Genomic DNA, 72089 nt, shown 5'->3' with positions numbered 1-72089 from the left:
AGTGACTCTAAAGAAGCTTCCATTAGATAGTACACTTATGAGAACCTGTCAAAGTGTGGTTCGAGCTTTCGATGAGACTAAAAGAGAAGTGTTGGGCAAGATTGATGTTCCTCTGAATATTGGTCCAGCAACTTATGAAGTGGAATTTCTCGTAATGGACATTATGCCTACGTACAATTGTTTATTGGGAAGGCCTTGGATTCATCAGGCCGGTGCAGTTCCGTCCACATTGCACCAGAGACTGAAATTTGTGATTGATGGAAGGTTGGTATGTATTCATGCTGAAGAGGACATTATTGCTTCTGTTTCTACTACTGCTCCATATATTGAAGTTGATGAGCAAGCCGTCGAGTGTTCTTTCAGATCGTTGGAGTTTGTCAATGCTACGTTTGTGGCCGAAGGCAAGAAGATACCAAAGCCTCGATTGTCAAACTGTACCAAGATGGGGCTCAAATTGACTCTTGGAAGAGGAGCAAAAGTTGGAAAGGGTTTAGGTCGACAGTTGCAAGGACCGGTGAATCCCATATGCCCTATTACTAAAAAAAGATTGATTTGGTTTGGGGTATCAGCCAACTTCGAGGGATAAGATGAGGGGAATTAAGAAGGGCCAAGAAATCAGAAAGGCCAGATTGGCTGGTGAAGACCTTAGCTGGGAACCCATGACCTTCCAGCCGTTGAGTAGCATTTTCATGTCTGGGGGACATATGTTTCAAGGGAATTCAAGGAACACTGAGGTGATGGTTGAGGATGCTTTGGGAGATTTAGGCATTAACGTTATAACTGATGATGAATTTGAGGAAATGAGAGATATGGGCATTTATCCTGCACCGCCGGGCTTCGTGTTAAACAATTGGACCGCGGAAGAACTACATGTAGTTTACAAATCTTTTACAGAGTAATGCACTGGAACTTTCTCCCTATTGTTCATACCCCGGGGCAATAGGTGATTTTATGTAAAGGGTTAAGTTGTTTGTTTTTTCTTGCTTTCAATAAAAGATGCATTCTGTTAGTTCCAAATGGCAAACATTTTCCCATGCATTTCATTCATTCATTCTTTGTTGTATATATGTATGTATTTATTTATTTCTATTTATTTATATGGGAAAAGATTCTCCCATATGTATATATGTATATATATCTTCTCTTTCATTATTTTTTTCAGGAGCTCAGATATCAATAATATGAATGCCAATGACTCTGACCCGGAGATTGATTTCGAGAAGCCTATATGTCAAGGGGAAATTGAAGATTGTGATGATGATGAAGGATGTGAACTACCTTCTGAATTGCTGAAAATGGTGGAGAATGAAGATAAGCAGATTCTACCTCATAAAGAGCCTACTGAGATTTTGAATTTGGGAACAGATGAGAATAAGAGAGAAGTAAAGATTGGAACCACTCTGTCAGTTGGAGGTCGACATAATTTGATAGAATTGCTTCAAGAATACAAGGATGTGTTTGCTTGGTCATACGAAGATATGCCGGGTTTAGATACAGAGTTGGTTGTTCACAAACTGCCAATATATAAAGCCTGAATATAAACCGGTACAACAAAAACTGAGAAGAATGAGACCTGAGATGCTGCTCAAGATTAAAGAGGAAGTGAAAAAACAATTTGATGCCGTGTTTCTTAAAGTGGCTAAATATCCTGAGTGGGTGGCTAATATTGTTCTAGTACCGAAGAAGGATGGGAAAGTTCGAATGTGTGTCGACTACAGGGATCTTAACCGAGCTAGTCCAAAAGATAATTTTCCTTTGCCACATATAGATACGCTAGTGGATAATACTGCTGGAAATTCTTTGTTCTCTTTTATGGATGGTTTCTCTGGCTACAATCAAATTAAGATGAACCCTGAAGATATGGAAAAAACGACATTCGTTACCATGTGGGGAACGTTTTGTTATAAAGTAATGCCGTTTGGACTGAAGAATGCAGGGGCAACATATCAAAGGGCCATGGTGACGTTATTTCACGACATGATGCATAAAGAGATAGAAGTTTATGTCGATAAAATATGATTGTCAAAGCCAAGACAGAGGAAGAATATATTGGGAATTTGAGAAAGCTTTTTAAAAGACTAAGAAGATGCCAGTTAAAACTCAACCCAAATAAATGTACTTTTGGGGTGACATCTGGGAAGTTATTGGGATTCGTAGTAAGCCAAAAAGGAATTGAAATAGACCCAGATAAAGTAAAGGCTATTCAAGACTTGCCAGCCCCACGAACACAAAAAGAAGTCAGAGGATTTTTGGGGAGATTGAATTATATAGCTCGGTTTATTTCACAGCTGACGGAAAAGTGTGATCCCATATTCCGCCTTCTTCGTAAGAATAACTCAGGGGAATGGAGTGAGGATTGTCAAAAAGCTTTTGAAGCAGTGAAAAGATATTTGTCGAGCACTCCAATCTTAGCGCCACCCATCTCAGGCAAACCCTTGATTCTTTATTTGTCGGTTTATGAAAATTCAATGGGGGTGTGTGCTGGGGCAACGTGACCAAACTGAGAAGAAAGAAAGGGCTATTTATTATCTCAGCAAGAAGTTCACTGAATGTGAGACAAGATACTCACCCATTGAAAAGTTGTGTTGCGCTTTAGTATGGGCTACCCGAAGGCTTAGACAATATATGTTGTATCATACTACTTGGCTTATATCCAAGCTTGATCCCTTGAAATATTTAATGGGTGTGCCTGTATTATCTGGAAGATTAGCTCGTTGGCAGATCTTATTGTCCGAGTTTGACATCCAATATGTAAACCAGACGGCAATTAAAGGAAGTGCTATAGCGGAATTCATTGCAAGCAGGGCTTTGCAAGAATATGAGTCATTGAGCTTTGATTTTCCAGATGAGGATTTCATGGCTATTTCGGTAGAAGAATCAGTGTCATCCACTAGCAAATATTAGAAGTTGAACTTCAATGGTGCTTCAAATGCCATGGGACATGGAATCGGGGCAATTTTGGTCTCACCAGAAGGAGAGCATTATCCTTTCACCAGTCGGCTTAATTTTGATTGTACAAACAATATGGCCGAGTATGAAGCTTGTGTTATGGGTCTTAGAGCTGCTGTTGAACGCAAAGTAAAAATGCTTAAAGTGTATGGGGATTCAACTTTGGTAATTTACCAACTCAGGGGAGAATGGGAGACAAAAGATCCTAAGCTTGTAGAATACCGTAAGTTGGTTATTGAACTTGTTGAAGAATTTGAAGAAATTACTTTCAATTACCTTCCCAGAGAAGAGAATCAAATGGCAGATGCCTTAGCCACACTGGCAGCAGCGTTTAAGATGAGCGAGTATTCAAATATGATGCCCATTGAAATGAAGGCTTATGAGTATCCAGCCCATTGTTTTAATATTGAAGAAGAAGAAGATGGAAACCCTTGGTATTATGATATCTTGCAATATATAAGGTATCAGAGTTATCCAGAACATGCCACTGAGAATGATAAGAGAACCATTAGAAGAATGGCATCAGGGTATGTGCTTGATGGTGAGACCCTATACAAGAAAAGTCTGGATCAGGTCTTGTTAAGATGTGTGGATGTGAAAGAAGCCAAATTGATTCTTGAAGAAGTGCATGAGGGAATATGTGGTACCCATGCTAATGGGCATGTTATGGCTAGGCAGATTATGAGATTTGGGTATTATTGGTCAACTATGGAAACAGACTGTATCAATTATGCCCGAAAATGTCACAAGTGTCAGATTTATGGAGATAGAATACATACTCCTCCTCATCCGTTGCATGTAATGACAGCTCCATGGCCATTCTCAATGTGGGGCATGGATGTTATTGGACAAATTTCGCCCAAAGCTTCAAATGGTCATCGCTTCATTCTGGTAGCCATGATTATTTCACCAAGTGGGTAGAAGCAGCTTCTTACGCAAATGTTACCCAGTCTACAATATGCAAATTTTTGAAGAAGGAGATCATTTGTAGATATGGTTTGCCCGAGAGGATTATCTCCGATAATGCGTTGAATTTAAACAATAAGATGATGGACTCGGTCTGTAAACAGTTCAAAATAAAACATCATAATTCCACTACTTATCGCCCAAAGATGAACGGGGCAGTAGAGGCGGCCAATAAGAACATCAAAAGGCTCATAGAGAAAATGACTGAGACCTATAAGGATTGGCATGAGAAGTTGCCCTTTGCTCTGTTTGCTTATCGAACTTCAGTACGGACTTCAACTGGGGCAACTCCGTTTTCTTTGGTTTATGGGATGGAAGCTGTCTTACCTATTGAGGTGGAAATTCCCTCACTTCGGATTTTGTCAGAGGTAAAGCTTGATGAGGCAGAATGGGTCCAAGCTAGGTATGACCAGTTGAATTTGATTGAAGAAAAGAGATTGAAAGCTATTTGTCATGGTCAGATGTACCAAAAACGTATGATACGGGCACATGGTAAGAAAGTTCGCCTTCGAGAATTCCATGAGGGAGATTTGGTGCTTAAAAGGATTTTGCCTATTCAGAAGGATTTCAGAGGAAAATGGATGCCCAATTGGGAAGGACCTTATGTTGTCAAGAAAGCCTTTTCTGGAGGAGCTCTAGTCCTAACTGAAATGGACGGATTATAATTACCATATCCAGTGAATTCCGACGCTGTTAAGAGATATTTCGCTTGAAGAAGAAATAAAAGAGAAAAAAGAAAAAATGAAAAAATAATAATAAAAATGAGAAGAAGAAAAAGAAGGAAAAAATGAGAAAAAAGGAAAATGATGGAAAAAACGAAAAGAAAAAAAAAGAAAAAATAGAAAATGAAAAAAGAGAAAAATGAAGAAAAAAAGAGAGAAATAAAAGGAGGGTTCAAGATGAAAACCCGAAAAGGGCGTCTTGGAACCAAAGGAGGTCTCAAGTTAAAAACCCGCAAGGGGCGACTTGAGTTGAATTTGAAATTCAGAATTCGTGCATGGTGGAAGATTCTGAATTAATTTTGGAAGTGGAAAGAGCTCCTGATATGGATAGTAACAATGACAGTTGGTGATCAGGGATGAGACTGAAGATTAATGAGTCTCGATTGAAATAACCAAGAGAAATTGAATGCATATGAGATTCAATACTGGTTTAGGGCATCCAATGATAGAGATTTGGGGAGTTTAGAAGTAGCTTCATACTCGTAAGCATCACAATTTTGAAGATCTTTTTTATAGAAGCTACACTCGAGACATTCTAACGGCGTGCCAGTTCAAAAGCATTTGCATTATTGATATTTGAAGACGCCTACTCTTTTGTTCTTTTATTGTTTCCAGTTAAAAGTTTGCCATGTAGTTACCTGAAAATTCTCGACTTTTATATAAATAAAGAGATGTCTTTCCTTGTTCGTTTCCCTCTTGTAAACATCTTATTTTGAAAGGTTAAAACATATAGCTTAACTTGAAGTACATGAGATCATTTTGTATTATTGTGCAAAAGGTTTCGGAAAATGCAGGTATTCTGAAGCTGATGATGGTTTTAACATGTAAGCTTGTGTGGTTACGGGAAAATGAAATCTTGAAGTTCGTAGAAAATTTCAGCCATTAAAAGATGACCCTAAGAGATTGTTGTTTGTCGAGAAGTTGGTCAGGGATACTGGCGGGTTTCAAGAAAGAAATGAACCAAGGTCATGTTAAGGCGAGAGATATGGAATTGAGATTGTCAACTGGGGTGAACTGGTCAAACGTTCTGTGCCCAAGATGAAGGCGAGTTACATCGAGATCAAAAGGAGATAGAGTTCCTTCAAAGAAGAAAACGCATTGAATTGCATAATTGCATACATTTTAGGCATGAGTAGGATCATGGCATTCATAATCGCATGATGGCTTAAATATCTACAGGTTTCCCAGGGATAGTTGAAGATTGAAGATATGAAAGCATCGAGATGAAGATAACTGGTCTTGAGATTTTGACAAGAATGATGTTTATACGAAAATTGAGTCAAAGCAGATTCAAATATCCAATGGCTCCAGACAAGTTTTCACGATGGAGATGGATTTTCAAAAATTTTCTCAACTTCTAAATTTTTTTTAGTATAATATTTTTCAAATATACATTCATGATGAATAATGTTTGATTTTCAGGTTTGACCTTTGAAGCAAATCATCTATAAGCCTTCACGAAAGAGTAGTGAAGTAAATTCGTTTGTTGAAGATTAAGTCCTATACTCTCTGAATGAGGGAGCGGACAAGTTCGTTGAAGATTGAGTCCTATACTCTCTGAATGAATAGGGAGCGGACAAGTTCGTTGAAGATTGAGTCCTATACTCTCTGAATGAATAGGGAGCGGACAAGTTCATTGAAGATTGAGTCCTATACTCTCTGAAGGAATAGGGAGCGGACAAGTTCGGTGAAGATTGTTTTGAGTCCTACTCTCTGAAGGAATAGGGAGCGGATACGTTTATTGAAGATCGAGTCTTATACTCTCTGAAGGAATAGGGAGCGGACCCGTTTGTTGAAGATTATTCGAGCCTTATACTCCCTGAACGAATAGGGAGCAGACACGTTTGTTGAAGATTGTTTGAGTCTTATATTCCCTGAATGAATAGGGAGAAGACACGTTTGCCAAGGATTGTTCGAGTCTTATACTTCCTGAAGGAATAGGGAGCAGGCTCGTCATTTGAAGATTTTTTCAAGTCTTATTTATCCTGACGTAACAGTGAGTGGTTTATTTTTTGAAGTTCTCATGACCAGACAAATTCGATCATCTTTTGATCTTTGCCCTATTCTCGTTACACGACAATGAGCAAAGAGGGGCAGCTGTAGATGCTTAATTTGTCTGGGGCCTTTACCATTTTCAAATGAAAGCAGTTCTGGGGAGTTAAAAAACCAGAAATAAACGTGAGAAGGCAGTTAACAAAAAGAGGAGCCATTATCGGTAGTGGAGGAGAACGCTACTTGAACAACTAAGAAACTGTAAGGAGTCAGTTTTTTTTTGGAGGCATTAACCATCAGAAATCAGACAGAGAAGGGGGAATTTAACTACTGAAAAAGGGAGACAGAACGAAAAAAAAAGAACAGAAAGAGAGGGCAAAAAAAATATTAACCAAGGGGGAGGTGAGCAGAGGATCATCAGCAGTAACCAGAGAGCAATTCTAACAGAGGATTCAAGCAACAATTAAAAACAAAAAGCATTCATCAACCACAGTGGACAGAACTCTTCGAAAAAACATCCATTGCAATTAGAGTTTCACTCACCATTGTATTGAAATCCAAGAAGCAATTGAAAGCAAGGAGCAGTTTTTTTTTTTGGTATTTTCCATCCTTATTTCGATTTCCAGTTTAATATATGTATGTCTTTATTTTGAAAGCAGCTAGAAATTTCAGCAACATACATTAATAAAATAAAACTACAAGAGAACAAAGTAGAAGAGAGGAAGAGGGTCGTTTTACCTTAGGCGTTTGGTGTATTGTTCTGTCTTTAGTTTCCGGGGTCGAGCGAGGGAGCAGTGAGATTACCATTTGTCTGTGGCTTCACCGTTGGAGTCTCTTGAAGGAGTCGTTTGAAGAGAGAGTGGGAAGGAGGAACGTTTGGGTGTGTTGGTGGTTCAAGGAGATGAGTGGTCGAGAGATGGCTGTGTGAGTTTGTGAGTTAGAAGAGAAGAGCAGACGAGAGGGAGAGTGGTTAAGGGGTGAGAACTGCGCAGGGAGAGGGAGAAGAAGGGAGCATTGCGGCGCTGAGGGTTACAAATGAAGCTAGGGTTAAGTTTTTTTAGACCTAAATATTATATATATTAGATTACTAAAACGGTGTCGTATGGATGTTTAGGGATCCTGTTTTGCGCGTGGTTATGTACCGCTTGAGCCATTTAACTTTTCAGTTTCATGTATTTTGGTCCATAAATCATGTTTTCCTGTTTCCAATTTTGCATCTTTATTTTATGCGTTTTAATTTTCAGTCCCAAATGTTATGTTATTTAGTTTTTGTCATTTAGACATTAGGGCTTCAAGTTTCTACATGTTACGTTTTAGTCCATGTTTAAGTTTCTTATGTGTATGCATGTATGGTTTGTTAATGTTCGTTTCGGGTGTATACTTATCCTAGGTTTGAACGATGATGATATGTGTGCATGTGCTATTACGTGGTTTATAAGAATGGATTTAGATGTAACATATATTTTTATTTAATTAATCTTTGCATGACATCATTTTTGCATAATTTACATGATAGCCTCACGTGCATAACTTGACTCTTATTACATAATTTAACTAAGGGTAATATCCTTTTAATTTAAAATTGTTGAAGTGGGCAGTCATAACTGATTTGAGGTCTGCTTTTAATGATTTTAAAATAAAAGTGTATCCCGAAAGTGAAACAAAAAATTGATTCGTCACCTAAAATTGGGAACGAGAGAAAAAAAAATGTTCGTTTATTTAAATATATCGAGAAAAGGTTGTTATATCTTTAAGATCTGGTCTCGATATTTGTAAATAATTGAACATTCTTTATCTTTCCAAAACGACTTGGTAATTTTAATTTAATTTGTTTGAGTGCTTTGGAATGTTTTTAAATTTACGTCATTGTTTTATGGGATCAAAAATCAAAATAAATTCGAATTTGTAAAGTTCATTGCAAAGACGTTAATTAATCGACTAGGTACCGATTTAGGGCGTTGTGGGGGTGCTAATCCTTCCCCATACGTAACCGACTCCCGAACTCGGATTTTGGTAACGCAGACCTCAATTTGTGATTTTAATTAAAATTAATTTTTGTTTAAAATGACAAAGCATTTTTTGGGTGCCCAATCACACCCTAATCAAAGATTGGTGGCGACTCTTCAAACCGTATTTTTCGATCGTAAAGGAAATTCAAAATTTTTCGGAACGAGGGGTCTTTTAAATCGCATTTGTTTTTAAATTAAAAATAAATTAATAAGTAATGTGGTTTTCAAAATCTCACTTTTTAAGAAAAAAATCGTTTCGACAGTCTACATCCACTACCTTAGCTCCTCACCAAGGATTTTCCAACAAATTCACTAATTTGTTCTTTCTTTTTCAAGGACAAAGAGATAACATTTACAACTCTCTAGTTTTCAATGGCTAAACTAAAACATTTCTCTAGCTTTTACACGGGCTTAGCTAGGACATTTCCCCCTTACAAAGGATAAGAAATGTAAATAAGAAAACCTCTTTAAGGTAGGTGTTTACAAGATTGAGCTCACAAGAACAAAATATTTACAAGAGAAAGATGAAATAAGAATGAAAAACTCTTCTCTTGTGTTTGATTGCTTGGATAGTGTTCTCTTACTTCTTCAAGTGTTATTAGCTTGTATTTATAGCTTAGAATGTGTTTGAATTCGTATATAACAGTTGGGGATGTTTTGGAGCCGTTTGGGGATGTTTTTTCTACTCAAAAAGGCCGCCCATAACATGGTGCATCGGTACACCATTAAGGTGCATCGGTACCCCTTCATTAAATTCAAATAAATTAGTTGTTGCAGCTTGGGTGCATGGATTCACAGCAAGGTGCATCGATGCACTAATTGCATTCGGTGTTTGAGTGCAAGGATGCACTACATGGTGCATCGATGCACTGCAGGTGCATGGATACACTTTGACACCCTTTAGCATTTTTGCTCAAATTCGATTTTAATGGACTTTGAATTATTTTTGAAACCTTTTTAAAACTTTGAATAAATTCAATTCAAGTCCAAAAACATTTTTCCTTAAATTTGTTATATCGAAACATAATTCAACAAAGAATATGATATTTTATCCTCATTAATATAATGAGTACCTTATATTTGTAAATGTTATTTTACCCAGAGGACTTGGATTAAAGCAGTTGCGTCTACAAAATTAGCCAAGTTTTCCTCCTATCAGTAATTAATATTGGATATATTTCCAGTCTTCCTCATTTTTACATGAAGTTCATGCAGTACAGGGTAAATAAGTTTGGCATGAGAATGATATTTGGCACTAACACAAAACACATGGAAGTTATTCTCTAGTTCTATCCAGATACTTGTGAGCAAAATTACACGGGACTCGGATGACATTTCGACATTGGGAATTTTCATTCAGGAAGCACGTGTTGTTTTTCAAACTAATCCAAGATTCCACATTAGTTATATCAATCGTGATTGTAATCATGTGGCTCATGCTCACGCTAGTTGGGTCAGTTGTTCTGATAGTGCATTGTTCTTTGATTCGGTTTGTCCCGATATCATTGTTAGAGACATTCACAAAGATGTAATTATTTCTTGATTAATGAAATTTTGGGCACTATTTTCCCCTTATTAAGATTATAAGGGGTTTTTAATGAGGCCCGTATTATTTAAAAAAAATCCAACTGCAACTAGGTTGCTTCTTTAATCCCTTATCCTTTATTTTTAACCTTATCTTTGTAGCATCCCTCCATTTTTGTCACAACCCTAATTTAAGATAAAAATAATAAAAATAAAATAAATTATAAATTTATTTAATAAATTTAGGGACCAAATTGTAAGTTTTCAGAACTTGCATCCCGTTTTAGCATGTGCAAAGATTTGTGTAATTAATTACTAGCTTCTTATGTAGACTTTAATTAATTTGAATGTATAATTTCGACTTTAATCAAGATTTGGCTATTATCATTAATATAACTGGCTCTATGTATAACAAGAATATAATATTTTATCCTCATTAATATAACTAAGTATCTTATATTTATAAATGTTGTTTTACCTAGAGGACTTGGATTAGAGCAGTTGCGTCTATAAAATTAGCCAAATTTTCCTCCTACAAGTAATAAGTATTGGATATATTTCAAGCCTTCCTCATTTTTGCATGAAGTTCATGCAGTACAGGGTAAATAAGTTCGGCATGAGAATGAGATTTGGCACCAGCACAAAACATATGTAACTTATTCTCTAGTTATATACAGTTGCAACCAGATACTTGTGAACAAAATTACACGGGATTCAGATGACATCTCGACATTGGGAATTTTCATTCAGGAAGCACGTATTGTTTTTTCAAACTAATCCTAGATTCCATATTAGTTATATCAGTCGTGATTGTAATCATGTGGCTCATGCTCTCGCTAGTTGGGTCAGTTGTTTCTGATAGTGCATTGTTATTTGATTCGGTTTGTCCTGATATCAGTGCTAGAGACATTCACAAAGATGTAATCACTTCTTGATTAATGAAATTTTTGGCACTTTTCCCCTTATTAAGATTAGAAGGGGTTTTTATTTTTTTAATGAGGCCCACATTCTTTCCAAAAAAAAAATCCAACTATAACTAGGCTGCTTCTTTAATCCCTTATCCTTTATTTTCAACCTTATCTTTATAGCATCCCTCCATTTTTGTCACAACCCTAATTTAAGATAAAAATAATAAAAATAAAATAAATTATAAATTTATTTAATAAATTTAGGGACCAAATTGTAAGTTTTCAGAACTTGCAGCCCATTTTAGCATGCGCGAAGATGTGTGTAATTAATTACTAGCTTCTGATGTAGACTTTAATTAATTTGAATGTATACTTTCATCTTAATCAAGATTGGCTATTATCATTATATAACTGGCTTTATCTATAACAAGAATATGATATTTTATCCTCATTAATATAACTGAGTATCTTATATTTATAAATGTTGTTTTACCTATAGGACTTGGATTAGAGCAACTGCGTCTACAAAATTATCCAAAATTTCCTTCTACAAGTAATTAGTATTGGATATATTTCCAGCCTTCCTCATTTTTTGCATGAAGTTCATGCAGTACATGGTAAATAAGTTCGGCATGAGAATGAGTTTTGGCACCAACACAGAACACATGGACCTTATTCTCTACTTCTATCCAGTTGCAACCAGATACTTGTGAACAAAATTACATGGGACTCGGATGACATCTCGACATTGGGAATTTTCATTCAGGAAGCACATGTTGTTTTTCAAACTAATCCTAAATTCCACATTAGTTATATTAATCGTGATTGTAATCATGTGGCTCATGCTCTAGCTAGCTGGGCCAGTTGTTTTTGATAGTGCATTGTTCTTTGATTCGGTTTGTCCCGATATCATTGCTAGAGACATTCAGAAAGATGTAGTTACTTCTTGATTAATGAAATTTTGGGCTCTCAGTTCCCCTTATTAAGATTAGAAAGGGTTTTTAATGAGGCCCGCATTATTTAAAAAAAAAATCCAACTGCAACTAGGCTGATTCTTTAATCCCTTATCCTTTATATTCAACCTTACCTTTGTAGCATCCCTCCATTTTTGTCACAACCTTAATTTAAGATAAAAATAATAAAATAATATAAATTATAAATTTATTTAATAAATTTAGGGACCAAATTGTAAGTTTTCGGAACTTGCAGCCCGTTTTAACATGTGCAAAGATTTGTGTAATTAATTACTAGCTTCTGATGTAGACTTTAATTAATTTGAATGTATAATTTTGTCTTCAATCAAGATTTGGCTATTATCATTAATAATTGGCTCATCTATAACAAGAATATGATATTTTATCCTCATTAATATAACTGAGTATCTTATATTTATAAATGTTGTTTTACCTAGAGGACTTAGATTAGAGCAGTTGCGTCTACAAAATTAGCCAAAATTTTCTCCTACAAGTAATTAGTTTTGGATATATTTCCAGTCTTCCTCATTTTTGCATGAAGTTCATGCAGTACAGGGTAATTAAGTTTGGCATGAGAATGAGATTTGGCACCAGCACAAAACACATGGACCTTATTCTCTAGTTCTATCCAGTTGCAACCAGATACTTGTGAACAAAATTACACAGGACTCGGATGACATCTCGACGTTGGGAATTTTCATTCAGGAAGCACATGTTGTTTTTCAAACTAATCCTAGATTCCACATTAGTTATATCAATCGTGATTGTAATCATGTAGCTCATGCTCTCGCTAGCTGGGCCAGTTGTTTCTTATAGTGCGTTGTTCTTTGATTCATTTTGTCCCGTTATCATTGCTAGAGACATTCAAAAAGATGTAATTACTTATTGATTAATGAAATTTTGGGCACTCTTTTCCCCTTATTAAGATTAGAATGGGTTTTTAATGAGGGCCACATTATTTTCAAAAAAAATCCAACTGCAACTAGGCTTATTCTTTAATCCCTTATCATTTATTTTCAACCTTACCTTTGTAGTATCCCTTTATTTTTGTCACAACCCTAATTTAAGATACAAATAATAAAAATAAAATAAAATATAAAATATAAATTTATTTAATAAATTTAGGGACCAAATTGTATGTTTTCAGAACTTGCAACCCGTTTTAGCTTGTGCAAAGATTTGCGTAATTAATTACTAGCTTCTGATGTAGACTTTAATTAATTTGAATGTATAATTTCATCTTCAATCAAGATTTGGCTATTATCATTAATATAACTGGCTCATATATAACAAGAATATGATATTTTATCCTCATTAATATAACTGAGTATCTTATATTTATAATGTTGTTTTATCTAGAGGACTTGGATTAGAGCAGTTGCGTCTACAAAATTAGCCAAATATTCCTCCTACAATTAATTAGTATTGGATATATTTCCAGCCTTCCTAATTTTTGCATGAAGTTCATGTAGTACAAGGTAAATAAGTTCGGTATGAGAATGAGATTTGGCACCAGCCACAAAACACATATACCTTATTCTCTAGTTCTATCCAACTGCAACCAGGCTGCTTCTTTAATCTCTTACCCTTCATTTTCAACCTTACCTTTGTAGCATCTCTCCATTTTCCTCCCGAAGCATATATGTTAGACAATAAGTAGAAAGTGACAGTAATTTCTGATTCTACCTCCAAAATAATTTTTGCAACTAATTTACCTAAAATCACTTCCCGTGAACATAACATCAACAAGAAGAGCTTCCCAAATATATACAAATGGTTTGATCCCAAGCTGCACAATTCTTTTGTTGAGTTTCGTAGGAAGTTGTGTTTGTTCACTATCTTAAGCTAAGATGGAATAAGATTTTAAGTTAGAAAATAAACTTATAAAATTTTAAGAAAGGATAAAAATAAATTATTAATAAAATATAAAAAAGATTTAAATTATATAAAAATTTAAAATTTAAAGGAAAGGTCCCTCGATCCACTAGAACCTTTACATTGGTACAAAGTTAGTCAAATTCTCTTATATAAAGAATGTCAATATTCATTGAAAAAGGACTTGGCATCGACAAGTCATATTTACTTGACCACCTATTTAACATGTAAATTATTTGAGGACAGATTTATTTACGATCTTATCCAAACACATGCATGAACCGTTGGATCTTGGGCTGGGTCTGTATACTCGCACATTCAATGCCGTTGGATCTCATCATCAGTCATCCTGCCCTCCTCTAAGCGCGTCATTTTCACGCGCTACAAAAGGCGGGATTCCTCCCGCTTAAACCAGGACATCCTTTTCTCGTTTCTTCAGTTTCTCCCTCCGAAAGATTTTTTATTTTTCAAAATTAAAGAAAAAGAAATCCTCCGTTGCATTGCTAACCTCTCTTTATTTTTACCCAATCGAAACTCTCAGTGTAGTATTCCTCGCTAAATGGACGAGTCAACATTGAAACTCATCTCCGGAATCGGCACCAAACTCACCCAACTCTCTCGCCCTAACAAAGATGTCCTCATCAAATCTCTTCGTGTAAGCATAAATTGCTTCTTCTTCTTCTTCTTCTTCTTCTCTCTCTTTGGAAATAGAAAAGTGAATTTTCTCCAACAAATCGCTATGACTGTTGAATACCACGGATTATGGAGTGTAGTACATCGAATAATTAGGTGCTTATATTCTTATAAAATCACTTGTTACCGTTTTACGCTGTTAACTAAATTGTCAGCTACGAACGTGGATTTAATTAGAAATTTGAATTTGAGTAAAATGTCGGCTTACTTATAAAAATGTAGAACAATTAGTTTATATTTATGCAAATGCTGAAATGTATCTCGATAGTCTATCGAATATATTTTGTGTATTTGGCACTATGGTTCAACTTCTTTTATCTTGCTTTATCAGGTTAAATTTACCAAATGCATTTTTATTTCCCAAAATTTCTTAATTAAGTAGCTACCTGAGACTGAGGGCTTCTCTGATAGAATTTTATTTTGTTAAGAAGAACCTTATGTAATGTCCTCCATGTGGTTAAAATACTTTTTGCAGCAAGCTGTGAGTGCATTGTCACAAATAGAGCAGCCTTCAGTGAATGAAGCTTCCGCAAAGGCGCTAGTGTTGGGAAAATTAAAAGCAGCCACGGAGCCTTTGAGGAATTCTATTGTTAAGCACGGTCTATTTAACCATACCGATAAAGATGTTAGACTTTTGGTGGCCAGTTGTGTTGGTGAATTTTTTCGGATCCTGGCACCTCAACCACCTTTTGCAGATAAATATCTCAGGGTAACATTTTTTTCCCATTTGGTTCTGAGATTACACGGTTATTTTTACACCTTTGTCATTGGGCTCCTTTTTTATCATTCAAGTTTCTCAACTCTTGTTTCAGGACGTTTTTAAACTCATTCTCAGCGTGTTCATGGAGCTTGCTGATTCTACAAATGCATTCTTCTCGAGGAGGGTTAAAATATTGGAGACTGTTGCTCGATGCAAATGTTGTGTGATAATGCTGGATATTGATTGCAATGATTTGATCCTTGAAATGTTTAATATTTTTTTCTCAGTTGTGAGGTCAGATTCCTTTCTCTTTATGTTCTGTATATACTTCGCAATTTTATGATCTTTTCTATTTAATTAAACAAATTCTATGATATTGTATCTTGAATTAATTTAATCCTTATTTTTGTATGATCTTTTTCAATCAAGATTAACCTACAAGGGCTATGTCTTTCTTAATTTATCTGGCTGTAAGCGTCTTTGAATTGAAACTTTAAGTAAAGTTGAGAAAGAGTTGCAATTTTTCTTCCAATCATTTAATTCCTGGTTAACTAGCTTGATAAAAGTTCTCCTTGCCGCTCAAGTTAAACTGTTAACTTCTTTAAACTACTTACCATTCAGATTTTAATAACTTATTTCTAACTCCAGAGCCTCCATTAAATTTATTGTATCTTTGAATTTTACATCATACAATTGTGCCTTAAATTAACTTAGTCCTTTCTGTATAATCTTTTTCATACAAGACTAACCTACAAGGGCCATGTATCTTTTAATCTGTCATGTTTTATGTGTCTCTGACTTCTGACTAACTTTTGCTAAAGTTGAGAACATTTTACAATTTTTCCTACTCATCATTTAATTCATGATAAAAATGCTTGATAAAAGTTAACTTGTTAATGTTTTCATGTAACCATGCAGATCTTAGTAACTTATTTCTGATTTGAGAGCTTCCATTGAATTTATTGTAACTTTACATTTTACATCTTTATCCCTCCTAGTTGAATGCCAGTGAAATGTTTTAACTGTGATTCTTCTACTTTTAATGCAATCATTGTATACCATGGAGCATTTATTGCCTCAGTAGTGTGTCAGGCTTTTCATTCAGTGATCATTATATATACCTGCCACAGATTTCTTCCTATGCCTTGGTTTATTGCTTCATTACTCTTGTTGTTTTGACTTGCAATTTTCTATATGCCGTTATAGTAAAATCTCATTTTTCTTTCTTCCCAGAGATCACCATCAACAGAGTTTAATCAATAATATTCTGTCTATAATGAGTGACATTCTAAACGAGGAAGTATCCCCCCAGCTTATGGATGTAATTTTGGGAAATCTCATACAGGAATGTAAGGTGAGTGGGTTGGCAGACCCTTTTTTTCCGTTTCAACTGAGACTGTTTTTAACTTGTGTTTCCCTGAACTTTTAGCCAACACAGGGGTTGTGCATTTTTGGAGAAGGCAAAATGAACTGATATTGATTTAATTTGTCAATATACTTCATACGCATAAGATATTTCCTGGACTGCAATTATTTGTTTCACAATTCAAATAGAGCTGAAAATTTGTGTATCAGTGTTTATTTCAGTAGCATGATTGTGGATCATTTTTTATTTATCATTCTAATATCATATTGGAAATTTTTGGCACCTTGTGGTCAATGAATTCCATTCATTGGTATACACAAGCATGCATGTAAAAATAAAAAATTGTTTATGCTTACTTCTGTTATACAGGATACAACTTCTGCAGCTTCTCAGCTTGCTGCCTCTATTATCCAAAGTTGTGCAGAAAAGCTTCAGCCCTACATTTGTGGATTTTTAACATCTTGCTCCTTGGATAGAGATTCTGTAGGTAGTGAGCTCAAAGAATCGTATCATGAAATTGTGTTAAAAATCTTTCAGTGTGCTCCTGAGATGCTAAATGCTATCATCCCCAGTATGACCCAAGAATTAATGGTACAACATCCTCATTATGTTCCTGCTCTATCTGTTATGAATATTGCTCAAGTTGTTTGGATGTAGTAGTACGATCTCTTGTTAATTGTTTCCCAACAAAGTGTCTTTTGTGTTTTAATTTTTTTACTTCAAAAATTGTTTCTAATTGTTATTGAAATAACTTCGTTTATCTACAGACTGATCAGGTTGATGCAAGAATAAAGGCTGTTAATTTAATTGGAAAACTTATTTTATGTCCCGAATACCGTGTTGCACAAAGATATCATGTTCTTTTTGTAGAGTTTTTGAAAAGATTTGCTGATAAATCTTCAGAAGTTAGAGTTGCTGCTCTACAATGTGCTAAAGCTTGTTGCTTGGCCAATCCCTCAGGGATAGAATCTCTTGAACTTCACAGTAAGCAATTCCATATCAAATTTCTTTGATTGTTGTGCATGTATCTTTGTTCATAGCATCCAAAATCTAATACTTATCTTCTATCTTTGAATTGCAACTTCAACAGCTTCTGTTAAAGATCGACTGCTGGATTTTGATGATAAAGTGAGAATGCAGGCAGTGATTGTTGCCTGTGATATTGTTAGGTCTAACCTTAAATATACTTCACCTGAATTCATATCTGAGTTTACAGAGAGACTTAGGGATAAGAAGGTAACTTGTTTTTGGATATTGATGTGATTAGTATGTTTTTATAGTTGTCTACCACTCAATTTTCTACTCTTATACAGATTTCCGTTAGAAAGAAAGCCTTGCAGAAAGTGATGGAACTATATCGAGATTATTGTGACAAGTGTGCAGAAGGGCATATTACAATATGTGATCATTTTGAGCAGATTCCTTGCAAAGTCTTGATGCTTTGCTACAATAAAGATTGCAAAGAATTTAGGTATTCATAGTCGCACGTTATTGGAGATATGAAAAACTACATCTCTTCTTATATAATGTGATTTGATGTTTAGGTCCCAAAACATCGAACTTGTTATTGCGGAGGAGTTATTTCCTACTCTTCTTCCAGTTGAAGAGAAGACAAGACACTGGATCCATTTGTTTTCTCTTTTCAGCCCTTCTCATGTGAAGGCTCTCACTGCTATTTTATCTCAGAAAAGAAGGTATTTATTTTAAATTACTGCTTGAGTGATAGTGGCATATGCATTATTACCTTCTTGTTTTGCTTTCAGGGTGCAAACTGAAATGCGGAATTTTTTGGCCTTACGAAGGAAAGAGAAGGTAGATTGTTTGTACTGATTTCTGGAAGGTCATAATATTTATTTGAGGGCATAATAGATCATCTCTCTTAAAGCTCTTGCTTTCTAATAGCGAAGGTCTATATATTCTAACTTGACGTTTGCATTTATATTGCAACCATTTCCTTTCCAAATATTTACTTGATGTGCAGCACTCTCGGTTTTGGCTTTGCCTTCTGCCATGCATTTCTTTCCTTGAAATGTCGTGCAAATATTCCAGTCAAGGCATTTGCATGCATACATGCAGAATGTTTTCTTATGGGTGATGTTGTTTCGTTTTTAAGTTTCCCTTCCCATAACATCATTACAACTGGTATATATTATTAATATGTGTTGTATAGGGTTTGTGTTTTACATTTTTGCTCTTCCAAGTGTACTGTTTGCTGGGTCTGACTAACAAAGCAGATAAATATTTATTGCAGGAGATTAGTTCAGAGGATATGCAGAAGTTGAGAAGTTCTTTCGTAAAAATGTCGGCTTCATTTCCTGATCCATCCAAAGCTGAAGAGTGCTTTGACAAGTTGAATCAAATGAAGGACAACAAAATTTTCTCTTCACTCAATCTGTTGTTGGATGATGCGACACTTGAAAGTGCCCTGGAGAAAAGAGTGCGTTGTTTAACCTTTTTCCAAATGCTTTCTTTTAATACTTTTGCATGGTGCAATAAGGTTGTCAGGTTCAGTATCCCTATCCTTAGAAGATCTTATCATACAGCCTACCCAAAGTAAGAGAATTGACACACTGTATAAGATACTCATGAAAAAGGAAGTATGTGTTTTATAAGCGGGAAAAAAGGTCTCTTTTACACTAGGTTGAACTGAAATAATGTTTGTGATGGTAAACAGCACCTGTCTGACTAAGTGACTATCAAAAACACGTGCCAAATTTGAAGCTAGATTTCTTCACCCAATTTTCTAATTGTGATAAAGCTTAGCTGGATTCTGCTTGGTATCTTTTCCTTTCTGTGTCAGGGTCTATTCTCTGCAGTTGAAGAAGTCCATGTTGATTTATAGTATAAAATACTTAAAACATAAATTGGCACTTGTTTGACTCACTCTTCAGCCAGATATTGCTTGCAGCTCTAGATTTTGAAAGGAAACAAATGCTAATTAGGGTACAAGCCAGAGATTAAATGGATCAGTTCAATTTAATTGTCAAAATATTTTGACTCATATGCTGTTGGGTGATGTGTACATGTAATTACTTGTTTTGGTTAATAGGTAGGTTAGACTTGACAAACATATTGTCAAACTTGCATAAACAGTTAATATGCAATATTTCCTTGTTGCCCCTTTTGTATTTGTTGATCATTTTAATCTCTATAAGTTATCCAAAATTTTACTTCTCCTTTTCAGGATAAATTCCTTAAGGTGATTGGGAATAAACATCCACACTTTGAGTTTTTGCAGTTGCTCTCCTCAAAGTGCTTGTTTAATATATTTGACTCGGAGCATGTCCGTTGCATTCTCAATCTTGTTTCCAGTAGTGGGTTGGAAAGCAATCATTTGGAAGCCTTTTCAATAGAACTACTTTTGGTAAGAACAATTGCTTCTAACTGAATCTCGATGGTGTGATTTATTTTTTCCCATTTTGAAAGGATATCTACACTCAGAAGTTTGGCACGCATCATCATGCTCAAACAGAAGTTTATCTTTTAGTCTGAATACGCAATGCACCTAACAGTGAATTGTAATTTTCTGTTTAAATTTATATACAGAAATAGTTTATTTGTTGCACAGACAGTTGCTCAACTGGTTTCACACCTCTATACTGTGATTCTTCAATAAAATAGAGCACTGTTACGCAAGAATGCTTTGATTTATTAGTGAATATCAAAGTGTATGGTATATACTTTATGAATGCTTGGCATAAATACGATTGATTTAGATATTGAAACGTGCCAATCTGCATGTATGTGATCTCATGCTCAGCTACTAAAGAATTTGACTGTGCCTGCTTGGTTAAGAAATGAACTGAGCTTGAGCTTGACATTCAGCTAATTTAATTAAATGACTTGCCTAGTTAGAAAACATGCTTTCTTATTTGATTCTAGTATGATTTCTTGAAATTTGAGCTTTATTCTGAGCTTGGGTTGCTTTTATCATACAAAACTAATCAAGTGAGTTTCTTTTTGAATCAAGCTAGATCATAGCACATGAGGTTGTGTTCGAAACACAGAAACTGAGTCGAGCGTTGTCTTTTTACCATTTAACTTGCTTTGGCACTTCTTTACTGTGGGGTATGAGCCTTTTAGGTGGTGTTTGATGAGTAATTAGTGATCTACGTGGTAATATTTGTTTTTATTAATTTCTAAATTGAAATATTGTTTCTTTTAATTTTTATTTTAATATTATTATGAGATATATATAGTGCTCTCTTTTGTTAAAATTTTAATTGATGCAGTTTTAGAATTCAAATGTTCTTTTCATAATTTATATTGTAGATTATAGTTTTATAATTAATAAAATATTGTTATTATAAAGTAAATAAAAGATCGCTAATATTTTATTTGAACAATATTGAAACAATTAAATTATATAATTATCAAAACATGTATGGCTACGTAGGTATTCCAAACAGAAAAATATTTGAATTTAGCAACATCAAACATAGTGATTCTCAATTTTAGATCATGATAATATGATCATTTCAGTAGCAAGATCACTGTAGTGTGTGATTGGATTACCAGGGTTGTTTGAGAAATGATGCCAAACACTGTTTTAGTAATTACAGGACCGCTACTTTGAAGATAAACATGATCATTGTCTTGTAATGCTGTTGCTTCAGAACTTTTTGATCTTTCTTGTTATAACTCTACCCATCCGCTATCTTTCCTGTACATTTGATGATCATAGTTGAAGATTATGTATTCAATAAGAGCATGAGTCAGTAAGAGAAGCACTTGATTTTTTCCTAAAATTAATCTTTAGGTACTTCTTGAGGAAAAATGTCAAAGAGAGAGTGAAATCTGGACAGAGAAGTAGTTCCATGATAGAAAGTTGACTTTTGAATTGCCTTTTCAATAAGTAAAAGCATGTCCTCCATGAACATTGATTTTGATTGATTTTTGTAGACTTCAATCATTTTTCAATCACATTTTACATGATACAGGTTATCATCAGCAATTTCCCATCACTCATTAGGGGTTCAGAACTTCAGTTCCCCCTGTTGTTTAAAGAGAAGTATCTGATTCATGATAAGATCATTCTAGTTTTAGCGAAAGCAGGGCCTTATATCTCTGTTAAATTCAGGTATTTTCTATATTCTTTTCAGCACTTCGCACTTGATATTCGTGTTAGAACTAATAGAAAGATGTGTTTTGAAGTTCACGATCTTAAACACAATTTGTAGTATACGAAAGGGAATTGACATTTATCGGCAATTTTTTATTGTTTAATTTCTCAAAGGAGCAAGCTGATGTCAATTTAGTTTGATAGGTTGCAAGTTTCAAAGCATTATTGTTTTACTGCCATTCTAACCATACTTTAAATTTTTTGTAAGTTCTATACAACCTGTTTTTTTTTTAATTCTTGTCAATGTGCATGCAGTGACTTTGACTCTGTTTTGAAAAAGATCTGTCTTGAGGGAACTCGCACTCAGTCGAAATATGCTGTTTCTGCTATTGCTTCACTTATAGATGTATCTGAGCAATATGTTTTCTCAGAGTTATGTAAGGTGTGCATATCTCCTTTTTTTTATCAAATGGTGTGCTTATCTCAATTATATTTAGTTACCGTATCCTTAAAATGGACAAAACTTAAATTTATAAAAGTGGATTTAAGCCTGATACGGCCAGTGAACACGATGTGAAAAGGAAAAGAAGATATAGACAGAGCTTTTGATTTTTAAGTTTAGAAATTTATAAGCTCATACAAATAACACGAAAGATTAGGCCTCTAACTGTTTTTTGTTAATTGATAGTTTAGTGAGCTGCATTAATAAATGTTAGTTAATTTGAAGTTTTAATGCTGTGTTCTTTAAATGCACTATTAGTGCATTTGCATGGGAAATTTTAAAATTCTGAAGAAATTTGAAATGAGGGCATTTTTTTGGATAGAATATTAGGCCTCATTAAAAGTCCCTTTCATATCTTACATGTTACAATCGTAACATGGACATAGGAAGGAGGAAAAGAGTGCCTCTGACTTTTATTAATCTGAACAATAATACACCTCCAAACCTAAACATCTAACTGATTACAACATAACACTGGTTACATAACACATGACCCAAAACTCCCTTAAGAAGAACCACCAAGGTGTCACGGACTTAGCCTAGTTGGTTCGGTTGCTAATCCGTGGGGCATTCGAAAGGGATGCTTCCCAACCAAGTCAGCCTTAATCTCGTAGATCTGATCAAGCATAAACAAACATCGCGTTAGATCTTTATAGCCACATGGTCCTTCGACCAATAATCCGAGCCCGTGGGGCATAGCGGATGCACACTTCAACCCCCGGACTTCTCCGAGAGAAAAATGTTTTATTAATAAAAGAAACATCGGGTTACAGAAGACTCACCCACACCACCAATTAGACCGTAGGGGCGGCCCTCGATGGTGTTCACAAGACACGTACCTTTACCTGTGTATCAGCCCAAATTCTGCCGGCTGTCCACTCCCTACATATATGCAAAAACAAAATAACAGAAATGCTACCTATAGACGTTGAAATGCTCGAACAGGGGACAGTAAGTCATACCCCCACTCCCTACCTAAAACATTAAAATGCTTGAAAAGAGGACAAGCTTATTCTACCCTGCCACTAGGCCCTATACATGGTTGGCCTTGGCGTACCTACCTGGTTGTGGCCCCATAAAAGGGACGGTCACGACAATCTCCCCCACCTAATTTGTCAACGTCCTCGTCGACTGCTTGACCTGAAACTCTTCAATCTTTTGCTTGAATGCCCTGAGATCATACTCTCTTTCCCAAGTGTTCTCTTCCTGATCAAAGCCTCCCCACTTGACTAGATACTCCCGTCTTTGCTTTCCACCCACCTTAACAATTCTCCCTGCTAGAATCTCGTCAACATGACGCTGTGAGGGTGGTTGTGTGCCGATTGACTCCCTGGCAGACATAATCTGATTATCGATATTGGGATCGGTGTGAAACGGCTTCAAATTGCTCACATGGAAGACAGGGTGAACTCTCATCCAAGTAGGAGGGTCAACTTTGTACGAAGCATTCCCCACCTTTGCTACTATTGAGACTGAACCCTCGTACTTACGCACCAAGCGACGATCCCTCTGGCGCAAAAATCTAAGTTGTTCTGGCATCAACTTGACTAGCACCAAATCTCCAACCTGAAAGTGTAGGTCTCGCCTGTTACGATCTGCGCATTTCTTCATACGCTTCGTTGCTTTCTCTAAGTAAGCCTTGGCAATCTCCATATTCTGCTTCCACTCCCCACAAAATTTGAGGCACGAGGGCATCTACCTTGAGAGGTCTCATCCACAGTGTGAGGAAGTCTTGGCTGCTGACCTGTCACCACTTCAAAAGGGCTTTTATTGGTAGACGAACTCTTTTGTGAATTCAAACATAATTGCGCCACATCCAATAATGGAGGCCAGTTCTTCTGATTGGCCTGAATAAAGTGCCTCAGGTACTCCTCCAAGAGTCCATTAAATCGCTCAGTCTGACCATCTGTTTGAGGGTGGTAACTCGACGAAAAGTTGAGTTGTGTCCCCAATAACTGGAACAATCCTTTCCAAAATTTCCCAATAAATCTTCCATCTCGGTCACTGACTATGCTTTGAGGAATGCCCCAATATTTCACCACATGTTTGAACACCAACTTAGCAGTCTCTTCCGCCGAACAATACTTTGATGCTGGTATAAAAGTGGCGTACTTCGAGAACCTGTCCATTACCACCAAAATTGATCCAAGATCTCCTACTCGAGGCAAGCGTGATATAAAATCCAAGGAGATACTCTCCCAAGGTCGGGCAGGTACGGGTAGTGGCTCGAGCAACCCAGCAGTCCTTTGTCGATCTACCTTATCTTGTTGACAGATAAGACATGTCTTGGTATAATCCATCACATCTTGGCGCATTTGAGGCCAATAATACCCTTGTCCAACAAAGCAACAGTACGCCTCCAACCAGGATGCCCGACCCATGGGGTATCATGACATTCCTTCAACAGCTTTTGTCGTAGATTTCCAGCTCGAGGAACAAACATTCGTGGCCCCTTTGTCATCAATAAGCCATTTTCTATCCAAAAACATTTCGAAACACCCTTTTTAACCATCTCCATAAGGGCCTCCACTTGCGGATCTTGCTTGGAAAAGTTCACAAGGAGCTGACGAATTTCATTGGACACTCTACTAGCGGATATAGGGGCCACACATCGGAGTGCTGCCAAATCTGCCCTGCGACTCAAAGCGTCAGCAACCTGATTCTTTTTCCCCGCCTTATGCTCAAAGTTGAAGTCAAACTCGGCCAGAAACTCTTGCCATCTAGCTTGCTTTGCTGTCAGTTTCGGTTGTGTAAGGAAGTGGCTAACTGCTGTATTATCGGTCTTTACCACAAATTTGGAACCCAACAAATAATGCCTCCAAATCCTCAAGCAATGAATTACTGCGAGAAGTTCTTTCTCTGGAGCCGTATATCTCGCTTCAGTTTCATTTAGCTTCCTACTCTCAAACGCCACGGGATGTTTGTCCTGTAAGAGTACGCCTCCAATTGCATAGTCAGATGCGTCTGTCTCTACTTCTAGAGGTTTTTCCAGGTCTGGCAAGGTAAGCACTGGTTCACTGATTACAACCTTCTTTAAATCATCAAAGGCCTCTTGACAGTCCTTGGACCAAACCCACTCACAGCCTTTCTTTAGCAAATCAGTGAGTAACTTTACTCTACGAGAATAACCTTCTACGAATCGTCTATAATAATTGGCCAAACCAAGGAAAGATCTAAGCTCACTAACATTTTGTGGGGTCGGCCACTCCTGGATAGCCTTCACCTTCTCTTTATCCATACGAATGCGCCCTCGTTCAATGATGTGGCCCAAAAATTGGACTTGCGTTTGGGCGAAAGCACATTTTTCCTTCTTCATAAACAATCGATTTTCCCATAATCTCGTCAGCACCAACCGAAGATGCTCCAAGTGCTCTTCTATAGAATTGCTAAAAATCATTATATCGTCCAAGTAGATGACTACAATTTATCGAGATAGTCATGGAACACCTGGTTCATAAAAGTGCAGAAAGTAGCGGGAGCATTGGTTAGTCCAAAAGGCATAACAAGAAATTCAAATGCTCCATACCGAGTTACACATGTCGTCTTTGGCTCATCCCCTTCGGCCACTCTCACTTGATGGTATCCGACCTGAGATCCAACTTCGTGAAATACTTAGCATTACTCAGCTGGTCGAACAAATCGGCAATCAACGGAATGGGATATTTATTCCTGACAGTCACTTTGTTTAATGCTCTATAATCAACACATAATCTCAAACTCCCATCATGTTTTCTCTGGAATAACACAGGCGCCCCGAAAGGTGACTTCGAGGGTCGAATAAATCATGCTTGGAGCAACTCATCCAATTGTTTCCTCAACTCTGCCAACTCCAGAGGACTCATCCGATATGGGCATTTCGCAGGAGGTTTTACTCCCGGAATTAATTCAATCTCATGGTCCACCAACCGTCTAGGGGGCAACTCTTTCGGCAATTCACCCGGCATTACATCCTCAAAGTCTCTCAGCACTTCTTGAACATTCTTGGGCACCGTGCCAAGATTGTCATCCTCTTTGGAAATTGGAAAGACTAAGAAGGAGGGCTCCCCCTTTTTCACCCCTCTCTTAATTGGATAGCGGTCAATATCTTCTTCCCAGGACGAGGGAGAATCGTAGCTGGTACCACACATGGCTGCTCCCCCATGAACATTAAACAACTTGATGCCGGAACAGGAATCACCTGGGCTGCCATCATAAAATCGAGCCCTAATACCACGTCAAAATCATCCATACGGGAAACAGTAAAATCTACACTTCCTTCCCAAGACCCAAGCTTGATACTGACCCTCTTCACACCTCCACATATCATTGAAGCGGCAGAGTTAACTGCTTTCATTTGTCCCACCTCCTTGGTGACAATCAACTTACAACTCTCCGCTTCCTCAGGAGAGATAAACGTATCTGTGGCCCCTGTGTCGACTAGAGCTTTAGAGGTTTTCCCATTTACTGAGATGTCCACATACATCAATCCCCTCTCTGGTTCTTTCCTCAAGTTACTCAACTGAGACTGTAATGCAGTTATGAATCGGATGGAGCCCTCTAGCCGGCTCAGGCTCAGTATCTCCCATCGGAGCGTTCACTCTTTCTCCGTCCTTTGTTGTTGCAACCATGGCATTAAAAGCACTTCGTTGTGGACACTCTGCAACCCGATGGGGTCCATTGCAAAGAAAACACCTTAACGAGGGTCTATTCCCTCCATTGCTCGATCCAGGACCAGTAGGGACTTTATTTTGAGTTGGGTCCCTTCCAGGGACTCTTCTATTTGCTCCCAACTCGATGTCTTCTCCCCTCGAGCCAACTTGTTCCCACTAACCTGTTGGGTGTTAGCTCCACTCACAGAAGGCGTCTTGCGCTTTCCAGGATGATCGTTATAATCATTAAGACACTCGGCAGTAGCTATCGCTACTGTCAAATCTTGAACCTTCTGTCTTTGCAACTCGAGTCTAGCCCATGGCTTGAGCCCTTCAAGAAAATGAAACAATTATCTCTTTCTGACATATCTTTATATCCAACATCAAGGTTGAGAACTCTCTCACATACTCCCGTATAGTCCCAGTGTGGGATAATTCCCTTAGCTTCTTACGAGCGTTGTAATCAACATTCTCGGGGAGGAAGGAGGTCTTCAACTCCTTCTTTAACGCATCCCAAGTCGTAGTGGAGCACACTCCATCTTTGAACTTGGACCGCCACCATAACTTGGCGTCACCACCTAGATACATCGAAGCCATTGCCACCTTATCTTCCTCAGACTCCGTGCGCATAGCTCGAAAATACTGCTCTATGTCAAATAAGAAATTCTCAAGCTCTTTAGCATCCCTCGCTCCATCAAAGCGTTGAGGATCAGGGATCTTGGCTCGTACGCCCACTCTTTCAATAGGGTTTGCGGTCAAACTAGCTACCGCTGCCTGAAGCACACTGACTTGAGCCTTCAGCTCATCATACCCAAGTTGTATCACGCCTATGGCATTTCTTGCCTCATTGCCCAAATCAGTCACTGTCTCGAGCAAATCTTCTTGGGTCTCCTCTACTCTCCTCATACGATCACCAGATATCATATGAGCTCTAAGGGTAGCTAGTGCGGCTTCGATCTCTTCTAGCTTCCGTCGATCAACCGAACCAGTCTCTTGCACAACTGGCTCGGTAGCTTCATGCTCTACACCTCTGTGAGAGCTTGTCGATCCGCCATTTCGTGTGCGAACCATTCTCGGTGCAACCGGCTCAGTAACTTCCTGCTCTACACCTTTGTGAGAGCTTGTTGCTCCGCCATTTTGTGTGCGAACCATTCTTTGTATCGCTGGCACCTCTATGCCTGCAACACAAATAAGCACAATCGTGCCTAAATTAGGAAGGAAAAGAGCATCGCTGTGCTGAATCCATAGCACCTCTGTGCTAGAATTAACGATTGAGCACCTCTGTGCTTCAATCGAGAGCTGACACCTCTGTGTAGCCAAAAGTGATTGAGCACCTTGTGCTTCAATCGAGAACTGACACCTCAGTGCAGCCAACTATGACTGAGCACCTCTGTGCTTCAATCTAAATTCTGGCACCTCTGTGCATTGGAATGATTGAGCGCCTCTGTGCTACAATCTAAAATCAAGCACCTCCGTGCTTTTACAAATGACCGAGCACCTCCGTGCTGCGGCCTGAGGCGAAGCACCTCTGTGCTAGGTTTAGCACTTGTGCACAGCTGTGCCACAAGCAGGTAACAAGCACTATCATGCTTTACTCAACAAAATGAGCACCTCCGTGCTTTTAGTAAATGAACACGCACCTCTGTGCTCTGATACCAAGTGTCACGGACTTAGCCTAGTTGGTTCGGTTGCTAATCTGTGGGGCACTCGAAAGGGACGCTTCCCAACCAAGTCAGCCTTAATCTCGTAGATCTGATCAAGCATAAACAAACATCGCGTTAGATCTTTATAGCCACATGGTCCTTCGACCAATAATCCGAGCCCGTGGGGCATAGCGGATGCACACCTCAACCCCCGGACTTTTTCGAGAGAAAAATGTTTTATTAATAAAAGAAACATCGGGTTACAAAGACTCACCCACACCACCGATTAGGCCGTAGGGCGGCCCTCGATGGTGTTCACAAGACACGTACCTTTACCTGTGTATCAACCCAAACTCTGTCGGCTGTCCACCCCCTACATATATGCAAAAACAAAATAACAGAAATGCTACCTATAGACGTTGAAATGCTCGAACAGGGGACAGTAAGTCATATCCCCACTCCCTATCTAAAACATTAAAATGCTTGAAAAGAAGACAACCTATACCAGTTTTAGCTAACTCATCTGCTTCCCAATTTGCAGCTCTCGTAATATGCCTTGTGATAATACCCTTCCACACGAGTAGCTATATCCCTCACCAAGGATTGAAACATAGGAGTACATAGATTCGGATTTTTAATCCACTTCAAAGCACTAGTAGAATCCGATTCCAAAATAAACCTTTGACTTGGATTATATTTTACTTCCTCGATAAGAATTAACCCTCTTTTGATCGCCAATAGCTCTGCGAGTAAAGGAGGACCTCCCCCAACCTTCTCTGGAAACGAACCAAGCAACATACCTCTGCCATCCCTAATCAATCCACCTATTCCTCCCTTATCCCAACCCTTGACCATCGCACCATCTACGTTAACTTTTAAGAACCCTTCCGAGGAGGAATCCACCTAAATGAAGGAGAAGACCTCTTTTTCAGTATGCCTGCCAAGTCTGCTAGTTTTAAATCCCCCACTAAGGAGTCGAAAGGAATAAAAACATCCTTAAATGTAGCTCCAAACCAAGATGCAATTCTAAATCGTGCAATAAAGAAAAACAACGCAATATCCACTTTCCCTTTCTGAAAAATCACCTCATTCCTACATTTCCAAACCGGCCACAACACAACCCTTGGAATGAATTTCCATATATTGGAGCTCGAACTAGGTCATCCCACAAAATTAAGAAATCCATCAACTTCTCAGGAACCGCAAAGGAAACATTCCAGTACTTTAAGAATTTAGACCACAAATCCCACCACATCACAATGCAAAAGCAGATGTGAGATCGACTCCTTGTACTTCCTGCACATTGGCATAAGGTGTCTTCAATCCCAGGTACTCCTCTCTTCAGCAGTTCCTCCTTAACCGCCACTCTCTGATGAGTAAGTTGCCAAACAAAGGTTTCCACTCGTGGTGGAGCTACCCTGTCCAAACATGTCTTTCCCAATTAGCTTCCTTTCCATCATTACCCTCCTGATCGAAAAAATTTTAATGCATGATTTTGCTGTAAAACAACCCTCTCCATTCTCTAATCATATCCAACAGTCTTCCTCTACTAATGACAATGAGGTATGTTCAACAGTGAGATCAGTTGCAACCATTGCTCAACCTCCCAATCCACCAAATTCCTTGTTTGAATATCCCATACCCAACCCGAATCATTAGACAATCTGAACTCTGCAACCTTACCCCCTTTGTTATTCGAAAGAGCAAAAATCCTTGGAAACCTATCTTTCAGAGGAACCATACCCAACCATACATCATGCCAAAACTGCACTGTTTCTCCATTTCCAGTTCAAACACAAATTTTTCCTAAGACAATCTCCAAATTCATCACTTGAAAAGAAATTCTTAACAACTCCTCTCCAAATCCAAGAAGCACGTGCTGTTCAAGTTTTCTCGATCATCATTGAATTCGTATCCAAATTGTATACACAACACACAACTTTTTTCCACCAAGAACTTTTTTTCGAAGCAAATTTCCATACCCATTTCCCCTTAAGAGCCCTATTTAATAGCAACAAATTCGGAATCCCTAAACCCCCAACTTCTTTAGATTACACACCAACTTCCATTTGACCCAATGAATGTTCCTTTTTTCTGTCAAACCCCCATAGAAAAGATGCCATAATAGAGTTTAATTTGTTGAACCCACTAATAGGGATCCGAAAGATAGAAAGGAAGTAAATGGGAAGTGAGCACAACATTGATTTCACCAAAACTGCCCTTCCAGCCAATGATAGAGACTTAGCCTTCCATCCAACCAAATTGTTATAGAACTTCTTTACAACCGGCTCCCACAAGGTAAACGAGTTCCTCTTGGCCCCCAACAGTAGACCTAAGTACTCCGATGGAAAGGCTCCCATTGCACAACCAATTTCCTTGGCCCAAGAAGTTAACACCTCCTCCTCCACATTAATTCCAAAAATTCTGCTCTTAGTTAGATTCAACTTCAGTCCCACCAACAATTCATAAATTAGTAGAACCCTTCTAATATTCACCAAATGATTAGAAGCCTTACTAAAAATTATTAAATCATCCGCAAATTGCAAATGTGATAACATGAAGGAACGTTCATTAGAACCTAATTCAAAACCCGAAAACATCTCTTTGTCCATTGCTTTAACCAACAGCAAATGCAACAACTCACCTCCCAAATTAAACAACATAGGAGATAACGAACATCCCTGTCTTAATCCTCTAGTAGTGTGAATTCTCTCTGTAGGTGTGCCGTTTACTAAAACCGAAATGGAAGCAGTTGAGACACATTGGTACGTCTAAGAACTCCATTTAACTCAAAACCCCATTTTACTCATTATTTTCAGCAAAATCATCCAATCCACCGAATCATAGGCTCTCTTGAAATCCACCTTAAAAACTACCCCCTTCAATCTTTTTACTCCAAAAATCAATACCTTCATTTGCAATAAACAAACAAAATGTGTCTCCCCAGTATAAATACAAATTATGGACTTATAACTTCATTAATGCACAAGCTCAACCTTCTAGCTAATACTTTTGAAAGAATTTTATAAAACCCTCCAACTAGGGTAATTGGCCTAAAATCTTCTAGCCCCTCCGGATTAACCCTCTTAGGAATAAGAGAGAGGAAAGAATGATTCACCTCCATGTCCCATTCCTTACCCTCATAAAACTCCTTAAAAACAACAACAAAACTTCTTTCAAACTTGACGAGAATTTCTTGAAAAACCCTAAATTTAGTCCATCTGGGCCAGGTGCTTTGTTACTATCCGAATTAGCAATTGCATCCCAAATTTCCTCTTCAGAAAAAAGCTTCTCTAGGGCCATACTCTGCTCTCTCGAAAGTTTTAAAAATTCCAAATCCAAATCCTCCTTACCTTTTGATAGTTTTGGAAGGCAAAAGTTTAGTGAGAGAAGCTCCAGCTTCTCTTTAACCTAGGCGTTTTCAAAATTCAAATTCAAATTTCCACGAGCCCAGGCGTCTCTCCACCGAATACCACCAGTCGTCGTCGTCCGCCACCTGCCTCCGTCGTCAGCCATCATCCGCCACACTCCGACCATCGTTTTGACGCCGTTTTTTCATGGGAAGATCGCTAGCACAAGGTGTTTCCTATTCTGGGTTTGGTTTTCCAATTAAGACTCTTATTCGTCGTAGATCTAAACGCTGCCAACGGCCGTTTTCGTCTCCATCGTTAAACGTACACCGAACATCGCATCTCCACCGTACTCAAGCCTTTTTGCGACCATAACCCATTTTCCTAGTGTCGAGAATAGTTGCATCTCTCCATGATTTTGTAGTGAGCAGTTTCAGCAAGAACAAACGCTCCCTACTCCAAACCTTCTGCTTTTCTCCTCTGCCGACCCAGTCTTCAGACTCATCTATTGGTGGATTTCCTCCGACACTGCCGATTCAGCTTTGAGCTCTTGTTCTGGAAATTTTATTTCCAGGGGTGATACGTAGACTTCAGTTTACTTCGTCGGCAGAATAGACGCAGTGAGCAGTTTTGTAGTGAGCAGTTTCAGCAAGAACAAACGTTCACTGCTCCAAACCTTCTGCTTTTCTCCTCTGTCGTCCCAGACTTCAGACTCATCTATTGGTGGATTTCCTCCGACAGTGTCGATTCAGCTCTGAGCTCTTGTTCTGGAAATTTTATTTCCAGATTAGTTCGTCAAATATCTGAGTTTTTCACTTCATCAGTCTTTCATCACATGCCGGGTGCTGGAATCCACCCTTCTCCCCAGCAAAGACCTCCGGTCCATGCTCATATACCCTCTGCAGCTGCACCTTCTCCGCCATCTCACCCTTCTAATCATGACGAGGTTCGTACTATCTTCATTATGGGTCTGCCTGAAGACGTCAAAGAGAGAGAGCTACATAATCTACTTAGATGGCTTCCAGGTTATGAAGATTCGCAATTGAACTTCAAGGGAGAAAAGCCTAAGGGTTTCGCTCTCTTCTCATGCAAAATTTGCAGTTGCTGCTAAGGATGCCCTTCAAAAAATGGTTTTTGATGCTAAGTTGAAGTCCCTTTTGCACATTGAGATGGCAAGAAAGAATTTTGTTGTTAAAAGAGGATTAGTTACTGATTCTGATGCTTTTGACAAGAATGGACGTTTTCCTGTTCCTCCAGTATTGCCATTACCAAATTCAGCTTCTGTAGGATCTCCTAATACTCAAGTGCCTGTTAAAACTGGGTGTTGCGTTAAAAAGTCCGCAGTAGATGGTGTCCACGAGGGAATCGAGGAGTCCACCACAAAAGGGTGCAGTAATGACAAGTCTGGATGTTACACGTTATTTATTGAGAATTTACCAGAGAAGATCCATTGGAAGAGGTTTGAATCTTTATTTTGCTCTCATGGTCGGGTACTTGATGCTTTTATTCCAAATAAAAGAAATTCAAAAGGAGTTCGCTTTGGTTTCATTAGCTTCGCATCAATCGAAGAAGCAAGGAGAGCGATCTCAAAAATGAATGGCTATCATATCGATGGCAGCAAAATTGGTGTTTCTTTCGCTAAATTCAAACCTCGACATTCCTATTGGAAAAAGTCCTCGACAGGTGTTCTTCGTAAGTCCGAGATGGAAGATGATTCGAGGAAGAATCATTATAAAGCTGAAGGCGTTATAGATGAAGAAAATCTTTAGGTGTTGAGCAATTGTCTAGTGGGGTGGTGCAAAGAATTTATCAAAATCGGTCATCTCGCTAGACAAATGCATGCAAAGGGCCTCACTGGCTTCTCCTTAATGAGAACTGCTGGTAATGCAGTATTAATGATTTTCGAAAACTCTTCTTCATTGAGAAGTGTGAATAACGATAAATCAAAGACTCTCGCAGAGTGGTTCTCCATAGTCGAAGCTTGGTCAAAGAGTTTGGTAATGGAGTGTCGCCGAGTATGGTTAGTTTGCGAGGGTGTTCCGTTTCACGTATGGAATTGAGATACTTTCAAGAACATCGCTGATTGTTGGGGTCAGTTACTAGCAATCTATGAAAGCTGTCAGTCACCATCATCCTTTGATCGGGCAAAAATTAAAGTCCTCGCAAAGGCTGGTGCGAGAATTGATGCGATGTTGGAATTGAAGGTTGGTGACAACTCCTTCAAGATCATGGTGCATGAGATAGAGTCTTCATTCAAGCCAAACTCTTGGACTCCTGAAGAAGACGAATCTCATTAGATCTCGTCTCTTAATTGTGTTTTGATTTAGTTTATATGGTTGCAGTGTTGCGTTTCTTTTGTATTATGTTCTGTTGCGTTGTTTTAATTCTATTGTTGGAGGTGTATTTAGAAATAAGGTGATTCGATTGTGACTTTGGATGAGGTTTTATGAGCTTAAGGTGTTTGTTGTAATGGTGAATATCACCATAGAAGGATATTCCGTGTTATCTTTTGTATTGTGTATTATTATTAATAAACTTTGAGGTACTCTTTTCTTCATTCCAATGTTCGTTAACATACTTCTTAGTATGTGAACGAATACGAAGGGAGTTTTTAATGAGACCTCCAACTTCTATAAAAAAAATCCAAATCCTCAACCTCCAATGTATTTTTCTAGTTAAACAACCCTTTAAAAAATTGCACCACCGAAGCTTTAATTAATTTTGGATCAGAAATGTCTTCATTATCCACTTTGAGGGATTTGATACAGTTTCTCCTTCCTCTACCTCTAGCACATTGGTGGAAAAATCGTGTGTTCTTGTCCCCTTCCAAACTCTACTTCAATCTTGACTTTTGTAGCCAAATCGATTCTTATTTTTTATACAAGTCCCACAACTCTTTTTTTGCTTCCCACTAATTTCTTCATAGACACCATGGGAAGACCTTGTTGCAAATCAAGTTCCATCTCTGAATTTCTTTCTCCAACCTATTTATTTTTCTGGGGAGCTCTATGTAACCCTTCTTAGACCATCTCTTAACCGCTTCCTTCACCCCTTTTAATACGCTAGAGATTGGTTTTTTCTCCACTTTACATAGTTTAACCAACTCCTCCTCCATCTTACGGAACCCATCCTTTTCCATGACATAGTTAAACAGCTTGAACAGTTTAGGACCCCAATTCCATCCCCTCTTTTCCAGCAAGATCATGTTATGATCTGAAACAGACCTTTCTTGGAGGCTTTGGGTTATCATGGGGAATATTGATAAAATTCTCTAATCCACTAGGAATCGATCCAATCTCACATAAGTTGGAACTTCCCTATTGTTACACCATGTAAATCGACCTCCAGCCAAAGGCAAATCTACCAAATTAGCTTTACTCACAAATTCTCTGAAAACATACATTGAAGCCAAATTCACTGCACCTCCAACCTTCTCATCCTGTGACAGAACAGCATTGAAGTCCTCTCCAAGACAACTGGACAGTCTACATTCTCCAAAAATGATAGCAGCTCTCCAAAAAACAACTCCTTTTCTAATCCATACTCGGCCCATACACATTTATGAACCAACAAGACCCTGATAGCTCTTCCACAATACCTTTTACTGCTACAAATCTCCTATGAATGATCTCCTCCTGAACCTGACACTCTTTCATTCCATAATGTAATTAATCCTCTAGCAGAACCTTCAGCTGATGAAATTGCCGAACCGATCAAAAATTTGCCTCCCATTTTTCTCAATAACGATTGAGTCAAAACTTTCATTTTCGATTCTTGAATAAATAAAATTAAAAGCTCCTCTCATCAACAAACCTCCTTACAGCTCTAGCTTTTATCCTCCTACCCAAACCCCTAACATTCCAAGACATTAATTTCCAACTAATCATCATTATCAAACGATAACCTTGAATTCTAGTACCCCTTAGTTTCCCCCATGTACTTCTTGATCTTTCTCCTTAACCAATGGAATTGTTTTGTTCATGAATGTTGTTTTCCCCCTCTAAATTTAACCCCCAACAATTTACTTACATTCCAGCACTCAAGTGCCTCTGCCCCTCCCTCCTCATTTGTATAAACATAATCAGAACTTGTACCAATACAACTCTAGCTCCCCCCGCTCCTTGATCTCGAATAGACACGTTTATAAAAATCCCTTCCCACTTTACTAATAGACACAGTCTTTCCAGAATTTCTATGTTGAGACAACGAAACAGACCCCACCTGCAAATGAGCCCGAGTCTACACAACATTATTGTCTGCTGCAGAAATATAACAATCCTTGCTTAATCTCACCTCCTCTTGATCTAGCCCACTCCTCGCTTGTATTTCTGGGCCTCTCTGAAGCCCAACCAGTCAACTTTCTCATGCCCAAAGGAAGCACCTCCCATACTTTTCCCATCTTCTCTCCCTTCATTAACTTCTTCCGACTTTTCTTGCTGGATGGAGACATCTCCTGCAGCTGACACTTCCTTGCACAAGTCAACTGAAAAAGTATTTTTCAAACCTATGTTAAAATTCAAACCCCCTCGGTATCTGTGTTTTTGTCTTGTTGGGAACCTCGAACCCATTCCTCAACCCTATTTTGGGAGTTTGACATCTCCTGTAATCCCACCTGCTCCAATCCGAGGAATTCTCCTCCCATGGATCCTCTGAAACATCTTCTTCATCCATATCTGTTAGCTCAGGAAAAAAATCCTCAGCACATTCAACTTTAATTTTGATCATGAATTTCCTCCCATACGTATTGATGATGATATGTTCTGGAATATCAAATGGACTCTCAACCCTTAGGAGCATCTGCGCCACTCTACAGTCCACTCTTTGGGCAATTTGAACTTGAATCTTTACTAACTTACCCCATCTGGATGCTAAACTGGTAAAGAACAGAACCGACCAACAATTTAATGGAACTCCAATCATTGAGATCACAATAAGCTAAGGGGATGCAACCCTCCTCCACAACAGGCTCCAGTATTTCAAACCAGAACGACAGAGCTTCCCATTTTTCTTCCAATGCAATTCTTCTCTCTTCCACCGACTGGAAAACTACCAGACAAGCATTCTTTGCAAAGCCCCACCTTATCACCTTAGCTTTGAAGCCCTCATTCCATAAGGCTTTCTGTACAAAATCCACTTCAAAAATAGCTTTGCAAATACCAGTAAGTGATGATTTCAACCAAACTCTCACTTCCACCGGAATAAAGACTTCCAAAGGTTTCTTCTCCTCCTTTTTATTCCTTTGACTACTCTCTTGAGCACCCTCTGGAACTTTATTCACCCCAACTACCGTATCTTTATAAGTTCTTCCATCAAGAAACCTATTCATCCGCTCATTTTCTCTGCCACTTCAACTGGAGAAGTCAGTCTTCTACCCTTCATCTCTCCTGTTTCAACCCTTTTGGAGCCCTCATCTCTATCTCCTTCCCGATTCCTCATCCCCGATAACTTGTCATATTTAGCTACTGTCACAGATATTCTCCTCCCATCAACAATGACATTATTCATCTTCTCCACCGCACTGCACAGATCTCCTTGCTTGCAAAATGAACAAACGCAGACGTACAATCCTTATATTTCGGTCTCTTGTTAATAAATGGAATAAACACCCTAATGACTTTGCCATGATAACTAAAATGTTCCCATAATGCACTTCTACTCACTCTCCTACTAAGATTATGAACAAACGCAACCAAGTACCCCCTCCATGGACCTCTCTAACTTTACCAGCAGAAAACTTGCACTTCGAATTCTCGCTCTCTCTCTCACCCATGGAAAGTTTTCTCTAGTTGTGCTTTTATATGAAATAAGGGCATTTTAAAATGCATAATTTTAAAATGCTAGTATCTGTAATTGTTTTGTTTGAATAAATATTTTGTAGAATGAAGCTACTGGAATTTAATGAAATAAAAAAATTGTAAAAGGAAGTGACAATATTTAAAGAAAATATGCAATAGGAGTATTATTAGATTTGTAAAAGTGGATAGATATTATTACAATATACAAATAATATATTTATTAGAGTTAAATAAAATGATATTTTGTCTTTTAGTTTTTTCATTTTACTGTGGGCCATGTGGGGTAAAATGAGGATTTTTGGAGGGGATGGAAAACCTCTCTTGGTGGAATCTGAATAGGGATTTTGAGGTGCTCCAATTCCTTCTTGAAATTCCTCCTCAACTTTGAATTTTTTTAACTCATAGAAGTAAATTAATTACAGGGAACCTTGATTGAAATGAAATCTCCCCTCCAAATACCCCATCCCAATACATTTTAAAAGTTGAGATGGAGGTTAAGAGTTTAAATTTTAATGTTTTGGTTGCCTTTTTAATTCAAGAATAGTCCAGCGGGAAGCTAAATTTTATTTCAAAATTCAAATTTGATTATAGGCCACTGTCCATTGCTGACTAATTTTCAATGTCATTACCACCTATATAATTACCTTCATATGGTCATTTTAGTCAAATTAGCAATATAGTTTTAGAATTGGTCTTGAGTTAGGTTGGATATGTCCTTAACTAATGCATTCAGCAGGAGTTCCAACTTTAAATTGAAGCCTGATTGTAATATTGCACTGTTACGTAATTTTCAAGGCTCAAGAGGGTTGCTTGTGGTGATTTTTTTTAAATAAAAGGAAATTAACTCTGTTTTGCAAATTTTATAACAAGAGGAAAAATGTCATATTTTTAGAGCCCTTTAGATGACCTTGACATTATGTAACTATTCATGTTCAGGGACTTGTGGATTCTTTACATCGTGGGCAGAGTACTGCAACGGTTTTGCAGTCATTGGGCTGTATTGCCCAATATTCTGTTTCAGCTTTTGAAGATCATGATAGAGAAATCACAGAATATGTGTATGAAAAGATTTTTCAGGTAACTAATTTGTGTTTGCCTAGTGTTTTTGTGGAATTTAGAGGCTAGAGTATCTAATCTGCTTTTGGTAATTGTTATGTGCTGACTAATTTTTGAGTTTAATATCTGAAGGCAAAATCATTGGATAATCCTTCAGTCATTGAGGATAGCTCTGGGTGTACTACTTGCAAACTAAAGGTTAGTGTTGGAAGAGGGAGCTTTCCTATGCAAGTCTTAATTAATTCTACTTATGTTGATTTCCTTTAGAGTTGAGTTTAATGTTTTAATAATTAAGATCAGATTCTATCTTTCAACTGCAGCATTTCATAAACTGATTAAAAATGCAAAATTTGAAGGGAAATTAAGTTAAATGGTCATCAAGTGACTGAAAGCAAGTTAGGTTCAGCTTGCAGATCAAACTATGTATTCTTATCGTTAAGGCAATTATATAGGGAAATTTATTTTTCTAGAACAACAATGATGGATTCCAGAACCTTTGTTAATCATACTTCTAATATTACAACGATAGAGGGAATTTTTTTTGGGTGTGAATGGATATAATGTTAGTGTAGCACTTTTAGGGCTGTTAAGTCCTGCTTCAAGTTCATCTGGCTGGCATAGATAAAAGTCCACTAGGGCTGTTAGGGATGAGTGGGAATCTGACATGCTAACTTCAACTTTTAGCATTTATATTAGTTGATATGCTATATGCTATTGTGTATATTGGTCAGTGGTTGCTTTAAGTAAATTGCTACTCACGCCTAACAACTTTAAGTATATTGTCTTGTTAAAAACTTTTTTGATTGTTTCTAGATAAATCTGTCATTTAGATTGCCTTCTCTCTCTCAAAGAACCAACACATTGTATACATAAGAAACTTCTAATTCAGTGGCTTATAATTTAAGGGGTAAATATACATTATGGTACATGAACTTAGCTTCAAAGTGCAATTCGGCACCTAAACTTGTTTTTGGTTCAATTAGGTATCTGAATTTGCTTTAAGGTTCAATTTGGCACCTAAACTTTTTTTTTGTCTAATTAGGTACTTGAACTTGGCTTTTAGGTTCAAATTGGTACCTAAACTTGACTTCATAGTTTAGATTGGTTAAAATAAGTGATCTACATAAGTACTAATTTGGACCAAAAAGTGAACTTTGGGTACCAATTTAAAACAAGTCAATATCTAATTGAACCAAAAAAGTTTATGTACCAAATTACACCTCGAAGCCAAGTTTAGGTACCAAAATATGTATGGCGGTTGGAAAGCTTCCTGTTTATCTATGGCGGGCAGAGTGGTGCTTTTGAAGTCGGTAATGTCTTCCTTACCCATCTTTTTCCTATCTTTCTTCAAAATTCCTTGTAAAATTAGCCAGAAGATTTATTCATTGATGGCAAATTTTCTCTAGGGAGTTGGAGCTGAGAAGAATCGAATTCAATGGGTGAATTGGAAGACTATATGTAAACCGATGAGTAATGGAGGTCTGGGAGTTTTGGATATGAATCTTACCAATCGAGCATTGTTGGGTAAATGGGTTTGGAAGTTTGGAGAATATGCGAGTCTAGGCATCAGAAATTTGACATTTTCAGATTCAAGTTCTAAGGCCTAATCAGTGGGCAACAGTGAGCCCGAATCCCCTATCTCAAGGAATATTCCTGTTGGGCCAATAATAAATTTAAAGGGGTATGGGTTTCTGGGCAAAGAAAAAATCTAGGTTTCTCCTAATTATTCAGGGGACGAAATCAACTGCCAGAAAACAGAAAATTTATCCATCAAGAGTGCCCCGGAAGGGAGGAGGTGGTCGGTCGCTTCAACAGAGTTTACAGTAGATCAACAGCTAGAAAAATTTGGCATCAAAAGGAGCATGACACTATTTCTGTTACAGCTGAGGATTAAGATGAGCAGAGAGACAAATCTTTAGTGGTTTTTCGGGTCGTATATTAGACCAGGAGACATATTTCTAGAGAAGATTCCACACACACTTTTTCCTATCTCCAAACAATATCTCGAGGGCAATTAAATTTTGATGAAGAATGTCATTCGGGTGATTGCAATTCTAATATCATGAATGAGAAAAGTAACATGAGGTTTAGAAGATCTTTGATAAGGGATGCGTTAGAACAGGTCAATATTCCTACAATCTCTTCCCTTGCTTTCTCGGCGTTAATGGAGGAAGCTCTAGCTACTTGGGAAGTTAGCAAGTTATTGGGTGTTTCCTTCAAGGATGGGAAGAAAGCCTTTCTGGAAAAAATATAATTTGGAGAAATGAATTATTTTGGCTAGGTGAGGTGGTTGCCTTTGAGCAGGATAATTAGGGTCTTTGATAGTCACATGTTGATGCCTAAGTTCGCTATTGTTACATGGAATGTAAGGGGTTTAGGGAAGAAGGAAAAACAAAGAGCAATTCAGAACTTGGTTTCCAAGCTCAATCCGTCTTTTCTTTTTTTGCAAGAAACTAAAATGGAGAATTTTCCTACATCTTTTTTTAGAAGGAAGGGGTTGAACAATTTTCAAGGGGTTGTAGCGTTGCCAGCTGAAGGCTCGTAAGTTGTTGGGATGATAATTTTTTCGAAGTGGAAGATCAGTTTGTTAACAAAAGGTTCATAGCCATCTTTGGGAAGTTTAGATTTAATAATTTTAGATCCGGTTTTATTAACGTGTATGGGCCTTCCATAGAGGATGAGAAAGCTGATTTTTTGAGGAACTTTGTCTATTTTGGCTACTCACAGTATCCCTTTATGTGTGGGAGGGGATTTCAACGTCTACTTAACAGATGATGAGAAGAAAGGTAGATCCCAGAACAGGAATTCTGTGGAGATATTTAGGCTATTTATTCTTCAAACTGGCTTAATTGATTTACCTCTATCAGGAGGAATGTTCACTTGGTGCAATAATCGGGATTATCCAACTTTCGTTAAACTTGACAGGTTCTTGGTGGATTCTAATTTCTTGACAGCCTTTCCTGAGATCATTCAGTCTCTTCTTCCCAAGTCGGTTTCAGATCACAATGCAATCATTCTTGAAAATGGGAAAGCAAGTTGGGGCAAAAAACCTTTCAAGTTGTTTAATTATCTAATGGAAGAGGTTGGTTTTGAGGAGCAGGTCGTGTCGTCTATTAAAGAGGTTAAGAAAAATCAGAATAGAGCTGGAGTTTTAAGTATTTTGAGAAGCACGAAATATGCCATTAAAGACTGGTATGGTTCGAGGGGTTAGTGTCCCAGTGCTTCGATCACTGATGTTGAAGGAAAAATCCACAGTTTAGAAAAGGATCTACAGTAGAATCATAATTCGAATGGGAATGTTGCAGTTTTGGCTTCGCTGAGGAAGGAACTATGGAGACTGTATAAAATCGAGGAGCAGATTTGGTTCCAAAAATCGAGAGCGAAATGGGTGAAAGACGGAGGTCATAATTCAAGATTTGTCCATACTTGTGCTTCCATAAGGAAGAGGCTGAATTCTTTGAATGTTTTGAATGTTAAAGGAATCCTCATCAAGGATCCGACTCTCATTAAGGCAAGTGTCCGAGATCATTTTTTCGAAATTTATAACAACCGATCTACCTTGGAAGTGGAAGACGTGAGGCTGAATTTTGCTAGTATTTCCTTGGAACAATGTCTTCTTCTAGAAAAGGAATTCTCGGAGGAAGAAATTTGGATGCCTTAAACTCGTGCGATAGCATAAAGCTCCAGGGCCGGATGGGTTGAATATGGGGTTTTTCAAGAGGTTTTGGTCCGTTCTAAAAGAATATATTTTAAGATTTTTTCACAACTTTTTCGTTGGCAAAAACTGGGAGCACGGATCAATCATACCTTCATTACACTCATCCATAAGGGTTCAACATAGGCGGCTTAGATGACTAGAGACCTATCAGCTTGGTTGGGGGGTGTACAAGATCCTTTCCAAGTGTCTTTTGAGGAGAATGAGATGTTGCATTAGTGATATCATCAGTTCTTTGCAATTCGCTTTCATCCCTGGTCAACAAATCCTTGACTGCTCTTTTATCGCCAATGAAGGAATTAACTATTGGAGGAAAAAAGGTCTAAAGGGTTGTGTTTTCAAGGTGGATTTTAGAAAGGCTTATGACACAGTGGATTGGCCAATCTTTTTATGGTGATGAAGAAGATGGGTTTCGGGGAAAAATGGTGAAATTGGATAAGAAAATATGTTACTTCCGCCTCGGTGTTAATTTTGGTTAATGGGGTGCCTATGAGGAATTCCCAATGGCAAAGGGTCTTAGACTTGGTTGCTCCCTTTCTCCGTTGTTTAATTTGATTGGGGAACTTCTTAACTTACTGATACTCAAAGCGGTTTCCTTGGGACTATTTGATGGTTTGGTGATCGGGAAGCAAGAAGGTTCTTTCAATTTATCACATTTGCAATTCACAAATGATCTAATTATTTTTTATAATGCCTCAAAGATGTAGATTCTTAATGTCAAGAGAGTTCTACGTGTCTTTGAAGTTATGTATGGTTTCAATTGAATCTTAACAAAAGCAAATTATTTGGCATAAACACAAGCGAAGAGGAGGTGTAGGAGTGGGCGAGTGTCATTGGTTGCACATTTGGAAAATTCTCTTCTGATTATCTTGGACTGCCTCTTGGTGCTAACATAAATTTTGCTGCTTTATGGGATATAATTCTGAATTTTTACAAGAAACTTTCAGGTTGGAAGGGTCAACTCTTTCTTTGGCAGGGAGATTGGTATTGTTAAAGGCGGTTCTATGTTCTCTTCATTCTTATTATTTATTATTGTTCAAGATCCCTTCTTATAGGGAGGAGGAATTGAAAATAACAAGGTTCATTGGGTTAATTGGTTGACAGTGTGCAAAGCCAAAGAGAATGGGGTCTCGGTGCGTTGGACCTCAATTTTATTAATAGAGCTCTTCTTGGAAAATGGTCTTGGAGGTTCGCCAATGATAAAGAATTCGATTGGAGGAAGATGATTTGCAGTAAGTACTCAATTGACAAGAATTCGTTGTTGTTCAACAATAATAATCCGACACAAGCTTCTCGGCTTTGGAAATCGGTGGTGAAAAATCATTTTAAAGAAGATTCTTTTGGGTCCAAGTTTCGCAGCTTATTTAATGTACAAGTTGGAAATGGCAAGTTCATTCGGTTTTGGCAAGACATGTGCGTTGGAATCTTTTCTCAAAGATGCATTCCCTAGACTTTTTGTCCTTTCTACAAATCAAAATGGTAAGTTAATAGAATTTGGCGAAATTCATAATGAAGGCTGGGTTTGGAATATAGAGATGAGAAGAAATTTAAGCGATTGGGAATATTTCTTCGATTCTTCACGAAAATGCTAAAATGTTTCTTTTAGCTTGGAAAAATTTGGTGTCTCATTCCATAATTTGGTCCTTCATTCTGGGTGCTATTCTTTGGATAATTTGGAAATTTAGAAATGCTATTGTTTTTTATGGGGAGATGCTAGATCATAATGAATTATTTTTCATTGCTAGGTTCAGGTTGGCTTCTTGGTTCTTAGCAAAGAATAATGATGTTTTATTTCCAAAGACATCATTAGTGATCTTTCTCTAGGGGATGTCTACTCGAATTCTAAAAATCTGTTAGCTGAACAAATTCCTTGGTCCCCTCCTCCCAAAGGTTTTCTTAAACTGAATGTAGATGCAATCGTCAGTAGTGACTGGAAGACTAGTGGTATGGGCGGGATTTTGAGAGATGAAGTTGGTTCGGTGCTTGGCTCTTTCCAAGAAGCAGCTGGTCCGGATCCTCCTTCCTTAATGGAGCTCAATGCAATCAAGCAGGGTTTAATCTTTTATATTTCCTTTCAATGGTGCTATAAGAAACGGTTAATTATTGAAAGTGATAGCAAGTTGTCTGTGGAGTGGGTTAAGAATATAGATAAATGTCCAGTGCTGATTGTTACTATTGTTAAGGATATTGTTGATAGGTTAAGAGTTCAAGAGAGTCTTATTCGTTGGGTAGCTAGGATATCTAATGTAGAGGCTGATGGTTTAGCTAAATCTGGTATTGGCTAAGTTAGGGAGTTTTAGCTTGTGTGGTTCTTTCTATTTTTTTTTCGGGCTTCTTGTTGTAAGAGGGGTTATTCTTGGAAGTAGTATACTCTTTGTAATACTCTTTAATCAATAATATTTGAGGCACTCTTTCCCTCCTTCCGCTGATTAAGGAATTCCACTAGGCGTTCCGTTAATCATGAAGGGAGTTTTTAATGAGGCCTCATCTTCTTATAAAGAAAAAAGATTCCTTATAGAAAAAAATGTTGTGCGGCAAACACAATGTCAGCTGCAATACCATGGCAATCAACAAGGTTTTCTCTTCTCAGGACTCTTGATATGGAGAAGAATTGTCAGTTTCTTGAAGGATGACTCGACTGGAGTTTGCCTTAGATCCCATACGAAGTTTCAAGTGGGAAATGGTAAATCTATCTCTTTTTGGAACGATATTTGGATAGAGGATACTTCCCTGAAAAACCAATTCCCTAGGATTTATGCTCTTTCTTCCAATAAATGGGGTATTATAGCTGATTTTGGTAGTTATGATTCGAATGGCTGGGAGTGGAATATACAAACTAGGAGAAACTTATGTGATTGAGAATTGGAACAGTGGGTGGATTTAATGTTAAAATTGAATAACATTAAATTGACCGAATCAGTGGGCGATTTTTTATCGTGGTCTAGGAAGGGTGATGGACTGTTCTCGGTAAAATCTTGCGAATGTCCCTCTCTTTGGGGAAATTTTTTTGTGGAATAAGTGGGTATGGTTGAGTTTAGACATTTCTTTGGCAGATTTCTCATCAGAAATTGGCAATGAGAGTAGAGTTGAAGAAAAGGGGGTTCCCCTACGAGAAGATAGTTTGTGTTCGTTTTGCAGTCAGCATGAAGAAACAGTTCAGCGTCTCTTCATCTCATGCTCAGTACGTGGGAACTTTGGAATAAATTAGTCAGCTTTGGGATCTTTCTTTAGCATTGCCACGTGATCCTCCTTCCCTTCTTAGTCCTTGGTTGATTTGAGGGTTAACTCGACTATATGGAAGTTTATTCGGGTGCTGTTTTTTGGTATATTTGGAAAGTTAGGAACTCAGTTGTTTTCGAAGGAGTGAAACTTGATAGGTCCTCCCTACTCGTCATTGTTAGATTTAGGTTAGCAAAATGGTTCCTAGCCAGGTTTCCTCGCGTTCCTATCCAATCGGATTCGTTGATTGGAGATCCTTCCCTTGCAGACAAGAATTCTGTTTCAAAGGTTCAATGTAGGCCATTGATATGTTGGAGTCCATCCCAGTTGATTTCTTTAAGATGAATGTTGATGGAGCTGTAAGTTTTGACGGGTTGGTAGGAGGAATCGCTGGTATTTTAAGAGATTGGAAACGCTTCACTCTACTGACTTTTTCAGAAAGTGTTGGTCCGAGCCCTCCACCTTTAGCAGAATTGAAAGCCATTATAAAATGCATCGAGAGTTTTATATCTTCAGTGTGGGTTCCTGAGGGTAGACTGGTTGTTGAAAGCGACTGCAAGTCTACAGTGGAGTGGATTAAATCTCCTTCTACTGCTCCTTTCTTTAGTAACCTAGTCAAGGATATTGTGTCACTTGTATCAGCTAAGCCGTATATAGTTAGGTTGGTTCCAAGGGGTTGCAACTGTGAGGCTGATCAGTTAGCAAAAGAGGGTATTGGGTCATTGTAAGGGTTTTTTTTAGTTGTTCTTTGTGTTTTTGTAAGAACACTTGTTTTGGGTGTAATGTTTAAGTCTTATGTAATCTGGTTCTATTAATAAATTGAGATACTCTTTTCCTCCTTTCGCTAGTCGTTTCTTTCTTCTGGAAAAGGGACTACTATGAGGGAGGTTTTTAATGAGGCCTCCTACTTTTATAAAAAAAAAGTTAGAACAATGATATAGTGAACTTAGGATACTTCATTAATGTTAGGAGATACATTTCACTGGCTGGTAAGGTTTTTTATGGTTAATTTAGTTTGATGAATATCCTTTGCAGATTTATGGGCTTAAGATGCTTGTCAAGAGTTTTTTGCCCCATCGAGGGTGTCATATCAATAGACAAATTAAGTCATTGTTGGACATTTTGTTGAAGATGCTTCAGAAGGAGGATGTGGTTGATGATATCATCTCATGGTATGATTTCTAAAAGATGTACATTGTCTATTTCCTTACATCCACTTGGAATACTAAGGCAAAGGTTTTTTTGTGTAAAATAAAAACCTAGGATCACAACTTCCCTGGAAACATCACTAAAAGCTTCTAATACCTTAATTTTTCTCTTAATGAATGGAGAAGTCAATCTAGAATTCTAATGTAATTTATAAGTATCTTTCAAGTTGCATGTAAGCCTATACTTCTAACCCAACTCGCTAAATGTCTATGGTAACAGCAGAATGATACATTAAAAATGGATTGCAATCATTTTTGCATAAGATTAACATGTATATGTCTATTCCATCAATAGTTCTAATCATCAGGTTCATTATATGTCTTATGCTGCGTTTGGTAGAATTATTATTTTTTTCCTTATGTTTTAGCACATGAGTTAGCAATGAACAAACTTCGTAAACTTAAGTCACTCAAATGTGTTAATTTGAACAAAGGTAAGAGATATATATTTGTCCAGCTTCACATGAAATTTCCAAATCAATCTAAAAGGATGACTCAATCACTTTAAATTTATGAAGTTCAAGTTAAACAAAATTCTTGAATTCATAAAGAAAAGAAATCAAGCATTATAAAATTAGGATCCATTATAATTCTAGAAAACTAATCTAGTTAATGAAAAAAAGAAAGGGAAATTATTTGATACGTAGTAAAATTAAACTCCACAACCTTGCCTATTTTAATCCTAAACCTTATACCTTGAACCCAAACATCTAAACCTAAACCCTAAACTCTAAATGTGATAAATGGCATTCAAATAGGTAAGGTTGTGGAGTCTAAATTTTATGCTGCCTGTGTATCAAAAAAATATTCATCACAAAGGAGTTCTACCATAGTTAATATTACAACAAAAGAAATAAAAGGAGGTAGAAAAGAGAAACTGAAGGCTGTATTCTCTTTAGATCCTTGTAACTTTGTTTGGGCTTCTCTCCTTTTGAAACTAAACTTGCTTATATATCTTAAAATAACCCTAAGAGGTCTTAAAATAAAAGGTCAAAGCTCTATCAATGTATGAATCCCAAAACTTCAAAATTCAGAAACCTTGTGGAAAAAGATACTGTTGGTCGCCGCAGTGATGAGGCTCTGACATACTTAGATATAGGTTTTCCATGTTATACTAGGTTAAGAACCTAGCTCTAGCCCCATGCTACTTTTGGTGAATAGGGGATTTTTTCTTATATGATTATGTGGTAGAACAAACCTTTAGACTATTAGGTTTCTTGTTTCCTAAGACTCTATCTTATCTTCTAAGAAAGAGAGTTCCAATAAAAATAAGACTAATTCTAAAAGCAGCTGAAAATAAAGCAACTATTAATAAAACTTCAAATAAAAAACCGGCTGAAAAGAGTGGCAATTATGAAGGGGTTTTATAACGGCTGAAAAGAGCCCTAATCGGCTTCTTTCTACATAGATATTATGTTATTCTTTTGTTTCGGAGATTATTGACAACCTTTCCTCATTACTCATGCATTGGCTTTATGTTCTAATGCAGTGTAGATGACAGGGATTATATAAGACTGGCTGCTGCAAAATCTGTTCTCCAGCTTTCTAGAAGATGGGACCTACATATTTCTCCAGATATTTTTCGCTTCACAATTTTGATGGGAAAGGTTGGTAGTTTTGATCTAGCAATTTGAAGTCTAAGCACTTATCATGGACTCCTATTGCTAACCGAGTAAAACACGCCTCTTGAATTAAATATTTTTGTTTAATAATGGAATATAAGACTTTGTTTAAAACGTGACTTCAGTTTTCATGTTTCTTCCTGCTTGCCTCAGCTTTTAATTTTCTTGAAATGGTTAATAGTTGTTTCTTTTCGGTTATATCATTGTATTTCCGTTAATTACTTCTACTGCTTTGATTTTCCAGGATTCTTCTTCTTCTGTCAGGATATCATTTCTTGATAAATTACACAAGCTGTTGAAGGAACGAGTTATACCTATAAGATATGCTTGTGCTTTTATGCTGGCTACCGCTGATGGCTTCAAGGATCTACAGCATGTAAGCATTTCCGTTTTTTCTGATATATCTTGTAAATATAATCTATATTCTTTGCATTTTACTAATTCGTACAAGCTGATTTACCCTTCTAGTCATTCAAATATATGGAGTTTATCAAGGAATATGGTAGAGAAGCTCGAATACACCAAACATCTATTGTGCAGGAAGGGTCAATTATGGTCTACCCAGCATACTTGGTGGTATTCTTGATCCATGTGCTTGCGCATGATGAAGACTTCCCACCTGAAGGTTGTCAGGATGAAGCATTATATGCTCAATTTTGCAGGTAAATGTTTTTCGGAAGTCAAGTTTTGTATTCCGGTTTTCCTCAAACTGAGCATGGATGATACCCTTGCCAATTTGGTCATGTTATTTTTTTCCCGTTTTGCAGTCCACTTCTTTTGTTCTTACACACATTAATCAACTCTAATAACATTGATGAAGATATGAATCTTATCAACGATGCTGCTTTCAATTTGTATTATATATTTCAAGCTATTAAAAGAGCGAAGGATGCTGATGATGCTCTGAGAACTCCTGTGAGACTTTAACTTCTTTGATTTCTTTGTTGGGTAACTAATGTAGTTCATTTCAACCCAACAATGCTTTGTGAATAAGGAAATTTCTTACAATGCAGAGGCTGCACTTTCTAGCCAATGTTGGAATTTCTGGTGTAAATTCATTTTATCAGAAAGGCATCTCCTCTTTACCCAGACCAGGAAAGATCTTGCTTCCATCATCATTGTATAAAATAAATCATATGGAAAATGAAGAGGCAAGTTCCGGATGGCATGTTTCCTCTTCTGCAGTTAAAAGATTCTGGCAAAATTCTAATTTAGTTTTGTGTCCAGGCTAATTTGAGTTTTCTTACTCAAACTTTTGTTGCGAGGGTCATTCACATTTTCAAGTCTCAAATCTCTCTGGTGCGTATGAGGTTGTTGATATATGATTGGCATGATTAATATACTGATGAATTTTATATTTGAATGCCATCCATGTGCCTGTGCATGCACACATACACGCAAACACATGCAAGTATTTCAATTGGAGATTGTTGATTGCATCTATGTTACAGCCAGTTGGATCTGTTCATAAACGTGGTCGGAAGTGTCACGAGAATGATATTTTTAACATGCTATCACATAAGCGTGAAGATTTTTCAACTCGTGGGGCACTTGTGCATAAAAAACCTACAAGGCAGGATATCAGTCTGGGACATAGGCGAATACGTGCTGTTTCTCCAAATGCATTGGGATCTGTTAGATCACACAATAAGGAGCAGGAATGTGGTGCATCTAACAGTTCTGAGTCAGCTTTAGAAAAAGGGAAGCCCTTTTCTTCTTCCAATTCTTTCACTCAGAAAGCTTCTCAGATGGAACCAGAAGTTCCAACTCAGAAAGTTGAAGGATGTAGTGCCTCGGAGGGAAATGTTGGTGCAGATAAAAGCAACACTGCTGAAGCCTCCAATAGTCACAAGGTAAAGCTCAACATTCCATTTAGCTCAAAAGTAAGATCTTTCTCTGACTGACACGATTGTAGCTTTAGCATCTCTGCCTTCTGCTATAAGTATACTATATCTATATATATTGGCCAATAACTAACCGTATTTTGAACTAAGCAGGAAATGGGTACCGGAAATAAGGCATTAGTTGGACAGCGGATCAAAGTATGGTCTACCTATGATAACTGGTAAGTCTTTTGTTCAAGTATGTACTTCTGCAAGTTTTGAAGTTTGTGCAGATTTTAGTTTGATTTTATTTTATCTTTATTTTTCAGTTTCTATACGGGCACCGTTGATGACTTTAATCCAGTAAACAACACACACAAGGTAAATGCTTGCAAATATTGTTATTCAATGGGGGTACTTGTTCTCTTATAGAAATTTTAGGTGCCGCTTAGGAACTGTGTGGAATTTAATTTTACTCGATTTGTTGATTTTTATTTATTTGGTTTGTGTCTAGTGTTTCCAAGAAATTGTGAGATTTCTTTGATTTAGAATTGAATGTTCAGTTTAGCTATGAGAAAATATTTTCTTTCTGAAAGAATTTGTTTTATCCATAAAATGTGATATACATGCATTAGTGAATTTCTTTACATCTCAGACAATGGGAAAAGAACCTCAAATGAGAAGGGCAACATACTTTGCTTTTCCAACAGTAGGATGACCCTATTGTTTTGATTAGATTTGTTTTCTTGCAATTGACAGATCATGTGTGATAGTGGGGAAGTTGATATATTATGCTTGGACAGTGAGAGCTGGGAGACGATAAGTGACTGTTCCTTGACGGATAGGGTAAGTGTGAAAGATAGAGTGTTTCTTTTGAGCTTCAAATTGTTAAGCATGTGTTTGTGTTTTAAAGATGTATAGGAATTGGATTTGTGTCCACTTCCATAAATACGTCAGTCTAGTTAGAATTAAATTTGCTCTGACCTCAGACTAGAGAACTGAAATTAATTATATTCTTTCGACTCTATGAATGATGGCAAATTAGCCAAATTGGGAGGAGGGCAGGGGGTGTTGCATTAGTTAGAACCTGGATATGGTTTATGCCTTAAATGGCTGATAACCACCAAACCAAGCGGTTATTGGAATAATAATCCTGTTACACTGAGAATAAGAAACAGCAGTAAAAATAATATTTACAAAATACAATGACTTAATCGCTGTCCAATCCTACATGATTTTCCATCCTTGATTTTATTATATTAAACTTGTTCTGTCCATTTTTTGCATGAAAGGAGATTCAACCATCAGATAAGCCAAACGCCTTGCATTTGCGGCAATGGTAAGTTGATCTATAATTTTTTTGGCTATAATGAACTGCATCTTGCTTTTCCCACCACCCATTCAATTGTTCCGTGAAATTATTATTGAGCATATTGCTTATATAATTTCCTTTGTTTGTATACTTTATCATGCAAATTAATCCTACTATTTTGGACTCCAATTGTTTCTGCTGTTTAACAATGCCTAAACTTTGTTCGATTTGCCTTTGATAGTAATCTTGTTTCCATTATAATAAAGTCGCAACTACCAGTCAAGTTGTGAAGTACTTTATTCTTTACTCTTACTTTACTAAGGATTCTTTTTTGCTGAATATTTCATGAATGACAACAGATACACAAATAAAAGCTTATGTTTTCAGTATGTCCTGATTTATGGATATTATACAACTCATTGCTGTTTTCTGCTATTTTTTTTGGTTGCATTCTGCTGTCAATAGTGTCAAAGAGACAGCTGTTAAGCTGATAAATGATTCCAGGCAACAGTCAAAGACAAAGTTAAATATGGAGGACAGTAAGGTTCATTGCAGAGGTAATTTAGCTTTACATTTAATAATATTATTATTATTTTTATTTGAAACTCTTGCCTGTTCCTTACATGTCGGCCATTAAAGGGCTTTTGTAATATTTTTAAATTTATAGAAAGGTGATTAATTTTATGATCCAGAAAAGAGAAAGAAGGAAGAGAGATCATCCAGAAATTCATCAGTATCAGAAGTTATCAATATAGACGAAGATCGTGTAAGTGCACCATTTTTACATTTTCTTCTTTTTTTAATATATGTTTCTTAAACAAGGAAATACTGTCATACATTTTTTTGGAAAAAAAATATTGGCTGCTCTGTGCACTGCACAGACCGTTTATATTCAAAATAAGTATTGGTTTGTTTGTGATTGACCAGGTTGCAAGAACTCGGAGACGAAAAGCGTAAAGTGAGATGGTAAATGTCAAATGCAATGGCCACTGATTTTACTCGTGCCTGCTGTAATCCCTTTCTACCGATTGCTTTGCTCTTTCTTTTTTAAATATAGTGTGGGTGTATCTATTATCAGTAAATATGGTACATAATATCACCACTAGTAATTATCCTTTCTGTTTTAAAGGTGGTACTTGTTTGTATGATGGTCTGCTAAAAGTAGTTTGATTTTGGTCTACTTTATTAATTAATTATGCCTTCCATTAACATTATTTTTTTATTGTTCAAAAGCATTTGACAGTGCCCCTTCAAGTGAAAAAAGTAAAGTTAAAATGCTAAACAATCAGTTTCTTTTTTTAAGTGTTTTTAGCTCTTGGAGAATTTAATTTTGATATGAAATTATAAAATTTTCTTGTTTTTATATTGGGTAATACAATTATTTTGGATACGCAGTTCACTTTAAATTGTAAAGACATACATCTATTTTTCAATATGTAAAGTGGTTATACACATTTTCTATTTTGAAATTTATATAAAACATGTAACATAATATGTGGATTTATAAAGATTATGTTGCATGTGATTTTACTTTAAAAAACTTAGTTTATACATTTAAATTAAGTTTTGCAAATATATATATATTAATTGTTTTGAAAGTATTTAACATTTTTTATATTCTAATTTTGATGAATTTAAATACTAGTTTTTTATTTTTTTTTTCAACGTCATGTTTACATGGATATTTTAGTTTCTCACATATTTTTGCGAAAGTAGTATTAAACATTTGAAATCAAGAAATTATATATTTTCCAATATTTTTAAAAATAATTAAATTATATATAAAATTTTAACATTTTTTAAAATAATTTTAAATCATATTTTTCTATTGAATAGATAATTTCTCATTCGAAAAATCTGAGACATCATTGTCTTTCTCTTTTTATTATCACAATACTATAATATTTTGTTCACTATTTATCATTTTCAACTCATTTTATTTCTATCATTAGAATAAAGGGTATCATTTATTGGTTACGAAATTGCCTTGCCTGGTCCTAGCTGGTGGGAAATTATTGGAAAAAATTTCCCCTAAATGATTGTGCTCTGCTTAATCTTGACTTTGATTGATTATCTTCCCATTTGGCAGTACACATCATTATATTTTGGTAAGCAAATTAATACCCTTTAGTTTTATAATCTGTTACTATTAATCTATCAAATACATCAACTTAGAAATCATTGGTAATATTGTAAGAAATTAATTTCTAATATTTATTTTAAATTTTAAATATATATAATAATAATTTTTACTTTTAAAATAATTGTTTAATCTTAGTTATTAAAAAAAACACTTTCTTGATGATGCTAAAGAAGTAAACATTACACGCATACAGAAACTTTAAGGCAATAAAAACAAAGTAATAAATCAAATCAATCACAGCTTATATTAGGAACTTGACATATAAACAGAATGAGGTGCAATTTCTCTTTCAATCTTATAATTTTATATCAATATATATGTTATGCAAGTACAAGAAGAGCCATTATTCATCTATGGGGCATAGAACAAAACTGTTCTTCCATCCAATGGTTGAGTTGGTCTTATATTTGTTTCAAATCCCTGAAAAAAATGTTAATATACAATTAGAAAATGTGAAGAATAAAAAAATCTACTAAATTTAAGTAAAGTTTTAAATCAGTTGAATTCAATCTTTTTATTTGGATTCGATATGTCTTATTTATTTAATTGAGATTTAAAAATATGTATTCATGATTCTCAAATTAAGTAAACACTTGCATCGTGAACAGCATCCCTTAGGGCCTTTACTTGTTCCTTAGAAACTGTCTTCACCTAATAAAAAATCACAAAAAAATTAATTAATTAGCGTTGAATCATCTATTGGAGCAAATTAACAAAAACCAATGAATATATATGTTTATATAAAAATATAAAAATATAGGTTTTTGTTGAGTTATTATTCGATTCACATGCGATATAAAATTATTATAATCTTAAATCGATTATACCTCTAAAATTCTAAAATTTAGTTTACACAACTTATGCGTCAAATTTTGTATTTGCATAATAATATGAAAAGGAAATACCTTTTGGATAAGTGTCCAAACAACACCTTCAGTACATGGAGGAACCGTAAGTGAACCAATGTATCTGAAGTACTTTCTGCCGTTAAATTTGATATCCCTTGGATTAATAATTCCCAAATTTTCCTCTTCTTCTCCTACTGTTTTTATGTCGTGGAAAAGCTGACAGCAAGAAAATTTAAAACTCAATTAAGAGAAAGCAAGTATTAAAGATTTCAATGAAGCTGTTGAGCAGGCATACCTTAGTGAGGAAGGGATCAGGTCGACCATATTTATAAAAAACTGAAATAACTGCCATCTCTCCACTGGCACTTCTGTGAACCATATGGAGTTCCATCTGATACCTGTTTAACAAAATAACATTAGCGACAGAGCCTGGAAAAGTGCTCGTCAGGTATTTTCAAATTCTTGGCCTAGAAATATTTGTATCGGATAATGTCTGTTTTGCTGTATTTTGGCGATGTTTATAGAAGTTCTGAATACTCTTTTTCTTTTCCGTTGTCTCGATTGAATTATGAGGGATTTTTAACAAGGTCTCATTTAAATTATATTAATTATGTATGTGTACGTAGAAGTGAGAAGATAGAAATATACCTGGTTCCATTGAATGTGTGTTCGGATGGTGAATGCCAATGACACTGAATCAGTTTATAATCGGTGCCGTTTACGGTAATTTTGCCAGCATCTCCGTCCCACCTTATCTGATGGTGAATCCATATTGAGAATGTTGGTTATCAAATCATTAACGTGAAGGACGATAACAATGAATGGAATTAAACACAAATTGACCTTAATATCATGTCCACGGTTCTTGAGAACAGCAGGGACAGGTTTGTAGTTCTTTTTCAACTTCCCCAGACTAGGAACAACTCGCAGTTTTCCATTGGGAACGTCTATAGGAGATTGAAACTTTCCAGTCTCACAAAGTTTCCAATGTGGGTCTAATTGCCCCCATTCCTTTGGCCCCTTACCAGTTCCTTCTATGTACGTAAATACAGTTTCATCCTCTGCCCCCCAAAATAAAAACATGCACGTCAAGAATAGATGATATTGAAAGTAATACAAACAAGGGAAAATGAAATTCAAATTCAATAAAAAAAAATCAGATATTATGTCTTATGAAGAATTGATAATAATCAAACAAAAAAGAAACAAGTGAAAGATGAAACCTACCAACTTCATCAGAAGATGCAATGGCTATTAGCAAAAAGAAACAAAGAGAAGATATCAAGAGAGTGGGGAAAGTGATGCTACGAATCCACTCCATATTTTATCTTCTCTTTGTTTCAATTTGCTCACAAACATTCCTTTGCAATGGAGAAATTTATAGTGCTAATACGACGGGCTTCTGTTTGTTTCTTTGCTTTTTCTGTTTTTCTAATTTTTAACCATTTCGGTGAAATTGTTTGGTGGTTCACTATAATTTTTAGTAAGAAATTTATGGATAGGATTTCTCATTGATAGAAAATATATTTTTTTGTTTTCTATTTTTATTTTTAGAAAATAATTTTTATTTTTAGTTTTATGAAAATTGGAAAATATAATTGGTTAATTGAAATGAAAACGTGTTTTTAGAAATAAAAATACTAAATGGGTAAAGTATAAAAATAGTCCCCGAACTTTTAGGGCACTTGCATTTTGGTCACCCAACTTTCGAAACTTGCATTAAAATAATCGAATTTTTAGTTTGTTTTCAGTAAGGTCTTTGCCGTTACTTTCCGTTAGTTTTGCTGATGTGGCACCTATCCCCTATCAACCCCCTTCTTCTTTTCTCCTCCTCCTCTCACACCTCCGTCAACGGTGGCTCACACTGTCATCACCATCGTCACAGGTGTCGCCTCCCGACCACACCTCATCCCTTAATTCATACTCATTGTCCACTGTTCATCCCAAATCGAGAGAAAACCGTTCGAACACCCATCCCTAATCTTTGTCGTCACTCACCGGTACCAGTAGGAGCGCTGCTCCATTTCGACCAAAACCCTGCTAGCCACTTGTCGAGACTCACCTTTGTTCGCCGTAGAGAGGGCCCCGAATCTAGTCGAAAAGCCCCAATGTCCCTTTTTTGTTTTAATTGATTTTTGGTCGATTAGGTCGTCCGTTCGTCATACCGTCACCACTGTTGGAGTCCTCACACCATTTCGATCAAAACCCAGTTGGTTGTGCCTCCTCGCCTCGTCTCTCCTTCGCCCGTCGTTGGTTAAGAAGAAGGAGAAAGAGAAGAAGGAGAGGAAGAAGAAGAGGGTTAACGAGGGGTTGACGTGGGTTAGGTGCCACGCTAGCAAAAAACTAATGGGAGGTAACGACAAAGGCCTTACTGAAAACGAACTAAAAGTTCGATGATTGTATTGCATGTTTCAAAAGTCGGGTGACCAAAATACAAGTGCCCTAAAAGTTTGGGGACTATTTATATACTTTACCCATATTAAAACTGTGTGTGGTATAAATATTTTTTAAAATAGAAATGAATAAATAATTACTAAATAATTAAATTAAACTATAATAATAAAAAATATGATTCAACAAATGAAAGTTTTGAAATTAATAAAAAAAGAATAATTTTTTACTTTTAATAAAAATAATAAGTAAATGTGTTTCAAAAGAAATAACTATTGTGACTTCATCATGATTATGTTTATTTTGAATTTTGAGTTATGTTTATAATTAATCCATAATGATAGCAATTTTTTCTTTGACTTGAGTCATTTAAGTACCTTGTGATATATAAAGAATTAGACGATAACTTTAATCAACGCAATTATTAAATATCACGTTAATAAAAACTCTAATGTCATGAACCATTCTTTCCATTCAACACATATAAACGTAAATAGCATAACATTGGAGGAACCTACCAATACAGTTTAAGAAAGGTTTTGATTTCTATTTTAAAATGGTATATGCTTTGATGCAAAAAGACAAAAATCAACAATATTTGTATCAAGAACGTGGACCTCCATCGATCCTTTATGGGGCAAGCTTTTTGTTGACTGTCTACGTAGCGGATTTAATAATAAACGTTTTTTTTAATTAATCACTTGTATTCGATGTATTGATCGATGAATTTAAATCGGATCTTACAATAGTGAGGGAGACCCTTCCAATCCAAGTTATTGTATCCGCAAATATCATGCTTCAAACTGTATCCTTACTTAAGGGATCTAATGCATCATCCCACTATACCAACTGATTATTGGTTAATAATGGATTTTTTTTATAATCAGGAATGCTTCTGGACATCTTCTCAAAGATGATGCAGTCGGTTTCCAAATCCAAAAGCTCGAGATCTATGTGGATCTTTTATAATTCTTCCACTGCTTCTGCCTTTGTCGACGGCCAGCTATCACAGCCGAACACAACCTTTAATGAACCGAAAAGAAAGACGATATATACAATTGTTATCTGAATGTAACACCCCAATTTATGGGCTAAATTTTAGAAATTTTAAAGTATTGGATTTAATTGGTAATTTGGAAGAAAATTGCGTATTAAATTGTAAGATTTCAAAGTTAGTAGACCGTTTTAAGAAATACAAAAAATTCAGTGGCTAAACTCATAGTTTAACCATTTTTCTTTTGGAGGTATTATAAACCCATTTCCCTTCCTAGTTTCCCTCCCCCTTCAACCATCATTTGAACGCCGATCTACTCGTCGTCCGACCTCCGATCGACGAAGCGAAACCACTATCGTGTTCGTTGTCGATCGAGGAACAAAACTCCTCAAATCTTTCGTCGTGATTCGTCGCCGTTCGTCGTTAATTTTAGTCGGAAGTATCGTCGGTAATAACTCAGTTTCAGTTGGTTTTTCGTCGATTCACGACGATCCGGTCATCCGTTTACGACACCTCCCGCACCATCGTGTTCCTTGCATCGTTTCGAGTCCATCAATGTTTTCTGTTTCTCCTTCGTCGTCAGCGCATGGAGAGGTGAGACTGTCAAAGTTTCTGACGTTTTGGAATCGATATCTTTGCCGTTCAAAATTGTAAACCGAGCTTTGTAAGTGCCTCAAAATCGCTTAAAATAATATTTAGGAATTTTTTCGGGAATTTTCTGACACCGGGTTACTGTTCACACGTCGCACGTGCCACCCCCCGAGAGTGGGCATCGTCTAGGTGATAATTTTACAATTAATTTCTGTTTGGGTGCTATTTGTGTAAAATTCGGGTGTTAATTTAGTAAATATTTACAGAATATGGCTAATTTGGTAATTAATTTCTGCTAGGGTGATATTTGTGTAAAATGGTCGACTGTTGACCGTTGACCGGCGTTGACCACAGTTGACTAGAACTTTGACCGGCGTTGACCAGGCATTAAACGACCTTTGACTTCGACCGAGTATACCTATCATAACATTTTTTGACGTTCCAAATCCGATTCTGCAATCTGTTTTTCGAAATTCGGACTCGGAGGTCTCGAAATTGCCAGTCAAACCCGTTAACTTTGATTTTGACCGAAAATTCAAGATTTTCGAAAAGTCATATTTTATGTTTTCGATCATGAATCCGAATCCGAAGTCCGTTTCGCTAAATTCGAAACCGGTAAGTTGGTTTTAACTGATTTATCATCCAATTCGATCCGTTTTTCAGAATTAAGTTCCGTTTTTTATGTAATTTTTGTTGATATGGATCCGAGAAATATTGAGAGTTGAATTAAAGATCAAAAGCGTTCGAATGGAATTTATATGGTCGATTAGTATGGCACGAAAATCGAGGTAATATTTTACTACCTCTTTATGCTTTATGGAACATGTGAAAATTGGCAAATGCATGAATAAGATAATGTTGGTCACTTTTGTAGAGTTGATTAATTTCTACACTCGATCTGAATACGGTAAAAAGGTTTAGTAATTGATTATGGAGCAGATGACTTTTATAAGAGATTGAGAGATTGTTAGAATTAAATTACAAATTTTGTTATTAGTGATAAAGGAATCAGCATTGAATTTGTAACTTATATTTTATATCAACAAAGGTTAAATACGAAAGATACTCAAATGAGAAATTATGAGAATATTCTGGTTGGGTAAAATTACGAAAATACCCTTATGTTGTAGGATGACAAGAATTGTCCCTGGAAGTTGGTTAATAACTCTGAAAAGACATATTGATCCGGTAAAAATTACTGATGTGCATAAGAAATGTTAGTTTTGCCTAGGAAATGCAGATAACCGGTTTTTAACCCTAAAAGGGTTTGAGCAAGATGCTAGAAGTCTGTTAAGGAATTATTTCAAGATCAGAGAATATTCGAGAAAGCAATTAACCATAGGATCTTTAAATTATAATTATTTTCGTTAAGAGCTAATATCGAAATTATCTAGCTAAGAAATTACGAAAATGCCCTTGAGAGGTAAAATAGTCTGAGTTGACCCTGAAGGAGAAAGTGCTTTGAGGATTTGTACTTAACTCGATTAAGTACGAATTTAATTGTTAAGATCATGTCTTTGTACAGAAAAATTTATGATATTCCGTTTGTAAAATCTGAGAAGGCACTTGACCCGAAAATATTCGAGTAATGAGTAAATACCTGAAGAATAATTTATCGGGGGTATTCTGCTGTCAGAATTGTTTGAAATGACTGAAATAAATGATAAGATTGAATTTAATAGTAAGATCGGACGGAAGAAAATGATTAAAATACACTGAATCTGTAAAATGACCAAAATACCCCTGTAATGGAAATGACCCAAGTATACCACCAAGCTCAGGAATGATGGGATATCCTCGAGCTCCGTAATGATTGAAATAAAACTGAACACCAAAATGACCAAATTACCCTTATGGCCTAAACTAAGTAAATGTCTTGGATTAATTAAGGAATTCAAATAAGCATAGGTGTTGGACTACCTTTAAAAGTAATGGAACATAATTTAAGTGAACATATCAACCCTAAAGCTATGTCAATACCTGAATGGCATAGGTATTACTGGAATGCGTGTCCGTCTTCTCAAGTTTGGCTCGATGATAAATTTTGGAAGTATTCAGCTCAGCTCAACTCTAGATCTCATTCAGTACTAAGAATTGGACGTTTGTTAGACAAATCAACCACGAAGACCAAATTGAATGGAACAGAAGTGCAACATGTATCTGAAATTCAGTAACGTTTGAATTACTCTGGAAAATCCCGAAGTAACTGGAATAGACTTGAATGCTAAATGAACTAAGTAACCTCAAGGACTAAAGATTAAGTAAGTGATTTGGATGAGTCTGGAAACGTTAATGAACATACATGTTGTAATGTTCTTATGGATCTTGAACTACAAATCAAGCACGTCAGCATTTCATGATATAATGGGAGCGTGAACATAAAATAAAGACATTGGAAGATTTATTCAGCGATGATTCTGAAGATTATATATGGACTAGAATTTGTGGTATTAAAGTGTAAATACCCTGTAAGGACAATGAATTGACCAGTCGATAAGCATTAATTATGGGAGATATTCATCTGAAGTTGTTTGATAATGAAATCAATCGACATAAACTGTAAATGTCATGAATCTTCATTTCTTCCTTATCAGCCCAAGTCATATTCTGAATAACTGATGATTTCGTTAGTTATTGAACTCTTCCTATAGTGATTCTAAATTTCGATATCATATTGGTATACTGAAGATTCATGTTTCTCTACCTGCTAAGATTATACAGCACCTCTGAATAATTTCTGTAAACTCTGGTGTGTTCCCTAATCACTTGGATATTTACCTAATTTTCGATTTGATTTCTATTATAATACCTGACCTGGATTCTGATTGGATACGTGACCTGGATTCTGATCGAATACTTGACCTGGATTTTGATCTGATACTTGACCTGGATTATGTTTTGATTTTTGATATATCCGTTTACGGACGGAACATGTTTTATTTAGGGGGTAATGTTGGAGGAAGTATACCTGGAGGCTCTCGGCTGTGTGCTCAGGGCCTTACTTACCGGCTCCTTGGTTGTGTGCTCAGGACCTTACTGGACTTGACGGTGGGTGTATGGTTCTGGGGAACCTACACATTTTGGACTTGACGGATGGGGGTATATATATATATGTTTTAAAAAGATCTGAAAAGTTACATGGTTTTTTGGAACACACTAGAAAACCTATTCTGAACCTAAACATCCAAATATTTTCCATCAGAACTGAATACTATCTGTTAATACCTGAAATATCAATGGGACCTCAGCTCAGCCAAAGAAATATGTAAATATCTGAACCAATAAGGAAAAATACGTTTATCTGTATCTGCACGTTCATCAGCATCATCTGATAGTTCTGTATTACTAAGCTTTCCAAAGCTCACTATGTTACTCATCTTTGCAGGTTAAAAGAATCGTACCAGTATATCTATCGACTTCAGTAAAGGAGTTCTTCCGGTGTTGGTTGCAGAGTATGGTACATGTGATTAGGGGGCATGTAATTGTATTTTGATTTATATACGAGTCTGAAAATCTATTTTATTTTCGCATACTGATAAATCATTTTATATGATACATGTTTTAATAAAAGTTTTAAATTTTTCGCTATTTTTATAGTGGGTCGCTCCGGCGGCCCTAATGTGACACTCCAGATCGGATCGGGTTACCTACATCGGTCTGAGGAGGACTGAAAATATAAAATAGTGTGTTTGTCGCTTTTATTCTCTTTTTTGTACAAGTTTTGGAGCATTGCAATCGAGAAATAATATGACAAAAACACAGTGTGACCGTAAATGGAAGCGAATTCTTGGAAAGTGCCGCCATTGCTTTCTTGTAAATGGAGAAATGTAATGACGGACACAACGATTTTAAAAGCCGAAGGGTATGATCCCATATATATTAAGCTCCTCCTTGGTTACGAAAATTTTTCCTTGGCACCAATTTCTGCTATCTCAAAGGTATGTTCATTGATTCCTTAGGTTAAACTTTTACTTTGTTTTTTCCTTTTCCGAGCTGGGTTGAGTTTTGGAGAACTGACGTTCGAGGTGTCTGGAAATTGTCCAAATGATTCTTGTTTGATTAAATTTGAGGACGTTTTATCAATGGGGTTTTGTAGTTTTGTATTAGGAAAAATGAAGTTTATTTCTCTTTTACCGAAACTTAGAATTAATCATCATGTTTATAAACAAATACATAATTTTATGTTAAAGATATAAAAACTTAGGGGACGAATTTATATAGTTTTAAGGGTAAAATAAAATTATTTATTTGATTTTTGTAGAGATCCAAAATATGTCATTTCGATGTAAATTGTCGTGTTATCACACCGTTTATGTTTTAACGTATGGGTGACCAAAGAATAATTCAAAACTTAAGTGATAAATTAAATATTAGTAGTGGCGAGGATAGGAGTGAGGTAAAGTTGAGTGATAGAATACACACTTGTTTAACTCTCCAAAGGATCAATTGCCAACTATGGGGACAACAATAACAAGTAAAGAATTCTTGGTTGATGAAATGACATGAACAACGAACTGACCCAAATTAACCAAGACTGTCGAGTTCAATCCCAACTTCCATTCTTCAGAAACTAATTTATCTTAAATATTAAAGTAAAAGTAAAACATAGTTTGTCTGATATAGATCTGCCTTCTCCAGTTCCAGGGTTGAAGCTTTACGGATCAGGCGGATCAAGTTCTATACATTGACCCTCAAGTCTCAATCTACAACTATAACAAGATCCTCTCCATTTTTCTTTTCCCTCAAAGGATAATCTAAGTAAGGTGCATTTATTAATTTCCCTTCTTATCTCTATATCTTCTTCTTCTTTCCCGAGTCTATTGGAAAACATTCAGTTTAGTTCATTTGCAGTGCAAGCTTTCATTGGAAAACGCTGCTATGGCTGCTGACAGTGTTCCACTTCCCAAAAACCTTGATTACTGGGTTATGGAGTTTGTATACGAGTCCAAGAGATTGTGGCATATTGCCGGGCCGGCAATTTTCACAGCAATTTGTCAGTATTCATTGGGAGCCCTCACCCAGACTTTTTCCGGCCAACTTACTGAACTAGATCTTGCTGCAGTATCCGTCGAGAACTCCGTCATAGCTGGACTTGCTTTCGGTGTTATGGTACGTCTCTTTGATTTTAGAAGTTCTCCCCTAATATAAGATCGTCCGTCCGTCCGTTTTTATAGAAATGATTGGTCTTATCCGATTTAATTTTGTGACAGTTGGGAATGGGGAGTGCATTGGAGACTATATGTGGTCAAGCATATGGTGCTGGGAGGCTAAAGATGTTGGGCATTTACATGCAGAGATCTTGGGTCATTCTATTGATCACAGCATGTTTAATCTCCCCCATTTACATTTGGTCGCCTCCAATTCTTAAACTGTTTGGTGAAACCACTGAAATCTCCAATGCTGCAGGTCCGGGAACGAAACAAATTTGACACTAAAATAAAATCGATTAACAAAATTAATAACACGGTGAGGTTGTTTGCATGCAGGTAAGTTTGCTGTATGGATGATGCCACAGTTATTTGCTTACGCTATGAACTTTCCTATACAAAAGTTCTTACAAGCTCAGAGCAAAGTAATGGTGATGGCTTGGGTGTCTGCACTGGTATTGGTTCTTCATGGCTTTTTTAGCTGGCTGCTGATACTTAAGCTCCATTGGGGCTTGACCGGTGCAGCTGTGAGTTTGAACGTATCGTGGTGGCTCATAGTTATTGGAGAGTTGTTGTACATTTTTATTACCAAGTCGGATGGTGCTTGGTCTGGTTTCTCGTGGCTAGCATTTGTGGATCTATTTGGTTTTTTCAAGCTTTCTTTGGCTTCTGCTGTCATGTTATGGTGCGTTTCTTTTTCTCTTTTCTTTTGTTTCAGATTATGTTCATCTTAATCATGGTATAATTATCAGGTTTTGATGTTTATAACAGTTGTGGTGCAGCTTGGAGTTTTGGTATTTAATGGTGCTGATAGTCATAACAGGTCTCCTGCCCAACCCTATGATAGAAGTTGATGCCATTTCAATTTGGTACGTATTCCATTATCTATCCTTACATAACGAGATAATTTCGAACATGAAAATGGAAAAAAATGCTTAATACACTTTTTGCCCCCTCACATTTACCTGTCTTCTTTCTTGCCATTTTATGTTCCTTTTAGTCATTAGTACTCCCAAAGACGAACAAAGTCAGAATACTAATTTAGGAGTAAATTATAATTAATAATAGAAAATAAAAGGTAAAATTAAATATACTAAGAAGCCTAAATAGGTATTTATTTATATTTTTTTAATAAAAAGGGGTATAATTTCGCCCCTAAGTGCCCCTAACGATTAATGTCGTCACTTAAATTGTTCCCAAATTGTTAACATTCCATTAAAAAAATTGACGAGCAATATCACGCCATGTCAGCGTCACTTTGACAAGGTCAAATCCATCTGATTTTAATGAATGAGTAAATAAATATATTAAGTCTCCCAAATTTTCTTTTTTTCTCAATTTAACCCCTAAAAAATCTATTTGTGCCTAAATTGGCCCCTATTTCGTTATGGATTCATTAGTTAATATGAAATACTAAATAAAAATAAAAAGTATTATAATACTGTAAATATTTTTCCTTTTCTTTTGTCGTTTGATCTCAACAAATCCGTAATTTTCTCAAGAACAAAGTCCGCCTCTCTCATTCGGAGACGTCTTTGAATAATGACGACTCTACAGTGATCATCAAGGGAGGCTTGGTAAAACGTCAGCAGGATTCAGTGTTTGACCCGACCCGGTTACACCAAATCCGTTTACTGGTGCATCCAGTAGGTCCAATTTGAAACGCTTTCTCTGAACATATTTCCTAAAATTCTTGAACATTTTGGATAAAAAAATAAATTAAAAGATTTGATTGACTTATCAAAATAAAGATTAGATTTTTTAACAGTGGTGATTTTTGAGGTTTCAATGGTACTACTTGCACCAAATCAATTCTCTATACCTAGAAAAATAATAAATTGATTAATAAATAATATTAATTGAATACTAAATCCAAATAAAATAATAATATTACTAATAATAGATATCATGTTAAATTATAAAATATAGAAATGAAAAAAGGTTAAATTAGGTACGAATAAAATTTTCAAGAATTACACCGAATAAAAAAACATGAGAAATTTGGCATGTCGTTTACCCTTTCAATTAACTCGAACGAATTTAACTTTATCCTGACACTGTCATGACAAAATTTTATTAACCGACACTTTTTACGAGGGATCTTAATAATTAGGGGCAATTTGAGTAATAATAAACATTAGGGGCACTAATTATAAAAAAAATATAAAATACTGAGACGAGAAAACAAATAAATATTAAGGGACAAAAAGCGTATTAACACCCAAAAAAAAATAACAAAATGTTTTGATACATAACAAGAAAATGGATATAATTTTTAATAGTTTGAAGTGATTATAAAATAATATCTATTTAAAAATTTTTACAGTTATTGATAACACATACACCCTGTAATATAACTGTTTGCGAATACAAAAATTGAAAAAGCAGCTTATAAAGTGTTAATAGCAGTGGTACAAATTACCTTTTGCTCAACTCGATCTCATTTTCTCCAATGTCCAGCATGAACATAAATGGATGGGACGCAATGATTGCAATTGGGTTCAATGCTGCTATAAGGTGAATTTTTCTTTGTTTAAATAATGAACTGCTCTATAATTGAACTAAGAACTTAACAGATTATTATGGTGTTAACAGTGTGAGAGTATCAAATGAACTTGGAGCTGGAAATGCTTGGCTTGCCAAATTTTCAGTGCTGGTTGTTTCCATGACATCTATGAGCATTGGGATTGTTTGCATGATTCTGGTGTTTGCCACCAAAGGTTACTTCCCTATCCTCTTCACCACCAGTAATGCAGTAGCTCAAGAAACTACTAAGCTAGCTCTATTATTGGGAGTTACGGTCCTCTTAAACGGCCTCCAACCGGTCTTATCCGGTGAGTATCCGCTATGTTTTCCCTATTTATTCTTCATTTTGCTTGAAGTAACTATGTTTTAAATCCGTGTTCAATAAATATTCTTGTTATACCTTCTCTTAATCCTTTTTACAAGTCGCATTTCTGTTTTCACTCCTTCACCAACCGAAGCTTCCGAAATGACTCCTCCTCTGATCGTATCTTATGGATGCCCATATTCTTCGATCAACAACAACCTTTGATATAATCTCTTATAGATTCACATGATCTAACACAACCAAATCATTTACTATCAAACGGAAATATCTGTTCAGCTTGTCAGCCTATAAATAGTCGTCATGATACTAAGTCTAACACCAACATTAATAGTCGTAATGATACCAAGTCTAACACCAACATTAATAGTCGTAATGATACCAAGTCTAACACCAACATTAATAATCGATATAAAACCTTTCGTGCAAGGCTAAGAATGAGGATTTCACTTCTTTTTCCTCTCACTATGTGAAAAAATAGGACACAATTTATCAAAGACTGACCTCTTACTGTATAATCACTATCCAAATTAAAAAGAGTGAATCATTTATAGTGATCATAACCTAAATATTACCGGCAACAATTCTAATATACAAAAGATTCTCTGAATACATCTATGCTTGTATCTGATGTGAACATTTGAATCCGAATAACAGAACTGTTTGATTCCTTTTCAGGTGTTGCTGTTGGAGCTGGATGGCAATCTCTTGTGGCGTACATAAACATCGGGTGTTACTATATATTTGGATTACCAGCCGGCATTCTCCTTGGGTTCAAATTTGGCTTTGGGGTTATGGTAAATTTCCTAATGTTTTAAAATTTCAGGTGACATGTTTAGAATTAAGTCGGATTTGACCCCCTAAACGAGATAAATCTATTTCACCACAATCCCTTTTATTAACAAATTCGAAATCAAAATTTTAGTTCGAAAATATATTAGAATCTACTCTACTTATAAAACTAATGGATCATAATTTATACCTTTTTAATTACCTTGTGAAATGATGCAGGGGATTTGGTCAGGCCTGATTGCGGGCATTGTTTTGCAAACGCTAATCTTGATAGTTGTGATTGCACTTACCAACTGGAACAAGGAAGTAAGTATCCCTGCCAATATCTTAATAGTTTATGTATTTATATTGTATTTATCTTATTCATGTTATATAAGATTTCTATCACATTTATATTTTTGTATTATATTGGTATTTTTTTTATATAATATAGTTATATTGTCTTTTAGTACATTGATCCAACTTAGTCTCTTTTCTAGTTAATTTTGATCTGCTGAATTCAAAACAAAGCTTTAGTGCTGATATTCTCATATGCAGACCGAAGAAGCTGAAAACCGTATAAAGAGATGGGGAGGAACAGCTGGTGGAGAGCACTGATTTATTATTATGTATTAATAACTAATTTATTATTATGTATTAATTAAAATAAACACATTCTTTTGCTTTATAAATTAAGTAGCTTTTAGTGCAAAACCCGGCTTTATAAATCACACAATTTTCTCTCCCGGAGATTGGGAACTTGAGAAGCTCACTGCAGTTTAAGAAGGAAGGGGAAAGTCTGAGGAGTAGGAAATGGCGAAATCCACCGGAGACCCAAAACCAATGAAGGCCCGGAGCTAGTTTGACATATTCCATTGCTACACCGAGAGAAATCTGTCCACGTTAAACAAATGTATTAACTAATTAACAAATTTGGAGAGTGGTTAAGCGACAGAGGCGCTCTTACTCTGCTCTTATATCCTGGGTCATTTGGATTGAACATTTATTAAATTAATTAATTTAAAATTTAAAAATCTTTAATCAATTATTGACACGTATGATATTCTGAGTGAAGTATTAATTTTTTTAATTTAAGTTAAATTAAGATTAAATTGATTTAACGTGTAAATAATGAAGACTAAATCTATGAATATACAATTTTTAACTGTCATATCAGTTCTTTTGTCAAATGTTAATAGCAAATGACTTGATTAGTAACACTTAAATAGTTAAGCGGTCTTATTAATAAAATTAAAAGATCGGTGCTCAAAGTAAAAGAGTGTTAATATTTCCTCCTTGACTTGCTCTCTCTATACTATGGTGAATGGGTATAGAGAACACAATTCATGCTGCCATTTCCATCCTAAACAAGTTGTTATAGGGGTTTGTCCTTTGTGCTTGAACGAGAGGCTTCTATCTTAGCTTCAAACCAAGCCCAACGCTCTTCTTCATCCACCAGAGGCAGCCATAGATTTATTCAAGGTGTTTCATTGAAGAAACCTCCCGTTAACCTCCCCAAGATCTTTGCTTTAGGCTCACTGCTCAATCGTCTCAAGTTCAAGCACTGCGAATCCCAACATTCTGATGCTCATGATGCTTCAACCAGTCAAGAAGGTAATACCCATTTAGTTTTTTTGTGTTCTTGAATATCCATCAACAAAAAGGAGAAAATAATTGATATCAAAATTTAATATGAAAAAGTTATGCATCACATGCATGCAAGTGTGTCTTAAAATTATGGTAAAACTGGAAATGAGGAATCTTATCTTATTTCCTTCTCTGGGTATTTCTCCCCCTCTAACAATGTTTCGGAGTAATGAACTTCCCTACATAAACTGATAGCTGTTTCCCAACATAAAAATGTATGTTTGTATGTATGCGAATGTCATGAAAAAGTTTTATGCTAATTGGAAGATATGTTTGTTTTGGAACAATGAATGCCTTTAATAATTCTAGGAAATCCTATGATTTTTTAAATGCATTTCCATCCAAATCTGCAGGTAATTTATGTATTTATGCTAAATTATGTCCCCTCATAAGGATGGACATAAAATTTTATGTTAGATATCGAATTTATAAAATTTTAAGAGGCGAAAATAAATTATTAATACAAAATATAAAAAAATATCTAAATTATATAAGAATTTAAAATCTTCAAGATTATTCATGCTAGTCCAGCGGTCCATCCCTGCACTCATTGTTGCTATATAGCTGCCTAGCTACAAATATGATTGATGTACTAAAATACATACACTTTACTATAAAGAAATGAAAGTAGTTAGTTTTTCAATTCATTTTTCTTTTATAGTAATCATCCTTTGAAGCCCTTGTTCAGTGTCCAAGTTTTACTTCTGCAGATTCCTTCGTCTCAATCAAGTTTGAAGAGAATGGTAGTGTTGGTTCATGGGAACAAGGCACAGTTTCTAAGGTCTCTCTTGAGGATTGCAACATGTCATGGAACTCAAGCAGACCAATAAGACCGTGAGAGAGCATGCAAAACCTCGAGCCTCGCTTAGGTGGCAGAAGCGCTTTGGACACATGTTCCAGCTCATAAGGTGGAAGAGGTCCAGCAAGGTAGATGGACCTCTGACAAAGTGGACCAAAGAATAAAGGCATAAATTTATATAGAAAAGGGAGTCTAAAGCTTTGCTTTTCCTCCTCCATACCAATTTGTGCGTGTATTAGGGCCCTCATATACTTTTATCATCCTACAGTGCTTTGGCTTAAACTTCATTGCCTACTTTTGTTATTCTATTCTTATTTTCTGATCAACAAAACCAGCTGTAGAAGGATTTGTTTACAATGTGCCACTCATTTCAGATTGATTTAGACACGGGCACATTCCTTACACAAAAAGAAATATTTGTATATTTTTTCTCCATGATAGTATCTTAACCCTACTAGTAACCACGGATGTAGAATTTTATGTTAAAATAATATTTTTTAAAATTTTTGGAATTTGAAAATAGATTATTAATAAAAAAATATTAAACATCTTAAATATATGAAAATTTAAAATTTTTAATGAACAATAGTCTCTATTGACTCATTAGTATCCACCAGTCCACCTTCATCAAAAAATAATGATTTTTTTAATCACTGCTGCATTTTGTCGCAAAGAAGAATACCACTCAATCCTGTGAATTTAATATCTATAGTTAAGGGCGAGTAAGACTCGATTTAATTTAAAAAATCAATTTTTTATTCTATCAGAAATGATCATCCAACTCAGTTGGTAGAGCACAAGGTTCTTAACCTTGAGGTCGTGGGATTGAGTCCCATGGAAGGTATTTTATAATTTGGAGGTCTCCTACGGAAGCTGCTCTCAACCTAGTGTTGTGGGCAGCCTACTATCTTACCTCCCCCTTACCCCATTACATATGGGAACAAGGGACATCCATTTTTTAATTTTTTATTCTATCAACTTGACTTATAACTTCATAAACCCGAAAAAATTTCAAATAAAACTTGAATTTTAAAATAAGATTCAAATAACTCAAAATTTTTAGTAATTAGTGGAACGATTTTCAAGTTTGTGTCAAATCCCTCAACTTTACATAATATATGTATATCACATATAAAAAAATATGAAAAATATACATGTATATCATATATTATGACAAAAAAAATTAAATTGGAATCGATTAGTAACATAATATTATAAAATATTTATAATTAAATTTAAATAAAAACTCAAATAACTCAATTCAAATTTCATAAACTTACTCAAAAATAATAAACATATAATTCTTAACCTTATTTATAAATTTAAAAAAATCCTACCATCATTGTATTAAAAACTTAGATTTAATTCAACTCACAAAGATATTACATGAATATGATTACATTTAAACTTGGGGTAGTCACATACTTTGCTCAACTCATTTCGAACTCTCCAAATCACTTATTATACAAAATTTATGCACAACAGTTACAATGAAATATTAAGAGCATATCCAAGAAGAACACAAAAAGGAGAGAGAATGATTCGAAACAACCCCACAAAACTTGGTACGATGCACTTGGAATACCATAAGCGATATGATGGCCATAGCACTCGAAGTAAATCACATAAAAAGCGGAGTGCCGAGTTCCTGAGCCGACGAAGGTTGTAGGGCACGGATTCTAACATTGTATTTTCTATAGCTAGAAGCTTCATTACCAGAGGATGAATCGGGTTTGTCTAACACGAGAGCGGAACCTGAAGTTTTGTCATCATAAGCATTTCCGATGTGGTTGCCACACTTGCGGCAAAGGAGTTTGGTTTTACGGCGGAACAAGCTCCAGGAGTGCCTTGAAAAGTAGGGAATGCATTGGAACTCATCAACTTGTGTAAATCTGCTCTCATCTATACTGAAGAATGATATAATCCCTCGCTTTATAGATTTTCCGTATTTGGAGCCAATTGTTGTGGTGATTCGACTCGAGGAACTCAGGTTTAACTCATATCCACAAGAACCACAGCTGCAAGAAAGAATGTTTCCACCATTTTATATCTTCAAAAAGTGTAATGATAAGAAAAACATCCAAGTAAAATATTATGCAGGGTGCTTGAAACTAAAAAGGCCTTGCAGTTGTCTATATATGATGCATATATAGTTTGTTTATGTTGCTTTACATAGGGTTTCACTATCAATCACTGGAAGGCATCCTAATTTGCAATAACTGAAGCATCAAAGGGTCTTTTTCATTAATCGTCCCTTTCTGAGTACTCATAGCAAAAGAATTCTCAATGTCAAGTAC

At 36.3% G+C, this 72089-nt stretch overlaps 4 protein-coding genes across 5 annotated transcripts in view; 2 read left to right on the top strand and 2 right to left on the bottom strand.

The window, feature by feature from the left end:
- Positions 1-14411: 14411 nt before the first annotated feature.
- Positions 14412-52744, top strand: LOC120139811 (sister chromatid cohesion protein PDS5 homolog A-like). Its single transcript, XM_039154939.1, has 31 exons — positions 14412-14574; positions 15088-15321; positions 15425-15606; positions 16546-16666; positions 17048-17269; positions 17446-17662; positions 17769-17914; positions 17992-18149; positions 18223-18372; positions 18442-18490; positions 18930-19115; positions 19863-20042; positions 21619-21758; positions 22056-22182; positions 38595-38735; positions 38847-38912; positions 46684-46820; positions 48346-48463; positions 48723-48854; positions 48947-49140; positions 49246-49393; positions 49492-49629; positions 49706-49777; positions 49930-50331; positions 50476-50543; positions 50631-50682; positions 51061-51147; positions 51594-51640; positions 52079-52170; positions 52306-52379; positions 52541-52744. Exons 1-31 carry the CDS (start codon positions 14479-14481, stop codon positions 52568-52570), a joined length of 4206 nt encoding a protein of 1401 aa, XP_039010870.1. The 5' UTR covers positions 14412-14478; the 3' UTR covers positions 52571-52744.
- Positions 52745-54107: 1363 nt separating this feature from the next.
- LOC120139837 (alpha carbonic anhydrase 4-like) lies at positions 54108-55943 on the bottom strand. Its single transcript, XM_039154957.1, has 7 exons — positions 55832-55943; positions 55448-55665; positions 55253-55359; positions 54900-55002; positions 54662-54820; positions 54348-54407; positions 54108-54176 (listed from the first exon to the last, which is right to left on the bottom strand). Exons 1-7 carry the CDS (start codon positions 55923-55925, stop codon positions 54108-54110), a joined length of 810 nt encoding a protein of 269 aa, XP_039010888.1. The 5' UTR covers positions 55926-55943.
- Positions 55944-63483: 7540 nt separating this feature from the next.
- On the top strand, positions 63484-68012 carry LOC120139819 (protein DETOXIFICATION 33-like). Its single transcript, XM_039154944.1, has 9 exons — positions 63484-63689; positions 63791-63986; positions 64067-64412; positions 64510-64596; positions 66188-66244; positions 66323-66561; positions 67254-67372; positions 67587-67673; positions 67905-68012. Exons 1-9 carry the CDS (start codon positions 63507-63509, stop codon positions 67962-67964), a joined length of 1374 nt encoding a protein of 457 aa, XP_039010875.1. The 5' UTR covers positions 63484-63506; the 3' UTR covers positions 67965-68012.
- Positions 68013-71136: 3124 nt separating this feature from the next.
- LOC120139826 (uncharacterized protein At4g08330, chloroplastic-like) overlaps positions 71137-72089 on the bottom strand; it is a 2684-nt gene continuing 1731 nt past the window's right edge. Inside the window, exon 2 of one of the 2 annotated variants that reach the window (XM_039154949.1) lies at positions 71137-71810. In XM_039154949.1, the coding sequence (XP_039010880.1) occupies positions 71414-71810 (397 nt within the window). In that variant the 3' untranslated portion in view covers positions 71137-71413. Of the gene's footprint in view, positions 71815-72089 lie in introns of both variants that reach the window. The other variant, XM_039154950.1, reaches the window with a different exon arrangement.

This window comes from Hibiscus syriacus, unplaced genomic scaffold (genome assembly GCF_006381635.1).
Source record: "Hibiscus syriacus cultivar Baekdansim isolate YM2019G1 unplaced genomic scaffold, ASM638163v2 tig00110776_pilon, whole genome shotgun sequence".
NCBI classification, from domain to species: Eukaryota; Viridiplantae; Streptophyta; class Magnoliopsida; order Malvales; family Malvaceae; genus Hibiscus; species Hibiscus syriacus.
The sequence above is the reverse complement of the archived record's forward strand: the minus strand, read 5'-3'. Positions and strand labels throughout refer to the sequence as shown.

Coding starts and splice junctions, on each gene's coding strand:
- LOC120139819 (XM_039154944.1), top strand. CDS start 63,507: ATGGAGTTTGTATACGAGTCCAAGAGATTGTGGCATATTGCCGGGCCG. Junction 63,987..64,066: donor TGAAATCTCCAATGCTGCAG/GTCCGGGAACGA, acceptor GTTTGCATGCAG/GTAAGTTTGCTGTATGGATG. Junction 67,373..67,586: donor AATTTGGCTTTGGGGTTATG/GTAAATTTCCTA, acceptor GAAATGATGCAG/GGGATTTGGTCAGGCCTGAT.
- LOC120139837 (XM_039154957.1), bottom strand. CDS start 55,925: ATGGAGTGGATTCGTAGCATCACTTTCCCCACTCTCTTGATATCTTCT. Junction 55,003..55,252: donor CACACATTCAATGGAACCAG/GTATATTTCTAT, acceptor TTTGTTAAACAG/GTATCAGATGGAACTCCATA. Junction 54,177..54,347: donor ATGCTGTTCACGATGCAAGT/GTTTACTTAATT, acceptor CATTTTTTTCAG/GGATTTGAAACAAATATAAG.
- LOC120139811 (XM_039154939.1), top strand. CDS start 14,479: ATGGACGAGTCAACATTGAAACTCATCTCCGGAATCGGCACCAAACTC. Junction 19,116..19,862: donor AAAGTGCCCTGGAGAAAAGA/GTGCGTTGTTTA, acceptor TCTCCTTTTCAG/GATAAATTCCTTAAGGTGAT. Junction 46,821..48,345: donor GTTGATGATATCATCTCATG/GTATGATTTCTA, acceptor GTTCTAATGCAG/TGTAGATGACAGGGATTATA.